The sequence below is a fragment of the Poecilia reticulata genome, linkage group LG15, assembly GCF_000633615.1.
Source record: "Poecilia reticulata strain Guanapo linkage group LG15, Guppy_female_1.0+MT, whole genome shotgun sequence".
Lineage (NCBI taxonomy): Eukaryota > Metazoa > Chordata > Actinopteri > Cyprinodontiformes > Poeciliidae > Poecilia > Poecilia reticulata.
The window spans coordinates 18,086,824-18,158,912 of record NC_024345.1 but is presented as its reverse complement, the minus strand read 5'-3'; the positions used below and the strand labels follow the sequence as shown (position 1 = coordinate 18,158,912).

The 72,089-nt window shown below is 37.1% G+C and overlaps 3 protein-coding genes across 4 annotated transcripts in view; all 3 read right to left on the bottom strand.

Moving 5' to 3' along the window:
- hcrtr2 (hypocretin (orexin) receptor 2) overlaps nucleotides 1-6,623 on the bottom strand; it is a 21,556-nt gene extending 14,933 nt beyond the window's left edge. For both annotated transcript variants that reach the window (XM_008429799.2, XM_017308853.1), the window contains exon 1: nucleotides 6,254-6,623. In XM_008429799.2, coding sequence (XP_008428021.1) covers nucleotides 6,254-6,470 — 217 coding nt within the window. In that variant the 5' untranslated portion in view covers nucleotides 6,471-6,623. The remainder of the gene's footprint in view (nucleotides 1-6,253) is intronic.
- Nucleotides 6,624-11,909: 5,286 nt separating this feature from the next.
- On the bottom strand, nucleotides 11,910-19,176 carry fam83b (family with sequence similarity 83 member B). The gene is made up of 5 exons (XM_008429798.2): nucleotides 19,022-19,176; nucleotides 17,103-17,576; nucleotides 15,641-15,805; nucleotides 14,965-15,089; nucleotides 11,910-14,675 (listed from the first exon to the last, which is right to left on the bottom strand). Exons 1-5 carry the CDS (start codon nucleotides 19,079-19,081, stop codon nucleotides 12,746-12,748), a joined length of 2,754 nt encoding a protein of 917 aa, XP_008428020.1. The 5' UTR covers nucleotides 19,082-19,176; the 3' UTR covers nucleotides 11,910-12,745.
- Nucleotides 19,177-41,232: 22,056 nt separating this feature from the next.
- On the bottom strand, nucleotides 41,233-71,129 carry mlip (muscular LMNA-interacting protein). Its single transcript, XM_008429969.1, has 12 exons — nucleotides 70,973-71,129; nucleotides 67,432-67,557; nucleotides 60,538-60,675; nucleotides 58,697-60,262; nucleotides 57,640-57,714; nucleotides 56,181-56,255; nucleotides 55,983-56,066; nucleotides 55,816-55,860; nucleotides 54,358-54,402; nucleotides 53,462-53,524; nucleotides 53,263-53,385; nucleotides 41,233-41,709 (listed from the first exon to the last, which is right to left on the bottom strand). Exons 2-12 carry the CDS (start codon nucleotides 67,543-67,545, stop codon nucleotides 41,491-41,493), a joined length of 2,547 nt encoding a protein of 848 aa, XP_008428191.1. The 5' UTR covers nucleotides 67,546-67,557; nucleotides 70,973-71,129; the 3' UTR covers nucleotides 41,233-41,490.
- Between the last annotated feature and the right edge of the window lie 960 nt (nucleotides 71,130-72,089).

The window sequence follows — 72,089 nt, the reverse complement described above, 5'->3', positions numbered from 1 at the left end:
AAATTAGTTATTCCTAGGGTTTTAAATTGTCATGTACTATCAGTACATGTTTCATAAAACACATTTTCAGGAAACACCATGTTTTTAGCTTGAAGCTGCAGCAAAAGATGCTGCAGCTTCAAGCTTCTCGGCTTGTCTTCATGTCGTGCCTAATTTCATGCAATAATGTTATTTGTGATATTTTTAAGGCTTCAGAAAATGATTACTTGGCATGAGGCTAAATGACAAAGGCTATTGTGTGGATTTCATTTTCAGAAAAAGCATTCTGTCACATTTTTTATAACCCGTGAAGCAAAAAAAAGAAAAAAAACATTTGAGAGATTAAACTGTTGACTCTGAATTTATTTAATCTCAAACAATCCTAACGCTCACAGTTACCTACTGAGTTTCTGTAGTTACAAAATAACTTACAGCTGCAGCATGCTTGATGATGCTCTCTTTACCTCATGCAGACCTCCCTCCTGAAGCTCTCACATACAGCTGGTGGGGCATTTGTAGAATATTTGCCAATTATATTTTGATCTCCTTGTTATGGCCATATTTAGCTCAGCTTGTAAGCCATTTTTGTCTTTCTTTCCATCCACTTTTTTTGCAAGCAGACATTTTCATTGTGTTAACTATTTTGTATAATTTAAGAATGAATGAATTAATTCATTTAATTACTTCAGACACACATTCTGCCACAATAAAGTTAATTGCATATGTGAATACCAGACTACATTACAAGTTTATAAATTAAACAAGTAGATAGTAACCATTATATAAAACTGCAACCCAAACTTACACAAATAAACCACCTCATGCGTCAGAAAAACAGCAGAACTCGTCAAATCATATCTCTTCTCCATTCTATGGTATTTGACATGATTTTTTTTTCACTTCATGTTTTTCTCCTAAATCAAAAAATGCTCTTTAGTCAAATGACATGATATAAAAATTCCAATTTCTTTTTCATTCACTTTTTTTTTTTATTGTGCTATGTCATAATCCTGATTTCTTTGATTTCTGTCTCTTCTCTCGCTGTTCTTCAGCTCGTGTAAGGACTTTCACACATAATACTGCACTTTGTTGTGAAATCCATCAATTTGCATTGTGTACTCTCTCCAACAGCAGCCGGTTTTGCACTGAGCAGAGCAAAAGGACATGTGGAGAGCAGCTCCCATCACACCACGGACTGCTGTGTTCAGGTCTAACTTGCAATTTGTTGAACTTTGTGGAAGGAGAGCTCATTCAAAAGCTCCACATGATTCTTTGAATCCTGGGGACTCATTCTGATTTTTCTCTTGTTTCTGCTCCTCTCATTTCTACTATTTCAGGTTTAGTTCTGAGATTTTATGTTTTCACTGCTCTCTCAGTTAGATAAACTGCAAACAGGAATTAGTGTTGTTTTGGAGCTCCAAAGATTTGCAGTCTTTACATCCAAACAGCTTATAGTTTTACTGATGTACTCAACCTGGTGTAAGAATTCACTTTTATTTTTCATGCTAGTCCAAGATGAGTGAATGCTGCAAGTCCATGACTCAATGCAATCTGCTGGGTTTCCTGAGATAAGCAACTTTTAAACTAATTTGGATGGTCAACTGACCTGTGTACTGTTTGACAACTAGGATTGATTGAAATGTATGTGGGATTGAACTGAAAGTGCCTCGAGATAATATTTGTTGTGAATTGGTGTCATATAAATAAACCAAATTGAATTTGTTTAGCCATTCTGCCATGTTACTTTTCGTCAAATTTAACTACCCTTTTCTTTTTCCAGATGCAGTAAAACTACGAACTGACACTCTTTTCTCAAGCACTTTCCTGTTTAAATATTGTAAATAAACTTCTTATTTGACTCCGTGTCCATAGATTAATTCTGCATGTGGGTCAGCAAATTATCTTAAAACATGACAGCATATTTCTACGTTTGGTTATTGACATGAATAAAGCTATCATAAAGCTTTTGAAGGCAGCTATGTTTTCAAATTATTCGCCAATAACAAGAGTGAAACATGAGCAGATCAAATTCAAAAACAATCAGGCCACAACCAGTTAATGTAGAATCAGGTTCCGTTCCGAACAGCCACTGCGCATTGCCATACATGAGACATCATCTTGATTACAAATTAACTTCTAGTTCTGCTTGTTCTCTTTTTTTTAAAATGCCGTTTGATTTGTAATCCAAGAACAAATTTGCAGATCAAGAACAAATCCCCTCTGAACAAGACAGACAAATTTCACCAGCAGAAACACAAGCGGACTGAACTAAGGTTAATCCTGAGTAATGGACTCATCCTAGTGTATAGGATCATTTTTATTGCTTTTCACTGCCAGCAGCTGTGGTTTAAGATATGTTCTAAAGGTTTCTCACTCACTCTCTCTCTCTCTCTCTCCATATTTTACTATGGAAATAGTAAAATATGAAAAAGTGTGAATTTGATTGAATTTTGCAGAAAATTTTCTTTTGGTTGTCAAAGTCTGAAACCTGCCTGGCTAAGAAAAATACACATCTTCTCAAGTCAGGCTTGATTTTCAAGCAAATGACCATTGGGAGGGTGGGGGGCCGGGGGTGGGGGGAAATATTGAAAAGATGGTAAATAGGGACATATTGCATGCTAATAAGCTTGAGAGAAAAAAGACCACAGGAACTCAATTATATATGTCCATATTTTTAGATCCTTTTAAAAACCCAGCATGGTCTCTACCCTAATAGTTTAAAGGATTCCTCTTCACTCTGCAGAAGCTGACAGTGAAAACCTATGTAGTTCAGTTTACTGAAATTTAGCTCATCAGTCAATACTAGACACATCTTGTTACTACTAGGTTTAACCCTGTCTCACATTTAGGGTTAAAATAATTCAGCATTGTTTTATACCAAGCAGAATGTTAATATGCTAATTCAGTCTTGGAAACTGTAACTACTGATTGAAAGGAGATATTGATCGAGGGGATTTTTGAGTGACTCAAATCGATGTACTCCGTAGGGGTTGTGTCATCTTTCTTCTTAGATGTGGCATTTCTTGAGCAGAAAAAAAAGAAAGACATTAATTGTAAAAGATGGTAGCACAAAATAACATTTTGATTATTATTTCTTGCATTTTTCTGAAAACTGTAAAAATCTCTGACTCCCTGGCTGTTGCAAATGATTACTGTCACTAATCATAATATAAAGGAGCTTCGTTAATCACTCTTAATTTTAAAGACAATTAAAAGCAACACACGTTGAGAAACGAATTAAAGTTAAAGGCACAAGCTCGGCAGATCAACAATTACTTTAATAGAATAATCATTCCTCTTAGTCCATAAAACAACAATCCAGGAGAGTGACTTCAAGAACACTTAAAGAAATCTGCTGTGGCATGTGCAAGAACATTTCTCCATTATTTCTATCTTTACGAGAAATGGAGCGCCTCTGTAACACAGCCTATTGAACATCCAGTTTGATCTGTTTGATCTATTTGTTCTCAGTGCTATACAGAGTGGTGGTTTTCACTCCTGGTTCTCAGAACCCAGTACACTGCATATTTTTTGGGGTTTTCCTTCCTTCACACACATGACTTAAGTGTGGGAGATTACCAGACCTCTGCAGATCTTAATGGCATGCTGAGGAGATAATTAATTTTCTGATTCAGGTGTGTGGTGGAAAAAATAAACATCTTAAACATCCTGCTGACTACCAGAAAAGACGTTGATTCAACATTGATTAGACATTAACATTTCAGCCATTAGAATTTGACCACAAAACATTGATTCAATGGCATATTTTCAACATTGGTTAATTGGCTAGAACTAGATGATGGTTTAATGGTTGATCCACCATCAATCGTTGACCTTAACCAAAAATCAACCCTTTTGACCACATGATGATATTGAATTAACATATTTTGCTATCTGGGAAGACACCCTGGCATGTCCAAATTTGTATCATAAATCATATGCACCACTGGTTTCTTTTTTCCACTCATCGTAAATAATATGGCTTTATTTTGACAGGCTAATAGTTGCAATTTGCATTTAAACTGCAACCAGGTAAATTCATAGAGTTCTTTTATCACTTAGCAACAAGCACAGTTGAAATTTACATGCAAAAATCTCCTACTCCAGCTGGGAGCCCAGGTCATTCCAAGAGACCTCATTGTGATTTTGCATTTAGTGGTGTGGTAAGCACTGATTGTTCCCTGCAGGTGCTATAGAAAATTCTTGTGGATTAAAAACAGACTACTGTTGAAGGATGACAGCAGACAAGTTGTGTTTGCATTATGCAAGATGAGAAAAGTTATTATCAGGTCATTACTTCACATTTTTATCAGTTTTGCATTTATTTTTTAGCTGTGTCGTAACTGTAGAGTGTGCAGCGTCTCAGAGATGTGACGCCCCTGCTGCAGAAATGATCAAGGTACGTATGGCACAGCGAAATATGTTTGTCACACTAAAACTAAATTATATAATACTGACAAAAATAAAAATACCATATTATCAATACTACTAAATCTTTTAAAGTGACTATAGCAATAGTTCATAATATTACTCAAGTAAAATTGAAATGTAAGACAACTCCAATGATTACCTTTATTTCCCAAAATGTTACTCAAGTAAATGTAACCACTATTGCCTACATCTTAGTTGGGGGTGTTTATCTTTCACATATTTTTATTTAACTTGGCTTTTTAGCAACCATATACAATCATAATGTCACCCTGTTAGCTCTAGCTCTACAGGCCACACTGATGAAATCTGCTGAAACATGGTGTTAGGTTTGACAAGTTCATTATAAAACACCGCTTTGTATTTAACGTCACTGTGACATTCATAATGGTATCTCCGCTGGATGTCTAAATAATTGAGTGAGTAGTCCGAAAAGTTGCAGTTCAATCATCCACTAAATATTCAAATTATTTTATTATGTTGAAATGAAAATCTGCTGTATTATTAGTGTACTTTAATCATCAGATCAAATTGTGAAGGTCCTGTTGATTGATTACACTTCACACAGATATGAACCTTTTACTTTCAGAAGGACAGTTATAAATGTGACTGGCCCTGCAAAATGAGAATATCAAACTACTCACAAATTAATCACTCCCACATATTGTGTTATAATATTCTAGACCTGCTGGACATCATGCATTTCTAGAAGGAACGAGGTGTGCTGCACAGTCTTATCCCTGAAATTGCATGGAAAATGTTCTGGTGCATAGAAGCTGGTGAAAGAATTATAGTACTCACTGTGAAATAACGTTTGTTTTCCTTTCCACCATACTAATGTTTAATTACAATTTGGTATTAACAGCCATTAAATGAATGACATTAAAAATTATATTTAATTTAAGTACTGTAAGTCGTGTGCCAATCATGTGCTGCTGGCTCTTTAACCCTGCAAATTTAAAAAAAACTGCAAAAAAAAAGAGATCATATAAAACTCATTGACAAGAAAAGGTATAGGAAGACAGGCACACAGGAGCTTGAATTGCAACAGTTTCCCTAAATAAAATAAAATGGCATGAAAAAGAGCCTTCACAGTCAAATCCGAGTGAGGGACGGGGGAAAGAAAAAAAACATATACATGTACAGAGACAACAACAACAAAATGAAAATATATTTCAAACATTATTAATTCATGGCTTTAAAAGCAAATATTTTCTTTTCTTCCAAGCTTTTTATGCATGAAGGCACATGCACCTGATAAGTCAGGTCCCCCAATCTGCTCATGTTTAGCCTCAATTATGTATATCAACCAAAACATTGAACAGCCAGCTGCATGATAAAAGTGCCTTTTCTACTGTCATTACTCCCCGTGGCACTTAACTTTTCCAAGATTCTCATGGAACTGGGCAATCAAAGGAGGAGATGTGAATAAAGCAAAAGAGGATGCAGGTTAAAAATGATGGCTAAATGTCAATTTCCAATTCATCCAATGATCAAACCAGAATGAGAGCCCATCTATATGCAAGAGTGGAAAAAGACTTATGTCAAGTGTACACGGCTGCCTTTAAAATTGAAATGCGCCTGAACATATCGCTTTGAGCTGCACTCTGCTGCTCTGCGCTCTGGGGCTCTGCATGCCGCTGCATCACCAGATGCGCGTCTGACATTCTAATCACAAACTAACACTCTTACGGATTTCATCAGCATGGATTAAAATCTTACTTGCCTTTCACTTATAAGTTCATTCAATTTGTTCGAAGTGCTATTTGGAAGTGTGTTTTAAGGCTTTCTGCAACATTCGTTACGCATGAATGGAGTGAGGAGCGCAGCATGACATTCCACTTACCAAGCGAGTTTCCGATCAGTGAGACAAAGAACACAACTATGTAAGCCACTATTAGAACCCACTCGTACTCCTTTGGGTGTAAGTAATCGGTCCAAATGTATCTCAGAAGTTCGTCGTCCTCATCCATGGTGGAATGCACGCGCGATCCCGTGTCATTTCCCCCGTGGGCGGGATAGTTACAGTCGTCACAGTCTGCATTCTCCGTGATTCTTGACATGCTTCGGGTTAATATATAAGCTCTGAAATGCGGCGAAGGGACCGTGCGTCTGCGCTGATCGGAGGTGGTTGTGCCGATTGGTAACCAGGACGCGGAACCGTGGAGCGATGATAGCGTACTCCAACCACCTCGTCAGAATGATGATGGTGTAAAGCCCCCTGTCTCCATCTACGAGACAGGGCCACACTCCAGTGTGGTAGCAGGTTATGGAGAACTTTAAGGGATAATGGAAAATAGGCGGAATATTTACTGAGGTCATTAGTCCGCTACGAATTAAAATGTAAGAAAAAAAGAAATGTTGAGACATAAGAATTAAGATACCTATTTTTTTTATCGTATCGTTTAAAACATAAAACGAAAGGAACTGAAAAAAGCATCTACATTTTGTCATTGAATGCACCACTGCAAATCAAGTCATCCAAGAAAGACAATGGCTGGAGTCATGTGACATGAGCTTAAAACAAAGCTTTTGCCTGAAAATTTAACTTTTTCTCTTTTTTTCCTAAATCTTTTCAGTTAAAAAGGAAAAGGGACTTACGTTTTTCTAACAAGTTAGGAAGCATTTATGAAGTTGCAAATACGAAGCTTCACTACGTTTCAAGACCACCCATGTTGCAGTGAGAAATCGGGGATTCCTGCCTCAGGCACACGATGCCGTGCTTATAGTTATGGCTCCTGGTTTGTTTTCAACAAAGTCTTGCTGCTCTATGGTTTGCATTTTGGAAACAGTTTCACCCTTAAAAGTTAAATTTGATGACTTTGTTGATTATCTGCACAAATGCAACCCTGCCTTATGCAGGGTTATCTGTAACCTGATGGATGCAACTACATCATTATCTGACTGACATGTCACAGTTTGTGACATTGAAGGCTTTTGTGTTTAATTAGATGATCAGCAGCATAAAAGGCCTCAAAAATTTTAACTCGCCTCATTCCTTTTCCCCAAGACTAAAGAAAAAGTCATTTTTAATTAAATCTGCAATTTTTTTGTAGAAAAAAATTAGACAAAAACTAGGAAACTGCCTCAGCAATGGGAAACCTTTGACTAATGACTTCAGCAAAACAAAATCCTTTTGGGCATGTTTACGGCTGATTTTAAATACATTTACAATTTTTTGTAATATCTGTTGAACATGATGTAAAGACTGCAAGTATTGAGGACAACACATATTCTGCCACAGGATTTATTGATACGTTTATACAAGAAACTGAAATTATTTCTGTACCATATTTGTTTGAACACACTGCTAGGTTTGCCCTTGTTTTTTTGCACTCTGTCATGGTCATCAGCTCAAAATGTCACTGTCTGAAACAATCAAAAGGGAGAAGGTTAAATATTTTTGGCTTAACAGTGTGCTTGTGTCTTGGTGTGAACCCCTGTGGGGAAGCAGTCTGGCTGTGCTGTGCATCACAAACAGTGGTTGATCCTTAAATGAAGCATCACATACACAGAGGAACAAACTAAAAATGAAGAAGAAGCTAGTGAGGCGTGAAAAAGCTTTGTAGAGAAAATAAATGTAGGTAAACTCTAGGATTTACAATTGTCCATGTTCTTGGAAAAAAATACTTCTACATTGGAATAAGAGGTGGAAGCCTGAGGTCCACTCTTGTGAAGCAAAGTGTTTTTTAAATTGGAAAAATTGGATTAGGTCAATGCATTTGCCATGTGTTTTCTTTGCTAGAGGCATGAGCATTAATGAAGGGAGCCAGCAAAGTTAATGTTTTCAATATGTATCTAATTAAAGCCGACAAGACTGTTGAGGACTTCCCTGGAAACCAGAGATTTTTGTTCATTCCAGTTTTTTTCCCCCCACAGATATGTACAGAGTCAGACTGTGTGTTGTATGAAAAAAAGAAGGGTCAGTTCAAGCTCTCTTTTTGCTCCACATCAAAGTCAAGTTGTCGCTTGTTGTTGTTGCAAACAAACAAGCTACTCCATTGCCATGCAGTTTAGCGACTTACGCTGTTACTCTTATTATATCACACTAAATATGTTTTGATCCCTGAACCTCTAATGTCACTTATTGAAATGTCAGACCATCAAGACCCACACCTAGTGATTTTCTGTGGAGACTTTGTTTCAGTGTTTCTATTGACGTTGTCATAACATCACCATAGTGGCTTTGGCATGCCTTTAAAACATTGACAATTCCTGATTTTTATTTACTTCTTTCGGGCAACAACCTTAATAAATTTTGTTGGGATTTATGTTAGAGCCCATCATAAAGAAGTACATAAAGTGAATAAAGTGGAATGATTGTGACAAATTATTTATCTTTTATTTTATTTTTTTTGCTTTAAGACAATACAAAACATGCGTGAAACATCAGTGAAAAGTTTGGACACATCCAGTAGTTTCTAAATGGCTTTGAAGACATTTTTGGACTACGGGAAGATGCTTATGATTACTGTTTATTGTAAGATTGAATCAAGCAATTGTATAGATTATAGCACTGCATTGTCCTGCTGTTCTCTCCTTCCCACTTAAACTTCAGAATAAGGATAAGGACTGTATATATAAACCAAAAAGCAATCAAACAAAATAAGCCTTGAGTGGATTTCATCATCATGTAATGTAGCATGTCAGTATGTCAGGAATAATCATTTGCACCATTCGGTTGAAAGTGATTTAGAAAATATATTTCTGACAAATTCATCCATTTTATACATGCTCATGTTATTTGTTCCTGCTTATATCTGCTGTGCAACAGAGCAGCTGGAATAAAACTTTTATGTTTTCTGCTTGCTTTCCTTTCAGTAGCTGAGCAATTAAATGTGCGGCTTTGAAAAAAACACGAGTAGCACCAGCTCAAACATTGGATGTGCCACTAACATGACACATCTGAATTTGTAAACTGGAAATTGGGAAAACTGAGAATGTTGTTTTGCTTATTTTCCAAATTCTGGAGTTATAGACAAGCAACTCTGAGATCCAACGTCCAGTCTGATTTTGTTTTCAGTTTCTCTTTTTTTTTTTTTCAGGAACTGGAACTAAGAAGTTAGACTCAGGGGGAAGAGAGCTGAATGACAGAAGCTTGTGTCCCAAGGGAGGGATTTTTCATCACAGTGCTGCACCAGAGCTGATCGAGGCTTATCTCTATAAATTTCTCACTGCCTCATGACATCACCACAAGCTGACTTTATTTATTTCTTAGGAGTCTGATTGCTAAGAAAACATTCCTTTGTTTCTGATGACAACGGGATCTCATGTAATTTTCCTATGATTCACTATCCTCAATTAATATATTTAAGGACGTGTTGTTAGGACAACACGTGTTGTTCAGCCATGTGAAACGATGTGTGCCAAAGCAAACTATTACTGTTAGGATCTCGGTTTGTTTAATTCAGTTTTGTTCATTTCTGTGTTCCTTCTTTTTTTTATCAGATCAGAAGTGTTTGTGATTTACTTTGTTTCAGTTCTTTCTTGGTAATTCTAGTATATTATGTTTATTTCTTGTCCCTAGTTATTCCTTGTTAATCTAATTTAATTGTGTTTCTTAGCTCTAGTTTTTCTGTAGTAGATTAATTTCCTTGTCTCTTGTGTACTCTAACCCTAACCCTTGTGCCATTTACTCTCCCTTCACACCTGCAGCCTGTTAGCTCATCAGCCCAGACCTTTTGTTCCAGCATTGTCACAGCACCGGGGGTGTCCAAAGTCGGTCCTCTAGCTCCTGCATCCTGCACGTCTCCCTGGTGGTAGTAACAACCTTTTCAGCTGGTCAAGGTTCCTCTAACGAGCCATCATTTGATCCAGGTGCATTAAATGAGGGAGAGAACTGAAACATGCAGGATGCCGGCCCTCCAGGACCCACTTTGAGCACCTTTTACCAGTCTTTACTCTGTTATTTTCTCTCTTTCTTCTCCTTGTCCCCTGCTGTTTTTTTTTTTCCATTTGATTTATGGTTTTCACTCTGCTGTGACTCCCTGTCTCCCCTGTGGTTTTATTTGTAAGTTTTGTCATTTTTTAAAATTAAATAATTAACATGATACATGCTCCCAGCCCCGGTCTGTATTTTGGTCCATTCTCAAACTCACACATTATGACACTTATTGTATGAATTGTGTTTTGTAGTGACCCCACTACATTGTTTTGTGATACAAAAAAAAAAAAAAAACGCCAAGAAAGAAGGTGTATCATCCAATTCCAGGTTGAGGATCTACTGGTTAACAATTTTAGGAAAAAAATATTGCCACAGTAGGACTGCTTCCAAGTGTGCGCAACAGATTGTTGTATTTTTAGAAATGTTTTATAAAAAATACTACTTCCCTATTCCTTTAAAAATATGTGAATTATTTGTTTAGGTCTGTCACTCAAAATCCCAATAGAACAGGTTATAAAATATTGCATTGTGACAAAATGTAAAACATTTAATTGGGTATAAATATGTTCCATTGCTTTGAAATCATGTTTTATTTAAAAAGCAAATGAGCTGTTTTTATTAAACCGAATAGAGTATTCCCATGAAGGCTGCAGATGAAGTAATTGCCTCTGTTGTGCTGAATGCAAGCAAATTACTAGCAATCATAATAAAACTTCAATTTTTAAGTTTTGTCAAAAATAGGATCAGGTTTAGAATGTTATTGAGTTATTCTGAAATCTGAACATAAATTGATGTAAACCACTTTAATGTGGTTCTGGCCACATGTTTAGAGTTAGTTTCTTCAAGTAATAGGAATCTTTAATGCCTCATCAAATCATCTGCATGCTGAAAACATGCAGATGATTGCATATTCTCATTTAAGGTATGTTTTGTGTAGGACAAAGTTTAATTTTAGAGACACATTTGCTGTGTCTCGTGTCTTACAAGAAATATATTTCTTAGTAGAAAGAAAATGGTTTCAAACCAAAAAGTGGTATGAATGATTTTGGGTTTAATATTCAGTAAATTGTTGATGCAATTCAAGAATGTTCTACAGGGATTTTAAAACTTATATATATATATATATATATCTTTTCTTTACTTTCTATTAAAAGAAAACCACTGCCTGACACAGTGGTTATTTAGTTTATGAAGGTTTTAGTTTTAAAGTTGGATCTAGGCATGATAACATTTCCATTGGTGTACAATTAAAGGCTCCAAGTTTAGCTTATTCTACTGTTCATTAACTCAGCAAGCAAATAGGGTATGAAAAACACATTCCATGTGCAAATGACATGGCATCACAAGAGAAAATGTTATCTAAAGGCAAATTCTTCCCTGGACAATGAGCCATTTCACCAATATAAAAAAGTTTCACAGCTAATATTGCATGAGCATATTAGCACATTTACAAAATATCTGTTAACTACAATGCAAATGCTCCTCTATTAATGTTTTAATGAGGCCACAAGTTACAAATCACTGGCCACCAAAGAAAAAACATTTAAACTGACAGTCAAAATTTATTAGAAAAACGTTTCCTGTGATAATAAATAAACACAATAGAAAATAAAAGAAATCTTTTCCAGGCTGCAGTGCGTTTACTATACAGTAACACTGACACGCAAACCCTCATCCACCCCTCTACAATACATTCATTTAAAAGTGCATTATCTCTGAGCACATTCATTTTATCCCCTAAGAAATAAAAACTGTCGACCAAGTTATCAACACCTCACAAGTGAAGCTAAGAGTCACTCTTTCTTGGCTTCTCGTGTCCGTGTATATAAAAAGTTTTCACATTAAGGTGCACCATTCTGTAAACAAAGCAATCCCATTACTGAAGTCCCTGTTGATTTTTTCATAAAATTAATGGAAGATTAAGAATTTAAGTAAGAAAAGTACACAATGTGCTTTCTTTTTCACAGTAGTGTGCCCAACTTCACTGCATTGTGAAGCATTTGTAAAACATAGATTAGTAAGAAATGCTTGTCCGGATGTCTGATGACTTTGCATGCCTATTATATTTTTATGTCTGTGCCTGGAGCAGCTGTCAACACTGAAAAATACAAAGTCTATACAGAAATCAGTGAGGTATGTTCACCCTTCACACCTGCAGTTCCAGCAAAAGAAAGGATATGTGACCTGACAAAACGACCATCTGCTAATGCAAATATTTTTGACAGCATTTTAATTCATGGCAGAACAAAGACTGAGGTGGTATTTCTAAAACACTGAAATCTGTAATGCACATCAGTGTACCCTGTTTTATTATCATTTTTCAGTGCAATACAAAAGGTAAAAAAATAAAATCAAAATACTTGAGCTACATAGGCAAACTTTGCCAGTCTAATGGGCATCAACAATAGGCAACCTACGTAGCGTAGCTTGAGTGTACCACAAAAGCAGCCCTCACTACTTATTCTTATTTAACAAACTTCCCACTCTGTGAAAGAATTTCTCCAGCTTGTTCTCCTGGTGTCCTCGTGTTGCCTGATTGTGGCTGCCTTCTAATGCTGCTTCACCTCTAGGAAGACTTTTGGACTGTGCACGTTTGGAGCCAGGCAACAGAGAGCTTTTCTTTTCAAGGGAGCAGAAAGGTTCAAACCTGCTGTACACACGACTCTCAGCCGATGGCTTAGTGTTTCTTCCAAGAAACGAGGGTTTCTTCTGTATGGTAGTCTTAGCGGGAGGGTTTACTTGGTGATCTTGATGTTCTTCTGTTTTGAATTGTGGCTTTTCTGACACTAGATGGCTTTTGGGTGATGACTTGACAGAACTGGTTGAACTTTGCTGACGTTTTTCTCCACTTTGAATCGACCTTGCGTCATCGTCGGCTGTTAAGGTGTCACTGCTTTCACAAGAATTGAGACTTGTTGTCTCCATGGTTCTGAAATCCTCTTTCCTCTCTGGTATGTTCAGCAAAGATTGCATTTTCTTAGAGCTATTCTTTGGCATGGGCTGAGAATTCATACTGTTAGATTTGTTCGGCAATTCTTTGTTATTGAGATGAAGGGCTGCTGCAGAGACAGTCCTGGTTGGGGGTTTGTGCCAAATACGAATATTTGGGCCCTTTTTGTCTGCAATTTTCTTAACATCATAGTGGGAGAGAGATCGCTGATCTTCATTCATGCTTGTTTTGTAACCACCATTCTGAACAGGCATATCCGCGGTGCTCCTGTTTACTTCTGTCCTGACAAAATGTCCATACATGTGACTCGAGGTCTCATATGGGTGCTCCGTGCTCGACCTCGGATCAGCCACACTGTGCCTCTTCTGCCAACTGTCTGTCAACATGTCCGGGTTTGTAATTATCTGCCCATGTTTACTTCTGCTTAAACTGGAATATGTAGAGTGGTGAGAGTTTTTACCTGAGCTGTAGCTGTCAAAGTTGTCTAAAATTTGCAAGCTCTTTCGCTTCAACAGGATTTCATTGGTGTTCATTCTGTTCTCAGCTGCTGCAGCATCCCAGTGCATTGAATTGTAGTGCAGCGGTGCATTGGGTGCTGCTGAGTAGCCAGTATGGCATGAAGGGGTGTTTATTAATCTGCTTGGCTCTAGGCGTTCTGGTATGGGGCACCTGAGAGCAATTGAGTTACGCATGTGTCCCTGCATGAAGGAGTTAGCTTTATCCACGGTTTCAAACTGGTCTAGATAGTCATATGTGTCTGGAGAGGGAGCATCAGGATTTTTAAGATAAGATTCAATCCTCCATGTGCGCATGAACGACTTTGAAGTTTTCTCCAATGTTGGCAAGTTTTGTTGCATGGAAAGGACTTGTTTATCAAGGCCATTATAAGACTGACGCATGTGTTGACCTCTGCGTATTTGTTGTACTTGCAAATAATTATCCATTGCGTAATTGTGTGGTAGAATGCTAGAGTCTCTATGGATGTTCCAGTTGCTTCCTCTAGGCCTCATGTTCTGTGGGATGCATCCATCTTGTGTTTCCCAGGAGTAACTGTGCCTTTTACACAAATTCATCTCATCTAGGGTTTCAAGTTCCAACTGTGGTGTCTTAATTAAGGGACTAAGGAATTTACCGTCCTCTTTAATGAGTCTGTCTCTTGTCCCGGAATTAATTTCGCAGGTTTTCCAATTTGCTACATCCACGGTATGCCTCATATGGTCATTTCGTCCAATCTTTGGAGCAGAATGATGTCTTGACAACATATGCTGCCCAAAAAAGCTGCTGTTGTTTGTCCCTTCCAGTGGGGTACCGAGCTCGGATCGTACCATCGACCGGGCGTAAAGTGTCCGAAACTCCTCATCGTAGGACTTTACAAGCCGGCCTGTGATGACCTGAACCATGCTTAGATGGATCTTCTCGAAAGACCAAGAGAAGCTGTATAAACAAAACCAAACAAATCTTAACTTAGAGACAAAAAAATAATAATAAACCAGCTGTTCATTAAATGCAATTAATCGCTGGCTTTTGGTGCTGGGTTGGTTTTTACAGCTTTTTAAAAGCTTTGCATAAAATAAACAATTACTAAAACTACAAAAAATAGTATTTTTCTTAGAAGTACAAGATATAAACTTTTCCTCACAAAATGTCAGTGACAAATAATTCTGCAATGTTTAAACTCTGACATTGAAAGCAGTACTATGCTGCTATAGCTGACATTATTTACCTGTACGAGCCATAAATTGCCGTGTGGCAATCGATTAAAAGAAACTTCTGCTCCATTGCTCCATGAAATTTGGCTCCTGATTGACAGAGGTAATCCGGACCTTTCACTGTGCGCACTCTCATGTTCTGTTGCCAGAGAAGTGAAAGGATCATGTCAGCTTTAAAATCACAACAGCTAACAACAAACAAAAGTTCATGTAAGGCATTCAGCAGAATGTGCTGCCTTCAGTTTGATGAGTCACTGAGTTTCTTTTTTATTGGCACGTAATGTGCTCTCAAAGGGAAATTTTAAGGGTGTGTTTGACACTTGTGAATACCTTGCTAATAATTATGACTCCACCCCAAAAAAAACATGTATCATCAAATCATTTTTCCTCTTCTTGCATCACAAAAGACAAGACCTGTTTCACACAACAGTTTTTCAGCTTTTGCAGGCGCAAAACGTAAGTGGTGAGGTTCTATACAATGTACAAAGTCAACTATCAGGCAGCAGGTGTCTCTCTCTTTCAGTTCAGTTTGGTCACATCTAAGTAACATGACAACTTAGATGTAATTTGTGAACACTGACACTGAACAAACTACATTTAATTTGAACAGATGTAATTATATGACATAGCAATAAATATGTTCTGCTTACTGGCCATTTTTTTTACATTTTACATATTTTATGAACTCACTCTCAGCTGCTGTAGTTTGATATCGTAATCATCTGCCATCTTGAGGAAGCTTTTAAAATTGTCATCGTCTAACAACACGTAGACTGGCACGCCTCGCATAGAAGCATCCACGATTTCTTTGAAAATATCAACATCTGTGAACTTGTCCATCACAATAGCAATGACCTTCAAAGAGAAAGCAGAATGAATATTGAGCATTTTGTCATTCAATTGCAATTACATGTGTGCATGTGCAAAGAAATTAAAACAGGACCTATTAAAACAAATGTACACATGTTCTAACATCAAAGATCAAATGAGGACATGCAATATGTATTGCAAACAAAGTTTTATAGTAAAAAAAAAAGTGAAAGAAGCATATCACAGAATATTTATCAATAAAAAAAACATTGATTATTTCAGTTAGGAGAGACTTCAGAAATTAATTTTGTACAAGTTCTTGTTATAAAACTTGTAAAAATTATATCTTACAAGTGAAAATAGTGGTAAAAATGGTATATACAATTTATTCCTGTGATTATGGTGAAATTATTGATTAAACTAACGTATTTTCTTTTTATTTGCATTCAATACACACAATTTGACAAAAGAACACATACAATTTGATTTGTTCCATTTAAAAAACTAAAAGCAATTGTCATTTTAACTACAACCCCTAAGAGATGTTAAGTATTAATAAAGAAATAACTAAATGTATTTAAATATTTTGATATGTCTGTCAAACATTTGATTTAGACTGCATGAGAAATAGTCACAAAAAGTTGAGTCTTGAAAGCTATTTGACTCATTGAGAACAAACCTTTTTTTGTTTTAGAATATCCAAATCTTACACAGTTGTCTGAAACATAATTTGTTTCTCATGTCTTCTGACTAAGTCTGATGACGGTAACTGAGAATTTGAGAAAGGTTTGGCCTTGTGACTTTGTGGCATTTCTGGAAAATGGTTCTTTGTGTTTCCTTAAGAAACTAAGCTGTAGAACCAGATATTTCCTAATCCAGCCCAGAAGACACTCCTTTACTCTGAATTGAAGAGCCGCAGTCGTCATCAGCAATCTGGCTGCATAGAGGGAGGGAGTGCTTGCAACATACGTTGGACAGTTAAAGAGACAGAAATATTAGGGTTTAAATAGAGAAAATATGAGATTGATGTTGATTGACATTATTTATGCTTTTGGGCTAACATTAAGTCGGTGGACAATATGTCAAACTACTGCAGTTTATTCTGATATAGCTACTTTGGGGCTTAAATGCAGAATTGTGTGTAAAAAAATCCTGGATAGGTGGTTTTCTATTGAAAAGCATTTTTTCTTACAAAATACTCTGTTTAATGTGGATGGTGGATGCAAACCGTAGAGAGTCCATACTGTAAAATAACTGCTTTAGAGTTGAAAGGGCCTATTGCCTGATTTTTGTTTAGCTTTGCTGCCTCTGTAAGTGTACAGTTGCAGGCTGTTTTAATTACCGTTCTTGCATCCTGAATGTGCTTCCGGATCACCTCCTTTATGGTCGGGTTGTTGAGTCTAGGTGGATGGTAGAGCAGATTGATATTAGTCGGATGTTTTTCATGCTGGACATGTGGCCAACCCAAATCCAGATTTGGCGTTTCCACGTCTGAGTGAGTGGGCCAGTACGTCCCAGATGACGACTGGTTGTCTGTTGGGTCGACGATTTCTTCTGTCTGGTTTTGGGATGGCAGCTGTTCGATATTAGAGGTGAGGAAGACAATCTCATCTTCTGAGAGGAAGCTCGCGATACGTTCTTCTTTTAGGAACTCAAAATAACTGTCTCTGCCGTCTTTAATAAGACGATCGATCGCCAGGCGATATGACTCCTTGTAATGAGGCTGGACAAAATCCTCATGTTTAACCTCGCCTCTCAGTGATGACAGCAGGGAAAACTCTGTTGAGTCCATCTCCCCGGACTGTTTGTTTACGACCTGTTGGAGGCAATAGAGACACAAGGTCCTGTCAGTGAGCAAACATCGAAACAAAACAAAAAATTCTGCTGCATTTACGGAAAAAGGGTTTTTGGTGTCAATATCTTAAATTTCCCTTGTTGTACCAGTGTTTTAATTGCAGTCTATTCAAGTTGATTATTTGATTTAGCAAAAAAAAACAAGAGTTTTAAATACAGATAACTTAAAGTATAACAATGGAACATTGATGTTTACTACTTATATCTTAAAAATAGAGAGAAAAGCAATAGATCTCTGAGCAAATTGTCAAAAAAAGAGCCTGTCATTCCTAAATACAGCCAAATCACATGGTACTTCTGTGGTATGTCAACTACGGTTGCAACTCTCAACACATAAATAATCCTGGCTTTAACTAGAAAAGCAAAGTGCGGTGAGGAATAATTGGAAGTACTCCAACTTTACACGGAAGTGGGATACTTATGGCTGAAGTGCGATCATCAATCAAGGAATATCTTTGACCCCAACTTAACCACATTTTTGTGGCAAGAAGAAGGATCAGTGGAATATAACTGCTATGCCCCATTACAAGCTAATTGCCATTAGATTCGCACATGGCTAATTATGTATTTGTGCATTTTATCTATGTTTACTCTAAAGCAGGGTGTCTAATTGCAGAGGATTCATACACAGCAGTCTGTGTATGAAATAACTACTGAGATACAAACAATGAAAAGTACAACTAAGTATATTATTATTGCATCAAACACTTTGTTTTGGACATATGACAGCCATCTTGATTTGAATGATTTAGCTTTCCCAGTTGAAGTTCACACCTCTGGGGATTTTTTATTATTATACAGAACTCATATATTTAATAGTGAAAAACTGTATAAAATAAACAGAAATAAATCCAAATTATTTTCTATCAGTTTTTCAAATAGTCTGTTTTTCATTCCCACAAATGTAATGATGAGTTTTTATGTTCAGCCTTATCTCTCTATACATGAATCTGTTTTTTGAAAATATTCAGGTTAGGCTGAATTAGTTGCCAAAATAGACCAAGCTGATCAGCAGATTTAACAGAGTCTGACAGGTAATAATCAGACGGATTAGAGGCCATTTACATTTTCTGACTTCTTAGCAGACATTTTTTAACTTTTCTTAATGAAGATTGTTGTTTGACTAATAAAATTTGCACTTTGAAAAACAAAGCTGTAGATGTGAAAGGAGCATGTAAGCAATTATTTTAAAATGTCAAAAAAAACTGTTGCAGCAGCATTAATAAATTTTATCCACACATTAAAGCACAACCCAGAGAAAGACTCTTTAGTCACGCATTTTATTCAAAACTCTCACATTCCAGTAAAATAAGTTGCTATACTTAAAAAAAAAAAACTTTTTGTTCTTAAAGAGCCCCAAAGCACAAAAAAGTAATCATATTAGTGCTACGTTCAACAATGACTTACATTTTGATAGTGACCTTTGTGGAAATCCCCAAGACTGCTCGTAAAATATCCTACTTCCATTTAGCTTGTGTTCAGTGTTGGGGCGGCTTGTGAGAGCCAGCTGGGAGAGACAAAGACAGGAGGCATCTGAACTTGATCAGCAGTCTGAAGTGGGAGGGTGTGGATTCTTGTTTCAACATGCAAATAGTCCGGTTTGAAACTGGCTCCTCTGCAGACAACAACCTGTTTGAGACATTAAGCCACTCCCCCTCTTGTCTACAAGAACAAAGTTCACTTTAAGGAAAATCAAGATAATGACGACATGAGGAGGTTTTAGTGAATTGCTTCAGCGTTAGTTCTTGTCACAGTGTTCTGGGACTCCTGGAGATTAAATCCATCATCCATGACCTAGTAACTAGTTAAGGTAGATTTTAGTTAATTGTATCAATTTTATCAACTATTTATCTCAGTTGCAACTGATTCCTGGATGAGTACACTATCCTTTTCCTTTTTGTTTATTAGTTCTTGTTCACTGGAGTGTGCAGATGAGAGATAAAAATGTCAATTTGTGAATTCTTGTTCAGCATTTTGTGCCCCAACTGTGTCAATACTTGGACAGAGAGTTTCTTTATATGGAGCATTTTTCATGGGAAGTTGAGGCCCTTTCATTTGATGTGACTTTATGGGGGGCACAGAGCAGAACGATACTGTATGTGAGCAATTTTCCACAGAAAAAATATGCATCATTGTAAAAACAATAAATGCTCCGTTTGTTTTTTTCTAAATATAACTAACATTTTAGTTATATTTCTTTTACAGATTTTTACCTGTTTTTACCTGTAAAATAAAAATACCATAAAGTCTGAAGGTTACACCATATCTAAACTTTAACATTTTCAAGAAGTAAATTTTCATTTACAAGGCACAGTATATCGTGTCAGAGTACTTTAGTTTAACACAAAGTACATTAAATAATGATTAAATAATGTCTGACAATAAATCTAATCAAATTTTATCATCCGTGGAACCCCTACTTCCTACAAAATTGCTCAAAAGTGCAGCTCATATTGATCAGACATAAGCATATTATTTGACATTAAGTCTATATTGTTTCCTTTAGATTCAATCAAAGATCATGAATAAAGGAAAGCAAATCCTTCTAGCAAACAAAGGATAAATGGAACATTAACTAAACTCAACAACAAAAGATCTGTCAGAACTTTATTAACGGAGTTTATTTATTCTGCTACTCAAAAGGCAAGGCATGGCAGATTATTTGTATTGGACTTTTCTGCAGCAAAGAAACTTAGTGTTTTATATGCTGAAGAAAAAAACAAAAAACAGATGTCACCTTGTAAAATAAATTTGCATTCTGCATGCTTCAAATGAATGTAACATGGTTGTCTTTCTCACAATAGTTAAATTGAGTCTGAATTTGTTTTGTGTATCTTCTGTAAAGGCCTCAACAGTTAAATATGTCCAGATTAGACATAACATAAGGACGAAGCACTTATGGGTCTCTTTATTTCAGCCTAAAATGCCCTGCTCTGCAGATCATTAATGCCACTGGATTACAAAAAAACCTGGTGTGAAATCTGGCATCAAAATGTTTGCAGCAGAGTCTTTCAGTGCTGTAAGATGGGACTTTCGTGGATCAAACTTGTTTTCCCCTAACATGTTGACACCTGTTGAATTGGATAAAGATCTTGGAAAGTTGGAGCTTAACTCAAGTTCTTGGGTTACTTTTAAAGTAACCCAAGAACTTTCTGTAGTTTGGTTAAATTTCAAGATAAGGTTTCATTTTCCTTAGCCTATGTCATAAAATAAAAGACACAAACAAACACAGATCAAAAATAAAAAATAAAAATAAACACATGACTCAACATGTTACATTATACCTGTAGAACAGGCTGCTTTGAAAGACAGCTGTTCACGGAAAATGTTTTAACAACCATCAGGTGAAAAAACCTTTTCCCCATCTATATGTTATCAGCCCTGAAGCTTTTTTTAATCTCGGGCAAGCATGCAGGTTTTGCATTTCAAAACTCTCCAGAGGCTTCATATAACATTTGGTTAAATAACACCGCACACATTCTCAACACCCAATAAAATGCCCTGGGAAGTTAAAGTGCAGGTGGTTTATGCAGAGACTCCTCCTATCTGCAGCTTAAGATTCAATTCAACGATTAGTGTGTGAATGTGTGCGTGAATGAATGTTGACTGGAAACCTTTTGGGTCTTCTGGACTTGGTGAAATGCTATACAAGAACAGGCCATTTACCATGATGCTTGTTCATAACAACACTTTGACATTTTTGAAAAAAGCAGAATCCTTTCTTTCTTCGAAAACAAAATGATTCAGAAAATTCCTTTTAAAAATGTTTATATTTATAAAGAGCCACTGCACTTTGGGAGCTGCACTTTGTGTGAACAGAAAAATTAAGCAATTCATAGGAATACTTTTATAAGCTCCTGCTAAAACATCAGAAATGTATATTAAGTAAAGCAGCTATTATTTTAAAAAGTTGAGAAATGGAGCAACAACAGTCTTTCAACAGTTTGTTCCCTCTTTGTGCTTCAAGCACAAAAGTTAGGAAAAATTAGATAACTGCAGTAAGGCTTGTTATGCCTGTAATCTTGGGTGTGTGGTAATAAATGCCGTTGCTATTGTTTCAGGACTGTGTTGAACTTTGACTTCCTCCTTCTTTGACCTTATGGTTTATGTTATATCTTGAGTTTATCATGCTTATAGACTGGGTGGGTATGAAAGAAATGTACTGAATCTGTAGGTAAGAACGTACAGGCTAAATGTTTTGTGTTGAAGTCTTTGCTCTCATCTTGTACAACATACTTTAATACATCTGACTGAAAGATTTTCACCTCAACAGTGTCCGGATATGCTCATTTTCCCACCACAAAGTTATCAAGAGTTTATTTGTCCTGAAGTTTCCTCCTTATGAGTCACCTCTGGTGACACCCAGTCTCTGCTAAGTCTTCAGGCTGTTCTCAGCTGCTGCTGGCAAGTCTTAGCAAGTCCGACAATCAGTTACCTGCTGCTATGACATTTGGGTAAACATGAATATAATCAAGCTGTAGGAACACAAAGAGTTTGTGTTATTTGTGTGTTTTTGCGCCACCTTTGCTCTGTTTTAGCACTATTTGTTTTCGACAGTAAAAAAACACAAGTACAAACTTCACAACAGATTCAGGAATGTCATTCTCAGAGGGTTGTTTACAACCCATAAAACGAGCACCATCAAAGGTGACAACAGATGTAAAGTATATGTTTGACAGTAACTCCTTCAATTACTGTGAAACATGCACAGTTTAATCTCTACTTGTCTGCAGAGGTGCAGCTTAAAGAACAGCAACGAAAGCTGCTTAGCTAGTTTTTCTTGTGTGGTTGTCACACTTTGCACAGTGGTTTATATGGGCATAGCATGAATTTAAATGTTGTGCAAATGTGTGGAGACCGCAGCATTATGTAGTGGGTAACCACAGCATCATTTGCAATTCTTAGTATGAACAAGCAAAGAGAATTAACTAAGATAAGAATTTTATGCATACATTTACTGTTTGCTTTAATGTCTCATTACATCTCATTTTCTCTCTCAGGGTTCAACAAGTAGAGCATCTAACTAGGATTTAATTACTGGCTGAAAGACACTCTGGCCAAGGTTGCTGCACATGGGTCTATTATAAAGCTGAATGGTACGCTGACCTTGCACTCTCAGTAATACCACGAGAATTACAAATCAACATAGCATTGAACAATAGCAGCAGACCGCTAATGCTAGATATTTATATTTTACTGAGGCTTACATCTGCAAAATAAAGAAACAGTTATTAGATTTGCATCTGAGTCATCTGAATTAAGTCTTTAATACTTAAAAGCATAAAAGACAGGCATCCTACATGTACAGCTTTATTCAGGGTCACAGTGAGAAGACATGGAAAAATGTATTTAAACATAAGACATTTTGAAGGCTGAAAAGCTAAATGAGCCACTGGTACCACACTGGTCCCTGGTCACACTATACTTGGTTCTCGTCAACTTTTACTTCTAAAGTCTTTTTCTGAAATAAGTTCTGGTTGATGCACATATAAAGAAAAAGTGATGGATTAACAAGTATGCCCCAGTAGTCAGTTGACAGAAATTTACCTAACATAAAAGCTACACTGGATTAGCTTCTATGTTAATCCATAGTCTGCAATTTAAAATATTCAAAATTGAAATAATTGACACACAGAATCACCATTTTTGGTCACTCCTTATTCACACCCACATTATTTTTGTGATTCATCATGCATGGCTTTTCACCATGTCAATCATTTTATTATGTCATCTATATTTTTTTTAAATGACATCACTGGCAGCTACTTGTGAGTGCAGGCATGATTTTTCACAGGTAATTTGGAATTGCTAATTGCCAAATTAGTAATTTGGGAATTAGTTTGAAATAAGTCACGTCCCATTAGCAATTTATAATGTGACATCTTTCCAACAAAAACAGTGATTTTGATGGCTCATTGCTTGTGAATTGCCTGTGTAGTACATACAGTACGCGTCTCGCAAAAAATGGAAAGCTGAGCTCATCTGACTCACTGAAACATCTAGCCCTCACAGTAGTTTAAACTGAAAAGTTATTTGAATGAATCACGGAATAATAAGGATAATAAGCAAAAATAACAACAAAAAAAAAGTTAAATTCCTTTTGCATTGTGCTGCAGGTTAGGACCACTATGCTCTCAAACAGAATTGCTAACTCATTCTGTCAGACAACATCGATCTCCAGCCGAGAACTCTTGTTAGAAAGAAGAACATGAAAGCGCAGTTTGACACTCAGCTGGTGGGGCGCACGCCCGTTTTTACAAAGCTGTTCTTAAACCACAGATCTTTTTACTTGTTTGCATTGTTTTTTGGCATGCTTGTATGGCTTGATCTGATAAAATGGAAAAAAAAAATTGGCATTTAAAATGTAGCCTTCCATAAAATAAGAAGATGCTCATCTTTTTCCAATAAAGCTAAACATTCAGATGAAACCAAGGATGAAAAATATGCTCTGTAGCCATAATCTGTTGAGAGCCCTCTTCTTCTGTAATCTCTCAGCCAGAAGTCTCTTACAAGGAATCATACAGCTGGGGCTTTGCTTGTGCTCATACCAAAATTAGAACTGCATTGAAAACAAGCTGCATGAACTGCAACAGGATTGTGTCATTAACACGTTAAGGACACAAGAAGGGGGTGTTGGAATAAATAAACAAATACATCCCTTACACTCTTGAAGCTCATAATGTTTAAATATATTTTATGACATCATCTCATAGTATTTTGGCATCCTATAAAAAAAGTCTTTAATCTGTAGCAGTGATAAATAACACAAAGACATTGGGACTTTTGTGATTTAAAGGTACGTTATTGTGTTGTTTTTTTTATTATTTTTCATCCATAAGATGACAGACTTTTTCCTATAAATGACAAGAGAAATGGGATTAGAAGGTAAATGCAAGATTCAGTAACTCAACTCACAGGTAAATGAAACATGTTTTAATGCAACTGTAAGGAAACTAATTTATATTTGTCTATGAACCTGCAGCTGGTGATATCACTTCATTGTTACCATCTATACTCTGAATACAAACAGTGTAAACAACTGAAATCTTTTACCCACCGGGAGTTCTTCTGACCCCCTAACAAGATCTCATTCAGAGTGCCAGACAGACATCCGTATCTCATTCAGGGACATCATTATCATTTCCTTGCTGGCTAAAAATGACCTTTACATTATCATGTAAAAACTCCATCCAACCAGTTTCAGCAAAACTGATCTGGCTGCTTGTTAATCTTTTTGCCACAAGCTGGACTGTGGCATGATTGCAAACATGCTCACAAGAAGTAACCCTGGTTTTAATATTAAAGGCAGGGGAGGGGAAGAGGGTGTAGTATTGTGAGAAATCAACTTTTTTGAGATTTATATCATGTTGAGGTGTTGATTTGATTTTTTAACACATTTGAGGAATCCTTAAATCTCCCATGGCTCCCATCCAGGAGTGTCCATATGTTTTTTGTTTTTTTTTTTTACACATAGCAAAGCCTATTTACCCAAAGCTCCTGTAGTTCCCAGAAAAGCATTCTCCCCCACACAGCTCCTCAAGACTAGCAGCAACAGCAATTAGCAAACACCTCATGTAACAGAGTGTTTACTGAGGTGCTTCTGTAAACTACTTTTGAGCACAAAGCTGCCAAGAATGGTTGTAAATGTGCTGAAGAAAGTTCTTAAAGACACAGAGGCCAATTTCAAGGTGTCAAATTGCAAAGTCAGAATTCTTCTAAGTCACGTTTGACATAAACAGCATTTTTACAACAACAGAAGGTGATATAGTGACTTAATTGTGCCATAAAATGGCTTTATGAGCCTGAAATATTCATAATAATGCAACTTTATGTTTAAATTATATATTTACACACACTTTTTTTCTTATTCTGTGACATTAAATCAGACTGAACTTGTCTTGTTTTAACTCTCCGTAGGCATTTCTTGCCTTAATGAGACATTTCTTCCACATCTCTTCATTTTCCTGAATGCTTAAATAGAGGGCAACTGGACTTTTTCCTTTGTATTTTGTAAATGTTTTGACTCGCATCCAAAGGCTTCTTCAGTGTTTGGTGTCCTCCCATAAGATTCTCACAATGGAAAAAGGCCCATCCCATCGGTAGTTCAGGATTACTGTGATAGCGTTTATGTTTCTGACGAGGTCATTCAGACGGAGATCTAAATGGTGAGACAATTGTATTATTATAAGAGAACTCAGGTTATATTCATACCCTAAAGTTAAACGTCTTTTTACACTGTTCCTGAAAATATCTGGTTTCAACTGTGTATTATGAATCTTTCACTTTACCTTTTCAGTAAGGACACCCAAGATGGATGAATAACCAAAGGAACTGAAGAACTGTTAAAAAATTTTTTATGAATTAGCTCATCGAGGCAATGATATAATCACCACACCCGACGGAAGTAGTGAACTTGCTTGAATGTGAGTCCAAAAAGTGAAAGTGCTTGTAAAATGTCTTGATCTTTGGCTCACACATTCGGGATATCAAATTACTACTGGAGCAAAATACCAAGGGCTAATAGAAAAGTTAGAAGAGAGTTGGTTAAATTTAACAAAGCAATAAGAAGACATCCACAGATGCCAGTACTATTACAAGTTCAGAGGAAGAAGAAATAATGACTGACAAGCTTCAAGATCTAATTTTATTTTTCATATTACCGTAGAAGGCGTTGGTGGGAGGTTTGCGTGCTGCAGTGGACCAGAACCGAGCAGGGGGAGTTCAGTGTTTTAACCCAGCAGTTGGTGCTTTCTTAGGGACCTTTTGTTTGCTTAACATGATGAAATGTACCATTTTAAGTCAACTACTACGCTACTAAATGTTTTTAAGCAAAATATATATATATATATATATATATATATATATATATATATATATATATATATATCCATAACCAAGCTACCTCAATTTTTATTGTAGGAACATTGTGAATGGCTTTACATTTTTATTGCATATTGGTTCAAGACAACCTGAACGTTCACATGTGGCCTTCAGCCACAGACAAATCTGAAGTTTATTAAATGAAGACGTGCCCTTTAGAGATCTGAAATTTAGCTCAGAACTATATGCCTGTCACAGGCTGCTGAGGGAGATAACAGTCCACTGAGCCTTAGTGTAAACTTACAGACAGGTGGTAAAACATCCGAACATTATTAGCTGCTGTGGTCAGGTGGGATTCTAGTTGTTTGGTTTTCTCTTGAGCATTGCTCCGTTTTATGGAGGTGAAGGAAAAGACCTGGTTTTGAAGTAGCTAAAACTTGAAGTTGTTAAAAGGAATTCTATTAATCCCATATATAGAATAAATTATTGTACTACAATTTAAGGTACTGCAGTATTTTATTGTCACCATTTATAGATACACATTTCTTCCTGCATCACACAGTCCAAGAGAAAGTTGGAATTTATTTTTTTCTCTTGAAGGACAACTTGGATGCTTTACTTTCCATAAGCACTCAGAGTTTACAAAGTTTAATGCAGTACGTCTTCAAGCATGTCTTCAACTTCGAGTGAAGAAAAACAGCCGTAGTGATGCATGTAATCGTAGTACCTGAGAGTGTATAAAAGGTGCGCCTTGACACCACTTACACTTTATTTGTGTCTAGAAAGTACCACAACCAAATATTATACACAGCTAAAGGGCCGGGGCCAGTCTCTTAATCTGATCCACTATCTGATGCTTATCAGATCAGATATCAGCCTCAGGGCACCAAGTCATCAAAGCAACACTGTCCTTGTTGCTAGAGGTCATACTTTGATTTAGTCGCAGACATTTTAATAGATAGCTGCGTATGTAAATAAAAATAAAATCTGTAGTTTCACATTCTTAGAGCTGCTTGTGATTTAAACAAAACAATGCAACGTTTCTGTGTTGTGTTTTGTGCAAACTTAGCTTTAATCTCCTTTTTAAGAGCTGTTTTATTTTTTAATACTCTTTGTTTTTATCCGATGAATCTTTAGTGTTTATTATTGTATGAGTAGGTTCAGCAGACAACTGTAAAATTTTGTTCAGGATCAACTTTATAAGTGTCGTCCAGCTGCTACATCTCACTGGATGCAATAGATTTCAGACCGTTTTAATGTACAATGAGAGTAAAGCATTGGCTCCAGTTGTCAGGATTCTGGTGTGTTAGTTTGTTTTTGTGTGAGTGTTCTTTCAGAGAGTAGGTTAGTGGAAAGACGTTACTGGCTTTGCTCGGCCTGCACATTTGGGGTTAATCAGATCATCAGGAGACTGGGGACTTCAGGACCAGGAGAACCTTCACTCTCGGCCCATTGATGAACTTAGATGGTAGTCTTGAGCTTGTATGTTGTGGATTGTTGTGTTAAAGTTACATGTCAGCACAAGTCATCTTTACTTTCTTGTGCTCTAGGGTTCATCTCAATCTCGTGAGCTTCTCCAGAGTCTCCTGTGCAACAGAATGTCTCCTCGGTTGCTCTCTGCAGCTCTGATGTCATCAGTTTCTCTCCTGTCTGCCTGCCCTCCATCAAAGCTCCCCACCATTAGATTAGATCAAGATTCTCAAACTCACTGTTAACCTCCATGCTTTCCTCTGAAGCATTTTCTTGCTCCTCACTTAACAGCAGACCTTTACCTCTAATCATAATACAGGAAGTCGCCTTTTCTCATCATAAACTACCCGAGTTTCACTCTCCCTTCCCAAACCCCAAATATCCCACCTCTCTCTGTCTGGATAGTTGGTACATATATGAATTACACAGAACAATGTTTTGAAGCTTTTATTTCTGTCGATTTCTTCCTAACAGCTAAAACATGACTATATTAGAATGTCACATCAGATCAATAACATAATTTTAATGCAGCTATATGGGTCTAATGAAAAATATGTTTAATACTTGCTTAAAAGTAGTTATTTTCAAAAGGTACTTTTAGTCTGACCAAAGAGTCTCATTGGAACCACATTTTAATTTACTGAATACAAGTGTAGATCATAGATATGGATCACACACAGGAACAGCCTTCGAAGTAGAGCTACTGATTCACCCACCAGCTCGGTGTCATCCAAGTGGTAAGTCCAACTGAAATAAGAAGTTGCCATGGCACCAGACAATAACAAAAACATTGTACTGTAACTGCGCCATGTGTACTTAGAGCTGTAAATAATCCATCCTACTATTCAGAGGAGGATAACGTCAGTGGGAAACGGCTAAGGTGTGGTAACTTTCTGCTCTCACCTGGGGAACTCTGTGCCCTTTCAACCAGTCATTAGGCTTCTACTCAACAAACAAAAATCATATTACTTATTATACATCGAAGGAGTTATCCTGGTCTTCTCTGAAAATTGTAGCACCTGGTGTCAAAAAGAAACACGTTTTTCCCATAGCATCATTCTATCAATTTACCTAGAAGATCTGTTTACTTAAAACCATGATGCTTCTTTATTGATGGCTTTTTTTTTTCTACTGATAGAGACCAGTAGAAAAGGATCATGACTGACATTAAACACATTTCCTTCCAGGAATGCAATCTGATAGTTGAAGAACTGAAGATTTTCATCTATCTTTCAGATTTTTATTCACGCTTTAAGGATTTCAGATGGAATCTTTCCATTGTTTATATTTCAGCTTCAAACTTCATGTTGCTGCTGCTTTATGTTTTAAAATGTTATTCGCTGCTGAACTCAGGGACATGAATTTATAAGTAACTTAGCAATTTTAATAATTGCAAACCTGCACATCTACTCTTCAATGATAAGGACAAAAGTGGTGGAAAAAATCCATGTTCAGAGCTGGGATCCAACAATAGTAAGTAATATAGTAAAGTAATGCGACTCGTACACACTTTCATTTCATGGTCACTGTCTCACTCAAAAATTTTACTCTCACTTAAGAATCAGATATACACACACACGCACACACACACACCACTTCTCTCTCTCACTTTCCAATCAATCACGTATTTCCACAGTCATCTTACAAACCTTCCCTCTATCTCTCTGTTATTCACACACACACTCTCTACCACCCTCCAACCCCTCACCTCGTCTCCCTTCCTTCACACATACTGGGTGATTTGTATGCATTAAGGTGAAATCATACCCTTGCTGTAAACCTTTCGTAAGAGTATTATGGTGCATTTGGAACAGTTCCATTCCAAAGCTTAGATGGAGCACAATGTAGCTTTAAATTGACTTCATCTATTAAACTGTTGGTGTTGAGAAGAAAGTTAAGTCATTATTGTGGGTCAGCAGTCATTTTTCAATTGTCTGAAAAATATTACTACAATGAAGTCCCCAAGTTTACAGCAGAAGAAAAAGTAGAATATTTCTTGGTATCACTTTTAATTGTTTCTTGTCTTTTCAACTTTCTACACGGTGATTCAAAGTAGAATACAAAAGAGAAGCAAAACACTTTATTCTGTTAATTCCTAGCAAAGGAAACATGAGAACAGATCTGATGCTGACAGCTTATTGTGCAGTGTGTGGTAACAAAGCAGCTGAGTGGAGGATGAAAGGAGTAGTGTAATTTTCAGAAGACAAAGAACAGCTGATGAGCAATAAGTGAACAAAGTGTAAAGAGGGAAAAAAACAATTTGCATAGACTTATACAAAACCCCAGGAGCTACAAAGACCATGTTGAAAAATACAAAGGACAGCCGGGCTGTTTGTGAACTAATTTGAAAGAAAGTAATTCAGGGATTGCTGTGTTCAACAAAAGGTGACCTTTTACTACTTGCATCTACAGAGGTAACCTCTTTAATGCCTATTTTCAAATGTTGGCAAATATTGACAGGATTTCAGATCGTCCCCCCCAAACTCACAGGGATTATCCCATGCTGCTAATATGTTAGGTCTGTTTTTGTTTGGCTTCTCTTTATCACTGAAGAGCAGCTGAAGGTGTGTGTAGAAAGCTTTGATGCTATTAATACTTGTGTTCTGCATTAAAATTGTGAAATATATAATTCTACAATGTCAAGTAATCATTTACCAAACCAAATTAAACTAAAAGTATAAATTCTAAAAAAAAAATTAAAAAAACTGGATTCGCTTTAAAAAGTCTCAAGTCTTTAAAAATATACATTTAAGAGTCATATTGATCTACTCAACATAACAAATAATTTAGTTGTAGAGGGTTAACTATTAATTGCTTATATTTTAAGAAAGTTCTGATCTCAGGCTTAAGTTAGGGATCATTTAAAAGCAAACCAGAGGGCTGCACAATTGAATATGAATAGCTTTAAATTTAAGAAAAAAATCACAACATAAAAAAATTGCAAATGTGCAAATATGAACTGTTGCTGAATTATTTAAATATAAAATCTTTAGACTTGATTTAAAAGCAGAGACAGAGAATGAAGGAGGTTCTTTATTTGTGAAACATCAAGTGTGAAATGATGCTGCCGGTATTTTTAAATGTAAGTATCAAATATGTGTCGTATTTAGGACTAATTTAAATTGACTAAATGTATGTATATCTTAACAATGACATAGATATTTGTTTTTGAAGGAGTACATTAAAAAAGCAACAATTAAGCTAACATTAGAAAACATATAACCATGAGAAGAACAATACATCTATATTTTTTTATTATTTAAACCTTACTTTACCAGGATAAAATACTATTGAGCTCCAGATTAAAAATCTCTTTTTTCTCTTATTCAAGGGAGTTCTGCCTAAGAGCCTGCGACAATACAATATATACACATTAATACTAATATTAAAAAAATAAAAATGCTTTATGCATGTTCTGACACTTGAATGTCCAAGCAGCGAAGCAGTAGTGAGCAACTGCTTGTATTCCTGTGTTGGGAGGTTCAGGTCCTGATGGGTCGCAATCTCGTCTCAGAGCAAAGTGACAAACAGTTAATGACCAGAGTGGGTGGCCACTCTTTTCCTGCCAATCTAAAAGTCCTGGAGACATGCATGTCCGTTCGCCTTGCCAAATTACATCCAATCACCTTCTCTGCAAGCCGAATGACACATCAGGTCCTACTTTGGTCCATGAGAATGGCAGCAATGTATCAGACAGCGGTGGATGAGGAGAAGATGGACTCGGTGCATTTTTACTGGCCTATCACTATCAGTTTATTTTGACAGGTTAAATTTCCCTTTGAATGATGAACAGTTCAGGCAGGGCAAAGTCTGCATTCATTTCGATTCCTTTTGACAGTATTGAGCTCCAGGTGGTCATTTCTCACACCAGGTCAACAGGTTTTCCATTCTACATTGCAGGAAGACTCATTTTGTCATAGGAGGAGCCCATTGTGGATGCTGTCAACAGGAAACGTCTGGAGTTTAACAGAAGAAGCTCTGGATCTGTCTGATACTTTGCATGTTAAGTGGAGATCTGAAAAAGAAAAAGAAAGGAAGAAAGGGTACCGGACCAAATTGCTCAAAATGCCAAAAAGAAAGGAGAAAGATCTGAAAGACTTTGGGGAAAAAACACAAAGACATTAGTGCAGGATGAAGCCAAATGTGCCAAATTAACTAATAATCATCCCTGGTAGAGGAGCCAATGTCATTGATGATGGGACCAAGCACTAGGACTGCTTTAGACTAGCAAGCACTGCCTACATGGTTCTTTTATACCAGACGTAACATACAGTATGTTAGTGTTTTTTGGATGTGTTCGGGGCACAGTGAAAATTAAAGGCTGCCTATCAGCAATGCCACACTAGGTGCATAAATGATTCATCTGGATAATGAGAAAGAGGCACATATTTCTTAATCCAGAAGAAAACAATTTATGAGAAAGTCTGTGTTCAGTGTCTGAGTATACAAACTATACGTCTAGTTCCCCAATTGCGTTTTTTGATTAATATTTTTTTTCTACCATCTCAGGACAAACACAAATAAACACAGTAATTCACTTCCTTTGTGTTTGACAATTTTCTTAAGTTGATTTTTATATTGCATTTGTGTTGTAGCACTATGAATTCTTTGCAAAAGTGTTAGAAAGTTTATCATTGTTGCTGTTAAGTGGCAGACAAGGTCAGATTGTGGAGTTGTAAAAGAGGGACAGAAAAATATGCCAGTTAGAGTAGCAGTGAGGAGGAGGAAGAGGAAGAGATGGCTGCAGAGCGACAAGAGACATCTAAAAACAATCTAACGAAGTAATTTGTCACTTGATGATGCAATTGGTCTGAAACAGTCATGAGAATTCATTTATACATGCATACATGCATGTATGCATGTACATACATGCATATTTAAAATGTGTGTATGTGTACTTATGTATATGGACAGAATATTGTGCCTAATCTATTCATGGGTCTATGAATAGATTAGGCAAGTATAAGCCTTTTTTGCCAAATTATCGGTTTTGTTTTCCTTTAGTGAACAGTTTACCTAAATAAACAGAATCTGACTCTGAATGCACTTGTGGATTATGATGCATGCACTGTGGCATTGCTTACATAATAATTGCTGGTCTTTATGTCCTCTGTCATTAGAAGACTTTTAGAGTGTTTGTCCTCCTATCGAATGGCCATCGGTTTTGTCCTCAGCATATGTCTCATTGAGAATCCTGCTTTTCCCAATATGCACATGTAAGAATATCAATAATAAATAAAATGGTGTATGATATTCATGGTAGACACAGAATGATAAGAGCCTTCTGTGCTTTCTGTGGGTGAAGAGAATGGCGATTAAGAAACACATTTCTAGGCACCTTGTGGAATACAGATGAGGATTTAAAGGAGCTGTAAAATGGTGCACAGACCATTTACCTTTTAGTGCTCTTCTAATGCCTATCCACTGCTGGATGCACGTCAAAAGAATGTCATCTGATCGGCCAAATCAAAAGAGCCACTTAAAGTCAAGCAAATCTGTGACGATATAATCCTTTAGTTATCCAAACGTGACCTTTGCTGACTTGTTTTAGTGCTATGAGTGACATTAAGCTCAGTCTTACTTTTATCTTTGAGTTTTATCTCTGGTATTTACTGCTGGCATGCAGGTGCAAACCTTTATGGGACAAAACAAAAATGATGTTCAATCCTTCCACATAAGATCTAAATGTGATGTTAATGACTGGTCCTGATTATGAACACACTCATCTAGAACATAACATATAAATTCCTTCACAGTGAAAGCATTTCACTATTACGTAATATCAAAAATATTTTTGAAATCACGTCTTTTTCTTTTTTTTTTATTATCTCTATCCCAATGCAGACTGTTGTTATATATAAGACGAAAGCTTGACATAAAGTAGACTCATTTTGAATTTGCAGGATTAGCATGATCTACATCAAATTATGCTTGATCAAAAACTACAAATATTAAAATACAGTATAATGCAATTAGGTTATAAAATATAGAGATTCTACAGTACCTACATCATGCTAACACAGTTGCGGGTTCTGGGGTCAAGGAATGAACAATAAAGGCTTCAACAGAGGTTGATTAATGCACACAAATTACTGATACCTTTGACCCTCCTTTAAATAAAATGCTCACTGCCATAAAGTTTCAGCTAAAAGAAAAATGTGAACAACATGTTGATTCCCATTCCTCACAATACTGCATTATATTATTCTCCTAAAACCCTGGTTGAATTTTCTTTCAGTTAAACAAGTACAGTACTTAAAGATAGAATGAATATTGTTTTTTTCACTAAATGCAAGGTCCCTTCAAGACCTTAGCATGTATTCTGGGATCCATTGAGATTGCAGAGTGCTCCTTAAACATGCACACATGTTTTTATTACTCATTATTAATCCTTGCTTTACACAGGGGAAAGTTCTGGAGATTCACGAGAGACCTGTCACATCAACAACAGTAACGTAAATACTATTTAGCAATTCTGAAAATAAATAACAGAACAGTTGTCACTGATAACAAATGCAGGTGCCTAAGATGTATTTTCAAATTTGAATTCCAGACGCGTGACCAGGCTGGGGAGCTTCAGGTCTTGCTGAATGATGTTGTAAGTGGAGGGGCCAAAGAAGGAGAATGCTTTTTTTTGCCAAGCTTAATACCCACTGATGGAAAACATGTAAAAAAAAAATGTACACATTTCTGAGAGCAAATGCTGTGGAATTGCTTTTTGCATAAAATGTAACATGACAAGTATAATGGAATTAGATGGAGGATGGATTTGTAAATGACAGTGTAAAGTGTCCACCATGGAGGGATGTGGTGGCCCATATTTAAAGTTTCAGCATGTCCAGTATCACTTGAAATTGATTTTGCAATTTATGTCACATTTCTATGTACAATTGTGCTGTCAATGCTCTGGTTGAACCAAAAATGATCTCAAGTAACTGAGATGATAAATCCTTTCAAAACAAAGATCCAACATTTTGCTATTCTTAGGATTATTTGTTAGTTGAGTCTATATATTTCTTGCCATGGGGTAGGGCTCCACGCTGGAGACAAGCACCCACACCTCCAAATTGCCCCTATAAGCTGGTTACTTTGAGAACAAGTGTTCAAGCTTCAGGTAAAACACAAATGTATTTTTTCTAAACTGGAAACCAAAGGCATATTTAGGCAGAAAGAGGATGAACAAGGGAAGGAATGCCAGCAGCATGATAAAGGGTTGCACTCTGAATCTTCGTGTGGGAGTTCCTTGGCCTTTGGACAATACTTTTGACCGTCAGCATAGAGAGCACCTACCATGTTGCATAACTGTAAAATATTGTTCTCTCTGATCTTGTTTAAATGTCTGACCCACATACACAAATGCTCTCAGGAGACAAGAAGAGAAACATATTTATTGCGCAATGAAATGTGTAGATGTTCTTGGTCCAGGAGAGGTTTTCTGATGGGTTGGGAGGACTTAGTGTCTGAGCAGGGAGAAGAGAGGTGAGCAGAGAAATGTTGCTTTGAATAACCTTGATATGGTCAAACTTCAGACATAAAATTGGGGGGAAATGAATAACCTTGAGAAGTTCCTTCAAAGGAGAGAAACACAGAGATGATATGGCTTGAAGGATAACATTAGGCCACTGTGATTCAGAGGCACAATTTACCACGAGGTTTAACACTCTAGCTTTGAGGGACTGACTCATATATGCCAGGAGATTGGCTTGATTGTCTGCAGGTGTGTGGGAGCACACCTCCTCAGCTGACATCCTACAGGATATTACAGGGTGTCAGCTGTGCTGTACTGCACCCTCTGGTGGAGACTTGAGATTCAAGAAGAAACCGCCACAACACAATATATCATGTTTGACCACATATATAAATATATGTGCCTACATGTTACCATTTTCTAGCCTGGGGATCCTGACCCTCTCCATTGTCCTACCAAATGTTCAATTCAATTATATTTTCATCCTCCCTTCAATTATATAAGGTCTGGCAGTATTTCCTATGTGAAAATTTTATAATTGGCATTTAAGGGATTCAACGAGCAGTTTGTCACATATCTTGTTTTGTCTGATGTCATCAATTAAGGATTGTCAGAAAGGTGGCTCACCTTATTGTGAAGGCACCTCCTTCCCAGAGGGGTAAAAAGGGATGCTCACATGTTAGCAATTCACTAGCTTTTGCACATCAGGCAGAACCTAAAATTATTCATATTTAAAATGGACAAAAGAGAACAATAATTACTGAGTCAATCTTACTCCTACTTAGCTTTTAAAAGAAACTTCTGTCGTTAAGTGAAGAAAGGAGTTTGAATTCATTCATTGTGAAACATTGCTGCATGACAAGTGACAAAATTTAGCTGCTATTGTTCAGCTGTTTGGAAGATCGAGAATCGAACATACTTTAGATGAGTCACATTGAAAGAATTATAATCAAACTGAATTGTGTGACCAGAACAACATATAAGACTTTAATATGTAGGATACTCTTTCATCACATTACGTGTGATGGTAGTGTATCAAATTAACTGGTCATGTAAGACCTGTTCATCTTAATTTGATCCTGTTTTTAATAAGGTATTGGTTTATTTTTGTCTTTACAAGCTGCTGGATTGGAATCAACATAGTAGCATGGAGTATGTTTTTCACATGCCTTAGAGCTGCACTTTAAGGCAGACCAAAAATATTTGTTAAAATTATCACTATGTTCTGACAGTATCTAACGAGACACACGATTTGCAGCAAAATCAAGCTTATTTTCCTTCTCGAAATGGTTCTACTGTCATTTGCAAACATATAACGCTCCTAGTCACAAACAACCAATCGTCACAAACAACCAATCATAGCCAGGAGAACAGTTTTAGCACTGTCTATCATGATCGTTTACATGATTATCACACCCTCCCCTCACACAGCATGTACCATTATTCTAGCTCAAGATTGCCGATGTGTTACAGCTGTCCTAGCCGCAGAGAAACAACCTTCCAAGAAAACTGTAAATGTCTCAAGTTCTCAGCAGACTCTGCTATGAGGGAGGAGGGCTGCAGCACAGCAAAGAGCAAGAAGGAGGGACCTCTAGGATGTGCTTGTTCAAAATTTCAGGCTATTCCATGGTTTTCTCATGTAATTTTCTCCAAACAAAATCTTTATTTCCTGTAAAATGTGAGAACATCTGAGAGGTCAAACGTGGTTTTGTATATTTAGATATTAACAAAATGTTGTTAGTATCTAAAAACAAATGTATTGCTGCTGCATGACTTTCTACTAAGACTGCCACTTTTAAGGGTTGTTTCTGCTTCCAATCAGAGGTGGGCTGCTTGGGCCATCAGGTTTTCATTTTGTGTCTCTTTCATAGATGATCTTGTGGCAATTTTTTTGACATCTAACCCTTTCCTCTGTTATGTTCTTATTTTCTATCCTTGCTGAGATTTTCTCCACAAGACTTAGACATTCAGTGAACAGCGCTTCTCTCAGCTGCAAAACCAATGAAGGGAGCCCTATTAACTCCTAATTGTAATAAAATAAGACATTTTCCTACTTCATTACTGTCTGAAACGTCATTGTAAAATACCATTACGGAGAATTTAACTAATCAAGGTCTAGATACAGAAATATAAAAAGTGAAAACATCAATCTGATCATTATTCAAATGATAACATCCTCACTGCAGATTTGGTTAAGCCAATCCATTTTTATCACCATTGCCTCAGAGGCTCTCTGGTGGTTCTTTATCTTCCTCTGCTGAATTTCTTCCTTGTTCCGGTTGAGTAAAGCTGAGAAATTAGACTAGAAATCAAACCTAAGAGGTTTACTAATTAAAATGTATCATTTAGCAATAAGCATTTAATGGAATTTTGGGTACACTAATGTGAGATAATACCAAAATCATTCATTTTACTTTGCTAGACATAAAGAGGCCTTGGCAGTTGCTCCTAACTGCACAGGATATGAGAATTTAGTGTCTGCTGCTGCTGCTGGAAACTGCTCCATTTTAGTCATAAATAATAAAGTGTTAGAAACAACAACAAAAATGGCAAAATTGAAAGCATGCTTTGAAAGGACACAGAAAAACTGCTGAAAGAAATCTGTAAAAATGTATTAGAATCATTCTCTTGCAGCACAAGTAAAACAAAATACCTGTAAATGAGGTGTTTACCTTTTGGATGACTTCAACTAACATGTAAATCTTTACTGACTTGAAACTGAAGAGGTTCAGTTCCTTTTCAGCAAATGCACAAGTTTTCTGGAATCTGATGTAGTGCAAAATTGCAATGGATTATATAAAAATTGAAAAGTTAAATTAATTTCACTTTATATTTTTATCCATCCATCCATTTTCTTCCGCTTATCCGGGATCGGGTCGCGGGGGCAGCAGCTTCAGAAGGGAGGCCCAGACTTCCCTCTCCCCAGCCACTTCTTCCAGCTCCTCCGGGGGAATCCCAAGGCGTTCCCAGGCCAGCTGAGAGACGTAATCCCTCCAGCGTGTCCTGGGTCTTCCCCGAGGCCTCCTCCCGGTGGGACGTGCCCGGAACACCTCACCAGGGAGGCGTCCAGGAGGCATCCTTACCAGATGCCCGAGCCACCTCAACTGGCTCCTCTCGACGTGGAGGAGCAGCGGCTCTACTCTGAGTCCCTCCYRGAKSMCHRAGCTTCTCACCCTATCTCTAAGGGAGAGCCCAGCCACCCTGCGGAGGAAATCCATTTCGGCTTTATATTTTTAGTGGAAAAAAATATAAAATGACTGCATTGGTGAGACAAATACCAAACTAATTGCAAAACCATTTGGAGTTGGATGTTTATCCACATCTTTTTCTGCATCTAGTAATATTGCAGGAATGGTGTTATCTATATAAGGCCAAGTCATCCAGTGCTTTGTGTTCATGAAGTTCTAATTACCAAAAATAGCATCATTCTTGTATGGTTGTATGCTGCAAAATTATTATTTAAGAGGTTATGGTAAGAAATGCAAAAAAGTGTGCCATAATTGTCACAGATTCACCAAATTTAAAATACTTTTTAGAGAAGACAATTGTTTGGACACCAGTTGCTCCAGGAAAGGAAGAGATCAAGTTCAATTTTAATCCTCTTAGCATGTTCAAGGTAATACAGTCATATACTTTTTGCATATTTTAAAATGTATGACATCTGTCCTTCACATGGGGGATTCTGCAACACCCTCCAGATGCCTACATACCACAGCCTTGCATCATTCTTCATTCTTGAGCTGTCTGCTGTGTTCTTTCCTCTTAAGGAGGCGATTTTTCACTGAAGTTCTCCAGCGAACCTTTGAGGGCTTTACAGAAGAATACAGAGTTTATACAGAGTTCAATATATATATACTGCTGGACCTTTGCACTGTAGCGGAAAATAAGCTTCCCCTTACATTTGAGCCAAAACATTGCAAGCTTTCTCAACTCCCTTGTAAGACCCTCAAAGACTGCTGAAGTCCACTGAGTGTTACATTAGATTGCAGAACTCTTGTATTTGAAGATTTATGAAAACCCAACGACACATCAAGAGGAAATCAATTAGATCCTCTTTTAGAGGACAAACATGTTCTGCCATCTTCAGTCCAGAAAGAGGTTGAAAACACAACAGTAACCGCTGCACCGACAACTTTCTATGGACTGTCTGGTTCTCACTGCATGTCTTTCAGAACAGCAGCCGAGGTGACAGAATGGTCAAGTACAAACTTACAGGGACTGCTGGCTCCCTCTGATCTACAACTTTCCAGAGGGCTAACTTTCTGTCAGTGTCACATCTATAACTCACTGACTTCAAGTGAAACAGTAAGATATTGGCAGTTGTAACAAAGGACACATTAGTGTGGCTCATAATTTGACACCAAATATTTTGGTGACTATAAGTTACAAAGTTTCAGTGTTTCTTGCTGTCACAGCACGACATATAAATAAAAGGGGCAAAGATAAACTGAAGCCTGTGCTTGCAGTGCTTGTGGACAGGGATAAACCACAGGACTTGCAGAGGTCACAAAATTGCCTAAATAATTTAGTACATCATCCTGTGATGTGAGAAAAACATCCACTGGCTTGTTGGCTCAGAATTACTGCTTTAGTGCCCTCCATATTAGAAAAAGTGTGAAAAGCCTTCAGACAAATATATTTATAATTGCTGTGGCATAATCTCACAACAAAAAAATTATTAATTTGAATATATTTATTTAGTGAGGGAATAAATCCCATGTTGCAACAATAAACATGTTTTAACCAAGTTATTGCCGTAGTCACTGGCATCTCAAACCATTCTGATAAAATCAGTTTACTGAGAGACTTCACACATTTGACCTTTAATGTTTATCAGTACATTTATAACATTTTATTTACTTATACATGACTTGCTATTTCTTCTCATTCCTCCTCCCTTTTCATATACACTTTATTTAAATTTCTGCAGTCAAACCAATAGCTAAAGGGGCTCATGGCAATGCTAACTTCTCACTGTAACTGCAGTCTGATTGGTGTTTTCACATGTTGTTACCAAAGCCTTCAATAAGGAGATAAGTGGCAGGATTTGTCGCCTGCTCATGTTTTCAGAAGCTCTTCAAAATCTTCCTCCAAATCAGCCCAGAAACTGATCACTGGACACAGAATCAACCTCATAGGTATGTCTAACTTCCGATACGCTTTAAGAAAACTCTTCCAGTCATTCACCACTGTTCTTAACTGGGTCAACCTAATGTGTATGCGTTGCTGTGTCAGAAGACACTTGGACTCTTTTTGGCCAGGCTTCTTTTTAATCCAGACCTGATGTTCAAAAGATACCAAAAGGCCAAAAACACGAGCCGAAGTGTAGCTTAGACTAGGTAAGAGATCATTTCCAACCTGCACTTCCTCATTGAAATGATGCAACATGCATAGATTAATCTGAAATTATATAAAATCAAGCAAAACCAGATTAACATCACAACTAAACTTTCTCTTAAACTTAATTGCAGATTTTTACAAGAGATATTTCATATTTTATAATGATGCCATACTCTGCGGGGGAGGCTGAAAGCCTCTAGATTAAAGTATGATTTTGTAAATTCTGATAATTTAATGCAAAGTTGGCATTTTTAATGGACTTTCATTGCAACTTTTAGAGCAACTTTGCATTAAAAGTGTCATTATTTACCGAATGACACTTCATGACAACAGTCATAAACATTCATAAAAACTCCTTCACGTTCATAACAAGTGTTATGTCATGTTTATGACAGTGTCATGTCAGTCTTATGCACACCCCTTCAAATAAAGTGTTACCGAAACAGCTATCACATTTCTGAAACCTTTTCGAGTTGACAATACTTCATCTTAATGTCAGAAGAAAGCATTAAAAATTAACCACAGTCGACAACATCTTTATTCTGCATTAAAAGAGTTGCTGTTTTAAAGGATTACATAGAATTTTGATTTATGGCAGATTCATTACCTCTTTTTCACATTTACTGCCAGCAACTGCTGGCAGCCATACAAAATTATTCAATTAAGATTTGCAACTTATTCTGATAAGTTGCAAATCTGTTCCTTAATCATTCAGAGTTTTGATAGACTGACCTTTAGCAGATAACTGTTTGCCTGGAGTAACAGCTAATGTAATGCTTTACATACACACTTCAAACACTTCCATGTTCCTGTCAGTTGTACCAAAAGATGTCCCTGCTTCTTTTCCAGTCAGACCAAGCTGCTCGTCAGGCTCTTTAATGTGCAGCTCACAAACCGAGAACAGGCCTCTCCTTTCTGCTGCCGTCTTATTTTCCACCAATTTCTCTTTTGAGTCCATAACGGTATCTGTCTGCGCTGCAAGTCTTCTATTTTCCACCTGGAATGAAAGGGGATATACATTTGTCTCTAAGTCAATGTTGTGACAGTGATGTGGGCCAGATGGACAGAATAGCGTTTTTGTGATCATCTTATTTTGACTTTAGTGTGCATGACTAAATCACTGGTTATAGATGAGTTTTAGGCTTATCAACAAAATGAAGTTGCTCTAAGCTGATGTGGCATTTGAGAGACTTGCAGATAAAATCTCTTATTCTGCGCAGCATCTTCACATGGTTATTGCAGTTTTAAATAAACTGCCGACAAAGCTTTTACAAACTTGGCACTGAACTTTTTGAAAAGCTCATATTGATTCCACAAGTTGGAAGAAATGATCAGTAAAGAGTCATTATTCTGGAGTCATTACAGAGTTTTATTCATGCTGCACACAGAGCTTTGAGCCAGAGGGGGAAAAAACTTCTTATTCTGAATAAGAATAATCTCAAACATTCCTCCTCTTTTTCAAACTTCTGCAAAACAACCTGTGTGTTTCTCATTCATCCATTCACACCATTTGCTTTTTTCCTGTTTCTTTGAAGTTTGTGTAGTCAGATCATTTAATTTTCAGATGTATAACAATGTGTGAATTCAGGGTGAGGTTAGAGTTCTGCCTCTGTACAAGGCACAGTCTGACAGGTGACAGGTCTTGTGACTGAGCAACAAATATTGGTTTCATTGTGGGAGAAAAGATAACTAGAATTGACTTTTGAACTGAACAGAGGAGACAGCTTTAGCGTTATTGGAAGATGCGTTTCTTCTTACCACCTGCAGCTTTCTCTTTCAAAGGCCAATTCTCTATTTAAAAGCACCAAACCAGGCTGAGAGCTGCTCAACTACAAAAAATATTACATGTCTTTATTCATTTATTTGTTTACTGATTAATGTTTATAGTGACCTTTTCAAATACCAAATTGTCATTGGACCAAACATGTCCAGCACTTACAATAAAAAAAATCTATTCTTTCTTTCCAAAACCTTTACTTTCTGCAGGTGTTTCTGACTGTGCCGTCACTCTTTTGTTGGTTTCAACACACGCTAAGACTCACTCTGTGCTGAAAAATTTAATCTCTTTATCTTCAACTAAAAGACACCTGGAGGTTTTTGTCTAAAACTGATATTTCATCCACCTTGACATAACTCTCCATTCCATCAAAAATATAAAAAACAAACAAGCAAAAAAATGTCAGCAAAGTTGTGCTGATCCACTTTGTGCTCTTGTGCAAAATAACCTTTGGCACTGAAGACAGTAAACTAAATCTCACAAAGCTGTGGCTGTTATTGCAAAGAAGAATAGGCAAAAATATCCATCTCAATGTAATGCCTGTATGCATCTCCTTCATTTGCATGGCCTAAATTTCACACATGTCGATGTTTTTGGAGTTCTTCCTACTCACATAATAATTATCACAAAAAGCATGAAAGCAGAAAACCTTAAACAGTGCAGAGACCAACAATTCTGTGAGACTGTGTATTCTCAATTACTGTCACCTCATACAGATTGAACTGTAACATTCCTGACAAAGGCGTCTATTTTAATTTAGAAATAGGTAAAAGTAGTCATTCACCAACATCTGCCTGTTGTGTTGATTGTACAACGGGGGAAACAAATTAAATAACCTAAAATGATTTAATAAAAATCTTTTGAAAGTCATGGGTCTAAATAGTTGTATTTAGTACAAAGATTATTTACATAATTGTGAAGTGAAGGAATACAACCTTGAATTTAGCAGAAAATAAATTCATTCCAGTCACCAAGGTTCACCTCACATTAAGGACTGCAGCGCAATAAAAAAAAACAAAAAATAAAACTCAGAGCTGATTGGACCAAGGTACATTTCTTTCTTTTCAATGTTCTATTACATTTTCTAATACTTCTGTCTTGTGCTTTTGTCACAAATAAAGCAGTTTGGAAAACACATTAGTACATTTTAAACCTTGGAAAAAGTGAAGGCAGTAAAGGTATTTACAAATTCCTCACACTGTAAGGAATTTGTTCCTCACACTGCAATGTAACTCAGCATTTTAAGTCTCTTAATGGATGTTTTCTCGTAAACACAGTGTTAATTATTTCTCCAAAACAGCATTGTGGGTAACATTTTGTTTGGCTTTCCCTGAAACAAAAGTTTGGATATTTTCTGACTGCTTGAAGCAATATATTTTGATAACAGGAAAGTTAGTGTTTCTTTCTTTTTCTTATACATATTGTGTTTACAGGCTGCTGTTAAATGAGCTGAATTTGTGTCTCAGAACTTGGTGTGTCTCCAAGGCACTAACCTGCTAATTATTTACAAGCCGTTTCTTAAAATAAAAATAAATCATAACTGAGTAAAATGTGAGAAACACATTTTTTTTACATATGTCTTGAATTTAATTAACTTTCCCTTCTCTATAGCAACAGTGTCTTTTTTGTTTCATTTGAAGGATTACATAACACTTACTAGGCTTAGGGTCACAGTAACTGGGGTTGTTTTATGGGTAAATATTACAACATATTTTGTTCTGTAGGTTAAAGTGTAACTGGGGGTGTGATCAGAGTAAGAAAAGTTAGATGGAGAAAAAGACAGAGGCAGACTACGCTGGACAGTTGCAGAGAGAAATGCAAAGCTCTGCCCAATCGCATCCAGACAAGTTAGATTCACTTGTTCACAATTTGATTGCATTTTCATATTCACCTGAAGACTCTTTAAACTTTCAGTGAAACAGTTTTTATTTCTGCTTTTAGTTAGGTTCAAAATTCAAAAGAGAGGGAGCCTGGGCATCCTTCTAGCCTCAGAGTAAATTCCCCTGACAGACAACAAACTGTGTGAGTCATGGCTGATGATCCTTTCCAGCTGAGAGAAACCAAACTCACAGAAGTGTGAGAAGCAGAAGCCAAAGCTGGTTCCAAGAAAGAAAACGGTGTCTGACCCAACTGGAGAAACTCCCTTGTGTCCGATGTTTCTGAAGCCCGATCAAGACGCCTTTCTGTTTTGTGTAATTTATTTGTAAATTATTTTAAAGTTTTTCCTCAGACTTCTTTTAGGTATTGAGAAAATCCAAGTTATGCGGACAAACTGTCAGTCTCCCACCCAGATAGAAAGAAAGAGACAGAGTGAAAGACCTTAAAAAAAAGAAAATACTGAACAGTAATCCTCCAACTCTTTCTACATTTCAATAGTGAGGTTTCTGATTTGTTTGTTTCTGTCTTCTGTGTGAATTAATCATTAATCATGGTTACAAATTGTTAAATAGTTGACTTTTTTGTGAGTAGGTACAACATAATCAAAATTCCTATTAAGGTGTTGGGTATTTATATATATTTTTCCTTTCATGACATGAGCAATTTAGGTTGCTTGATGGAGAAATTTTACCCTTTAGACAAATCTGAACCTGCTGAAGCATTATATTTTATCTAATGAGACATGAAATTGACCAGTTTTACTCGTGGATTTTGTGTTAGCGTTTGTGAAGCAACATTCATTATTTAAGGCAAAAAGGAAATTGGGGAAATAGGCAAGTAGATAAGACTGCTGTTTCTCATGGAAAAACAATCATTGTTGCCTAAATTTCACTGTTCTTCCCCCTTAAAACAATCTGAAACATGTAATTTTGCTGTCAGCTAAGTGATTGTACCTCATTGGTTTGTCGTCTCACAGTTATGCTGCTTCTGCCAAAGCCTCTGTTCTGATTCTATAATGATGAACTCCCTGGAGCCACCGGCTATTCTCACCTCCTGTGCATTCACCTCTACCTGCGTGATGGAGCCACCTCACCTCTTCCTGGGTCCATGCTTTGTCAGCTCTGCTGTGAAGCTGCATGTCCAGCTGTCCATAACTCCTTCAAACCTCTCATCCTTGACTTCAATGTAATCTGGCTTGATTCTGCATGTCTGTTAGTGTTTTCTTTTTTGAATCTGCTTCATCAGTCGTGCGCTATCTGAATTACAAAAAGAGCATATTGTGTTTTTCTGAAAATCTGTGAACATTCACAGATTAAAAAAATATATATATACTTTCACCTCAAAAGCTCTTTTAAAGTGTTTTAGAGTTAAATATAGGTCAGACTTGCAACATTTAAATCACAGTAAACTCCCATTAATTTAGCGGTTGTTGATTTACACCACCTGGTTTAATGTTTTATTTTCTATGTGACCCAAAACACAACCTTGTCAAAACTGTCTTCTCACTGCAGCCTAAATCTACATATTGTGCCATAAAGTCTGGGTGCTTTTGAGAAAGACCTAGCCTCTGGGTGCTCATGCTTAATGAATGTCACAGCTGTTGCGGTTTCAATTTATGTGCACTTGAACCTAGCTTGAAGTGGATAAAAAGGTCAGCCTAATACAATGATCAATCATTGACGTGTCACAGATATAATTGTTCTTTGGCATAAAATGAAAGTTGTTGTGGGAACAAAGGGAACTGGACGATGCTGATTTTGCTATTTGTTTTATATATATATATAACTTATTTACATTTCATTAAATAAGTAATGAGTTTGTAGTTTTTTAATAACCACAAACTCAAATTAGATGTTTTTTCATGATTTTTTAAAGCCTGTTAATTTTGCAGATGCTCAGATTTTCTTGGCTACAAGTTTTATATAAGCTATGTTCTGTGTGAGAAAGTTTGAAGGTCTTGAAAAGTTCACATCAGAGTCCTTTACAGGAAAAGGAAAATAATTCTCAGGAATATCTGTGAGAATGGGTGTTTCTAATTGTCAGCTTTTTTACTTTCAGCTCCTCTAACCTGTCTTCCCTCGGCAGAACGAAACACCGTTTCCTTTTATTATAGACTCATTCAAGTGAAGTGTGCTTAACATGAGAAGGGAAGGATGTAAATTTACAAAACTGCATGACGGCAACAAGAGGAGTCACAATTTTCCACTGCTCTCCAGTTGAATCTTTCTGACAAGAAGTTTGGGGAATAGGCCAGAAAATCACCAGCTTGTGAAGGAAAAATTGAATCACCCTCTGAGCATCTGATGTGAGAGGCAATGGGTTAGAAAACAGAAACAGGAAAATGAATAAATGGTTGAAAAAATACTGCTGAGGACTTTCCAGATTTCTAGTAAATGCTACTGTTCATCTAATTTAAGGTTAAATGATGTATGTCACACAATTGTATCTGTGGAGCAAAAGGAAAAGGATGCATGCTTTTTTTTTTTTTCCTTCCATGAAGGATTTAACAAAACGTACTAGGGAGTAAACAAAGTGTGAATCAGTAATTAACATTATCCACCAAGTTCCCTTCATCTCCAAGGCAAACTATGGTGGTGGCAGTGGAAATGTTTTTCTTGAAAAGGCAAGTTGGTCAGGGTTGACGGTTATTTTGATTAGACGAAATACAAAGCAATAAAAAAACATTGTCTTGGTTTGTGTCTTTGTTTGGTTTTTATTTGGATTATTTTCATTTGTTTCTTGTTGCCCAGAATATAAGAGCCTCACGGCTTCCTTGACTCTATGCCAGGTGTTGGTTTTGCCTAGTTTCTTAAGCTCTCTATTCAATTGATTATTATTATTAATAATAATAATAATAATAATAATAACATTTATTTATCTAGACCTGACCTACAATCTCATTTTTAAGATAGCAGTGATGTTGTCAATCACTCCACAACATATATTAGTTTAACTTAAAAGCATCAAAGCATAAAATAAAAAAGTTGATGAAAACTGATTGGTTGTCAAAAGCAATTGCACTCTTCTTCACAGCCTTATTACTTTTAATTCACTAAGTGTCTCTTGCTGAACATCATTCCAGGCTGATGTGAGCAACATTTTTACATACCCAGATTTGTCTCAACTCTGGGAACAAACATAATAGAGAAACACACAGAAATGAAGTACAAACTGCATGTGAGACCTAATTATAAAATTAGTCAGCTCGGAGAAACGTAGCCCCAGCTAGCTGCAAATGGTGAACACAAGTTCCACAGCTAATAAGATGAAGAGCACAATGACACACTGAGTTTAGTTTCTTGAGAAATCAGGTGAATTGATAGTGTTGAGGTAATTCTTTGACATGATCGGTTTTGTCCCCGCTTGAAGGTGCCTCACTGTGGTGGATGATTGTTTGATGAAATGCCGATATGAATTTCTCATCATTCCTCTTTTCTCATGCTAGATTTGCCAGCAGATGTGGAAGCAGATCACAGTCCTTGTGGATGCCTTCCCAGTGACATCGCCTGCACCAAGACCTTCAATCAGCTTCAGAGTTTTTCCTCTCACCTCCCGTCCCACCCTCCCCAAATGTCCCACCATGGACACACTGCCTTGGGCGATTTGGCTGACAGCTCTGCTCTTTCTCCCTCACCACAAACCTCATCACCACCCCTGCCTCTGCTCTCTTTAGCCTGAGGTGGAGCAGGGTGGTTCTTTCTATCCCATTTGCTTTGCTGTTTCCAGTTTATTACTCTTTAGCCCTCTCTAACCAGTCCCACAGTTTATAAGTCTCTCTCTTAATAAATAGTCATACATGGTCACCATTATGGGGCAACTGTTTGCTTATCTGCTCTTTTCCAAACTCCACTACAACTAACATGTCACACTGCCTACAAGAGAATCTGTGGGAGGCTGGAAAACTTTTGACACTGAAGTGGAGGTTCGGTCTTCAGCAGTAAAATAAACTTTAACCTACAGCTAGAGCAACAATAAAACACTTTAAATCATCAAAACATGTTTATATGTTTAGTCATCACAGTCAAAATCCAGACTGGAACAAATCTGACCGAGCCTGAGCTTTTCTGCGAGGAGGAAAGGAAAAAACAATCCAGCGCCACCTGTTTAAGTGCATAACATGTAACTATAATAATGAGGAACAATTACATTAAGCATTGTCTTGGTGGAAAGGCACCAAGAATTAAACTTTTAGCATATTCCTTGTACCATTTGCTTCCACTTTACTGCTATGCACTGTTGGTCTCATACAAAAAAAATTATGTTGCAGTTTGTGGGTGTAACATAAAAAAAAGGTGAAAAAGTTGAAAGGCATTCCAGGTCACTGAGTTTCCCTGACACTGAAAATAAAAGTCCATTCAGAAAGAAAATACATTCAGTTACACTTAGCCCAGTAAATGTATTGATAGAGACACTCATCCTTTTTTAATTTATTAATTATGAATTTGATTCATTCCAGCTAATTACTGGAAAAGGAATGTTTGGCTTTAAATTAGATTTAACATTTAGTATTAAGCGGAGGAAAATGGATGGATTTAGTATTTTGAATTTGTCTCTATAGTTAATCTATAGAGATCTATCATCTCTTCTCTCCCTTGTACCTCTTGTCTCCCAGCTCAAAATGTGTGAAAAAAAATGGAATGCTTGGTTTCACGTAACCCTGCCTGCACAAAGGTTTCTCCATCTCCTTCAAGCCTTTTCTTCTTTTGCTTATGATGTTTTCTCTTTCAGTTTTTCCCCATCGCAGAGTCTCAAAATTTGAGCCAATAGAAAACCACACAGAGCGGTCATGCGGCTGCCTTATTTTCTTTAAAGGTTTTGTTGGGTCTAGTGGCCTTTATTTGAAAGTAGTTCAACAGGAAAGAGGGTAATGAGAGAGGGGGAAGACATGAAGCAAATGTCGCCAGGCCAGGAATTGAACCTACGACCACCGCCATGAGGACCGAGGCCTCAATACATGGGTTGCGCTTTGCTCCTGCGCCACCACAGCACCCATGTGGCTGCCTTCTTTTGGCAGCAATCACTGAAACACATTGTAAGCGTAACTGAGAGCAGGGCCCAAAATAGGAAAGAGTAGGCAGTGGATAAGCTGACGAACATCTGCAAAATGTGCAACATTGCCAACATTGTGTTTTACTGCTGTGGTACTATGGTTGATGAGTTTACTTGCAGTGCAGGCAATGTTGCCTCATACTGTGGAGTGTCAGTGACTCGATATACTGGAGAGGAAATGTTCACCTCACAGTCTGCAGTGTAACATCAAAAATAACAAAAACATGTTTCTGATACTTATTATTTTGTATTTTTGTGTGTGTGCGTGTGTGTGTGTGTATTAGAATTAAAGAAGCATTTTAATCATTATATTACAAAATATGTGGGAACTGTTGATAATGATCTCCGGTAAGAAATTCCCCAACCTTTCATAGACAGCTGTCTGAGATGTGTAATTAAACACTTTGTATGGTTAACCTTCCTCCTCTTCCAGGGCCCTGGACATGCTTAAGTTGAAGAGACTTGAGTTCTTATTAATAAACTGTGGCTATAATCCCTTCTGGTGTGTTGTTCTGCGAATCCTGTCAGCCAATATGCCAGAAAACTGTTGAGCAGATAGCTACTTAACTGCAGAGGTACATTGCTTCAGCTCTGGCATTAGAATGCATATGCACAATCTCCAGAGAGTGTCTGTAATTAGATGCATCTTCCTGGCTTTGTGTGCAAATAAAGCGTAAGCCTAATCAACCCAGAGCTCAGTTGTGCAGTCCCTCATGTTGTCGACACCCTAAACAATAAAAATACAAATTCAGAAAATCAACTCTGACCAGATCTGCATCAGCTTTGATGTCTGTTGTCATGGCAAAAAGAAAAGTACAGCTTTTGTCGGTTATACGGCACAACATATAAATGTTGAGGTTTTTCCTCAAGGTTTTGAAATAATTCATATAAAATTAAATATGACGATTCAAAACTACGAACGACAGATTCCAACTTCTAGTTGTTAAGAAGTGATGCGTGCACCTCTACCCCGTAAAAATGTTTCTGAATGTCAGAAAGTGTGAAGAGGGTCTCTTGAGTTTGGACAGTTTGGTTAGGCAGGATGGAGGGATTTAAAAGAACGCAGCAGAACCAGCAATCAGCAGTGCATGAAAGGCAGAGGCAGCAGGATGATATAGACCAGCCAAGGGTTATACTAAATATATTCAGCAGTGTGTAAAAGATCGTGTATGAAGCAGCACAGCTTGAGCTGCCTGAAAAACACTCACTGTGATGCTAGCATTTTCCACGCTAATGAGTTAATCCAAAACGCTTAGGACTACGTTTTCCCAGATGTTTCAAAGATGAAAACCAAACCTACATTGAATTTGCTTGGGAAAAATGTTAACTATAACAGCAGATTGTTCTGATAAAGCTTTCAAACTGTGTCAAAACGTTTGAGTGAGCAGATAGAAAACCTTTTGAAACAAACCACTTAGTTAGTTGATGAGTACGTTCAGACTCAAAGAGTAGTTACCTTTAGCCACACACTTGTCACTGACATTAAGCTGAGCTTCTTCAAGGCATCCTATTGTTTTATCTGTCACCCCTGGTTGTGGAAAGGAAGATGTTTCTACAGCAAAAAGTCTGGTGATATAGTAGCTGATAGCTCTACTTTATCAAATTAAAATGCATTAGATTAAATAATCCGCATGTATCTTGTAAACGGGCTTTGTGTTTTGTGAGTGCCCAGAATTTACCTGCGCCAGGTTCTAATAGCAGTGGATACGTTACTGCACTCCATAATTATGCTACAGACTAAGCAACACATGCTGTTGATCTTTGTGTTTTACAAGAAGAGAGAGCAGGAGGGAAAAACCATCCTTCCAAGCTTTGATCATAACAGATCAATTTTAGATCTGTTTTGATTCCCCGACAAAACATCTTTCAGCTGAAGGTGGACATGGAGAACGTTCTGCACACTGTGTATATAAAGTGGTTTGGTGACAGTGGACAAAGTCCTCACATTCTAGATAAGGGGATTCCTCTTTCTCGGGCAGATTTCATCACTCCTGGTCCTCAGACACAACTACTGTGCTTTGGCACACCTGATTCAAATGATAGAATTAGCTCCTGCCTGCCAACATGCTGCAAAACCTGTTTATCACAAACTTACTCAGGTCAGGTAAAAAAAAAAAACACCTTAAACATGCAGGGTAGGAGCCCATGAGGATTAAGATCGAGAAACACTGTTCTTGGACAATGATGATAAATAAACCAAAAATGTATTCCTCACAACTACTGTGACTCATAATCCTTCTAAAACAAATCCCCAGCCTGTCCTCAACCTTGACGATGTCGTGTTCTCAGCTTGTTTGGTGATACCTGCTCATTGTCAAAATGCTAATTCTAACGCGTTTGACATATTTAAGGTGAATTTCTGAAAAAGTTCTGGAGCAACAATAAAAAAACTCAATTTCACTGAGAGTTAATCCTCCTTTAGCAGCTCCCTAACTAAATTGGGCTTTTGTATTGTAATGTCTTTTTATAAAGTTCTTTCCTCAACCATCTTCTTTGCTCTTGATTACCAAATTGCTGCAATTTCTGCACATCATTCAAAGACATTGGGCTTTCTTATCCTCAATCGCACTGAAAGTTGTAGTTTTCACATTTTCAGCTAAAATAAAAAAAAAAAAAATGTAATTTGTGGAATTGCAGCACTTTTGACTTTCCATACCCTTCAAACTTGGTGGTCTGAATATATTGCAGTATCTTAAACAGCGACACAGAGTATCCATATGCAGAAACCAGGCAGGCACATAAAAAAAAAAAACAATTTGTCACTTTAAAATTTTGGAAAATCAAAACCAGGAGAAAATGTAAAAAGCAAAAAAGAAAACATAGATAAACAAAACAGGCTGATGGCAACCAAATGAGAGACATTTAAGAAGTGATTGGGGACTTGATTACTTAACAAGGAGCAGGCGGTTGGTTGCTAACAAGCTTCAGCTGTCAGGACATCTGAAGCTTAAACTGAGAAAACGTGTCTATTCCTGGGATCTTCAGCTCCAGTCATTGAGGACCAGAGTCCTGCAACTGTTAGAACTGGCTCTGCTTTGACACACCTGAGCCAAATAATGATGTCATTAGCAGAACTCTGGAGAATTAACCATTTGATTCAGTTGTGTCTCACCTAAACCAGTTCAGATCAGTATTTTGAAGTTTTTCCGCGTATTTATAACTGGCGACATTTTTAAAAAATAAAAAAATGACAACAAAAGGGTAGAATAGCCATATATAATTGGTAAAATGTCGGATGGTGGTGATGGGGGGAGGCAGGCACCAAATAAAATCTCACCTAGGGTGCCAACATGTCTAGGGCCAGGCCTGCTGCATGTAGAGCAGTGTCATTGTTTTATGGACAGTTTGCACAATCCCCACTCATAGGCAGATATCGTAAAATATGCAGTCTGAATCTTTCCTCCTGCTCTGGGTCAGACACCTCATTATTTTGATATAAAGGAACAGAATCTCCTCTCAGTTACTGATGTCTAAATCTATAGTTTGCTCTGCTGGTCCAGAGTCACAAACTGGATGTATATATATTTGCCCTCTACTATGATAGAGCTACTAAATTCAGCACTTTATGTCTGATATGTGACATAGCTAATTGACGCTCAGAGAAGAGAAGGTTCATTAGTTAAAGTAAGGAAGGCGTCTGGTGAACCTTAATGATTGTGCTTTTTCTTACTACTGTATATTTGTATCCCAGCATGCAGATATTTGGCACTAAGTTTCTCAAACACGACACCAAATAGGGCAGTTATAAAAAAAAAAAGGTATAGAAAAAAGTATTTTCTGTTACTCAAAATTAGTCCCAGATTCTTTTTTTTTTTCTTTTTTTTATCAACTCAACATAAATCTCACCTTTTTCTTATCAGGCATGACTTGTTGAAAATACTTCTTCAAGGAAATTGATTTAAACCGATCTTCGATCTCCTCTGTAAGTCTTGGAATAGCCGACATCGGACGAACCATCCCAGGTTTTCTCTAGACCAAAACAACAACAATCTGTTACTGGCAGAGTTATAATATAGAGACATTTACAAGGTAAAAGATTTTGTACCTTTTCAACATCTGTTAGATGTCTCTGCTTATTGGTAGATGGATGCAGGCTGCATAACGATGCCTGAATAAAAAGAAAGCATTGAATGCTTGCTGGAAATAAGGAATGGAAATAGCCCCGTATTATAAAACACAAAAGCTATTTTCTATCATTTTTCCTGTATGCCAGTTCTGATGAAATACATATGAAATATAAAAATGTCAATTAGATTTTCAATGAAACTTTCTGCAGACACTCCAGTTATCTATTTTATTAAAATATGTTTAATGAAATACGCATGAATTCCCAAACAGTGTTTTTGTGGGAGCAAATGTATATTTATTGACCAAATATACTTGACTCTTAGGAAATAAAATGTAAAATGCAGTGGAACCAGCTCAAATGAATTTATTTGAAATGTCAAAAAATAACAACCACAGTTTATTTATTTAAAAAAAATTAATTTCTGGGACTTTTTGAGGGCCAAAATCAGATTGATGAATATTTTCTTACTTTTTTTCTGTGTTCATACTCAGCCAAAATAAATAATCCCTCATTGGTATTCTCACCTCTCTCAATTGGAAACCTTTTTGCATTTGAACAGTTCTTTAAATTTATTGTGTCAAGGTAAAGATTTTGGTTTTAACTACCAGCTCTTACTTTTAGAAGAGAGCTTCTTTTTCGTGTAGGTAGTACACATATTTTTCAGGTTGTTATAAATAAGCTTTCTACTGCAAAAGACATTCTATGGATGACAAAAGTCCGACTTAATAGTCCTAAATTCAGGGACAAAACTAATTGGAGAGCAATATTGCATAAAATAAATAATAAAATACGAGCAGCAGCAAGATGTTGCAGGGGTTCTGTTGGGAGTAACAGCTTGAAATAAATGAAAAGAAAATCAGTCAACTACTCACATATTTGGTTTCACGGCCCAAGGATTTTGAAAATGAAGGCTTGTGCTGAAAATGAAAAGTAAGGTGTGAAAAAAAATCTAGTGTGAAAATGAGACATGTTCCACCTTACAATAAGTAAACTCATTTTCAAAAGTGTAATCAATTAAATAAAAAAGGGAACTTTTGGATTTTAAGTGGGTTTCTTTATGTATATTTTAAAACTCCTTAATGATTTATTTTTTGTTTATCAGCCATGATTTATGTCTGAATATTTCTGACCCAGTTAAGTCTGGACAACGGTCTGCCTTCAATCCACAGCACACTGACAAATATTGTTTGCCACTTTGAGCTGATCTTGTTTCTTCTGAAAACTACACGAGCCTGTCTCCTTTGATTAAAAATCTATGTGTTTTTTCCTCATACATACCAACTTTATAGAGTCAAAATTCCCTTTAATCCCTCTTACAGTTAATATCTCACCATGAATGAGAATATCTTTTTTTACAAAAGTCCAGATCAGTTTTGCAGGAAGTGTTTGCATCCGTGGTAATTCCTCATTTTAATTCAAACTCTGAATGAACGTGAAAGTTGATGATCTCTACTCTGTATTCTATTTAGTAAACATGATGCATCAAAGCATATTAAATAAAATAAAAAATAAGTGGAAAGAAAAACTATTTGCCTATAACCATTTAAAGGATTTGGAAGCAAAGCTCTTTCAAACATTTGGGAAGATTGTCAAGACATGGACTCTGGCTGGGGTCGGTGCTTCATGAGCCAATAGGGCCCCATTTCAGAAAGCCAAAGGTGATTCAAAGTTATGTTTTCACAGTTCGTGATTATTTAGGAATCAGGTAATTGTTGCTGTTTATCTCCGTTTTATTAAGTCCAAAATCATGCTCAGCTGTACAGAAACACAAAGAAAATTCTGATTGAATGTCCAAGTATTGAACCCCAAAACACACCATTGAAATATTGTTCAGAGAAAGACGACAGATGGCAACAACAACGCAGCCACAAACTAGTTGCCTCCATTTTAATGCACTAATTTGTGCCAAAGGAGACCTTATCAAGTACTGTAAAAAAATAAAAAAATAAAAATAATATTTATACAAAACCAGGTATAGGCAATGGGTGCCTAATATTTTCATGCATTAGCATCTTTGCTTTAGGCTTCACATTATGCGAATTACCTGGCATCGTTTTAAAAAGAACAATCTGTGTTTTTGAAAGACCGCATGCTAAACTATCCATTTTCTAGAGATGAATGTCATTAGTTCATTTTTTGTGAAGGAGGCATAAATTTAATACAAACACCCACAACATGTTCCGATTTGTGCTTTGTTTGTAAATTATTTCTGGTTTCAAGTAAATCAAAAGTAAAAGTTGTGGTAATTTTCTCACATGGCCTCCAGCAAATTGACTCGCAGTCAAACGTGTATCATGACCCAAAATCCACAGCACAATGTTACAAATTACCTGAAAATGCTCTTTGGTAGTCGAAGACTTGGAGGTTTTCTGGCACTGGGATGTTTAGCAATTACAAGGTGAATAAATTATCCTATTAATTCACTTTCAAAATTTTGATTTACAATTTGCTGTTGAATAATTTGGTTTCAATTTCAGCAATCAATGACAGAACTCACCGGTGGACTGGAATTTGCTAGTATCTGATCAATAACTGTGTACAGGTCCTCTGACTTTTGACGGAGCTCAGCAGGAGAGCACATCTGCAGACAGGACAGACAAGACTTTTGTATGAAGTATGACGCATGAATATGATGCGTGAATATGATGCGTCATACTTCACAAAAAGGACACAAAGAAGCTTTGTGTCCTTTTACCTCTGCATGAGTGTCTGTACTTCTGTCCATGGAGTTACAGTCGTTCATTTTTCTTTCCACTTCTTCATCTATTGCCTATGAAAACAAAGAAAGAGAAAAGGGCCACGTTTCAACCAAAGAGTACAAAATACATAATCAATTATTGTCTGTACATAATTTTGAAATTCTTAATTTGCATTTAGCACTTATTAACAGTTCTTCATGCCCACGCCAAACACCTTGTTGCATAATATTATAAAAATGATTGAACTGTCTTATTGTCAAAATGGAGTCGTACAAAGTTTGAAAAGCAGAACTAACAACAAATGTGGCGCAGCTGTATGTTTTTTATGTTGTAAGCACTGGAATTAAAAACGTGTTTTTTATTTTTATTTTTATTATGCTACCGAGCTAAACCTCATGTATTTTTAGAGATGCTTTACAGCGTTGTTTACATTTGTTGCTGTACTCTGAATTTTAGGTTCATACCTTTGAAGATGAAGAATAAAGCATCTATTAGATTTTCTATATAGTCCAAGAACCACCAAACCTTTCCAAGTTCAGTGGACTGAAATTGAAATTCAAAAGCAAGCATTTATTACACATGACTGGAAAACAGACAAGAGTTTATTGACCATTATTAAATAAGAACTTGAAAGATCAGTGTCTGTGAAGAATAGTGCAGATTGTAGAAAAACAAAACCTGAGCAAGCAAACAAAAATACAGATTTTTCTTTTTTTTCTTTTTTTTTTTACACAAACTACATAGTCTCACTGAACCAGCACAGAGAGACTATGGATTTCTAAAGTGGGAACATTTTGTTTTTTGTAGATTCTTGTGATTCCTTTCTTACAAAAACGATGCTCGAGGAAAGTTTGAAAGGTGAAATAAGTCAAGAAAAACAAGTGCATACAATTCAAAGTTTCTATAATGCTGGAGAGTCGTACTGTTCCTTTGTGTTGCTTTTCATAGATAATCACATAGAAAACATATGATTTACCAAGAAAGTATTGGTGAAGTAAAAAAGGCAGGACAATTTTAAACCAGGAAGCAGCAGAAGAAAAGTAATATCTGTGCTTTCTACAAGAGATCTTGCAAAGTGCCTAAAATCGATGTATTAGGAAAATCTTCCTGCAGCTAAGAAGCACTTAGCTGCAGGAAGATTTTCAGTGACTAAAATACATTTATTTTCCCAAGGAGTGTTTATTTTCATACAAGGAGTGTTTAAAAAAAAGAAAAAAAAAACATGCTACAGAATTTCTACAAGAAACATTTCATTGTTTTTTGTTTTGATTTTTTATGTCAGCTCAAAAACTTGATAGATTTTTTAAAACTTTTGTTTGCCCTTTTACAGACATTGACATGTGAATTATTCTTACCAACACTTTGCAAATTTGTTGGGGATTACAAACATCTTATGCATGTTAAACGGGATAACGGGATGAATTAGAGGGATTAGAGCTAAATATGTGAACTCACTTGCTGATCCAAGAGAATCGTGTTTGTTGGTATTGCAGCCAGTGATTTGTAGCTTGACTTAATCTTGTGTGCATGCTATTTAGGGAGAGGGAGAGAAAAAAAGCAGATAATGAATACAAATTAATTATGAGTCAGATTTCTGTCATTTTATGAAAAAATATCCTTGTAAAATGTGTAGAGATGCACCTCATAGAGCATTTCAGCTTTGTATCTCACCCCTAATGCGAAACTACATAAAAAATGTTCCAAATTAGTAAAAATTAGAATCTGTTAAGAAAATAAATATTCATACCCCTCAAAGCCTTATAAATCTACTTATGATAACAGGAAACCTGTGGAAGATGTTGCTCTAGTCAGATGAGACCAAAATTAAAATGCTTGGCCCAAGTGTGGAAGAAAACTAACAACACATTAATCCGGACAAACCAGAGACAGTATTATGATATGGGGATGCTTTTCCTTGTCATGAACAGTGTAGCGGTTAAAAGCTAAAGGGAAGAAGGAGATACACTAAAATACAGCCAGAGGTACAACGGTGTTCTACAATGACTCTGTCACAGTCCAGACCCAAATCAGTTTGACTAGTAGGGACTAGTTCTGTTAATTGCTGCAAAAAGCAGATTCTACAAATTATTGGTTCAGGGGAGATGAATTATGCATACAGGCTTTTTCAGATTTTAATTTTTTAACAAAAAGAAGAAAATTAGAGCAAATGATGTTGATTTTCTTCTGCTGTAATGTGAGAAATAAAAAAAAAAATTAAAAATTGAGGACTTTAAATCCTTTGCTTGGCCCTATGTAACGGGCATCTCGTCCATCTCCCAAAAGCAGACATTACTAGACATGCTGCATTATTGTAGTTCACAAATCCAAGAGAACCAAACGGCTTTGTCTGCCGCTTTGACAGACATCTAAACACAGAGAACAAAACCTGACATCCTAACAGCAGACCATAGCTCATTTTAATCACACAGCATGAGACAACAGTGTGTGCCAGGAAAAGAAAACAACACCATTAGTGCATCAAAGTCATGCTCGTGATAGACAAGGACACTACCTTTCTTTTTTTACCCTCCCTGTCACTGCAGTCTGATATTCCACTCCCTGGCCTGGGGGACGGCGTGGAGCAGAGGGACAAGGAAGGAGAAGAGGTGAGGTCTCTGATTGGTGGAGCAGGAGAGGGTGTAGGTGTGGGCGTACTTGTGGGCGACGACCATCCGGGAAAAGCTATGGTTGTGTAGCAAAACGGAGACAGACTGCGGGGCTTTGGAAAAGCCTGAGGTGTGGGTCCTCTGGAAACATGGCCGCTCCCCTCAGACTCACGTCCTCCAGCCTTTGTTGTTTGTTGTAAATGAGGGAGAGAGGAACGTGTGTTCAAAGGTGTGATGTGTGGCAGAGAAGAGTGGAGATGCGGAGGGGAGACGGGCGGCGATCTGAGCTGCTGAGAGAGCATTCGGAGCCTCCAGAGAGAGGAGTTTGTTTGGCAAGTTGATTTCTGCGGCGCGGAGGTCTCTGGCTCCCTAATGGATGAAGAGGTTGGCGATAAGAGTTTTCTGGAGTTATTATTAATATGGTCCTTGAGGAGCACGGTGGGCTCATGCCGCTTTGAAATAAAACTCTTTGTTGCAGCCGCTGTGGCTGGTTGTTCATGTTGTGTCACAGAAATTAATTTCAAATTTGGAAACGGGGGTGGGGTGGTTTTGGGGAGATTGTTGGCCTTTGCCAGTGGAGGTGACTTTACCTGAGCTTTTCTAAGTTCGCTGCTCGTCACCTGAGTTTGAAGACATTTCACATGATGCTTACTCGACTCTGCCGTCAAAGGAGCACTGACAACGCCGCTGGACTCTCGGCAAACAGGGTTTTGACTGTCTATAGAGGTGGACGAGGAAATCCGAGATGAAAACTCCAGAGGAATAGAGGCCACGCTGCAGGCGGCTGAGCATGCATTGCACACAGACAGAGTCACGGGGTTAACAGGCCAGCAGGGGGTGTAAGGCCTCTGCAGCGTGGCAGACAGCACAGGAAGACGACCTTTTCTGAGGATGGCAGTGAGGAGGGACAACCGGGTGAGAGGGGGGCGATGCCGGGAAGTGGGTGTCTGCAGACACGTGGAGGAGGACAGGCTGTCACAGGACGAGAAACAGGTCTGAGGAGTGTGAATCAGGCTAGAGCCGGGCGCGAGAGAGTGTTTCCTGATCTGAACCACAGCAGGGGAGAAGACCCCAGAGCGGATAGATGAGCACTGAGAAACAGTTCTGCTAAAAGAAGCGGAAGAAGCCACAGAGGAAGGCTGCATGGCGTACCAACCCCGCTCTTTATCCAAGCCCTCTGACAGGATGGACTCTCTGGAGGAAGACGGGGTGGGGAAGAAGTCTGGAGAGTTTGCGGGGCTCGCTCTGTCTTCTGGCACAGACGCTCTGTTTGCGAAGTAGCCCAAGCTATGTTCAGAATGTCCAGAGATACCGTGGCGCTGCAGCCAGGGACTGCCTCTGCATTTGTCAACAACTGTTTCCATAGAGACAGTCGCTACGGCCTCATGGTCGGGTGTATTTTCAGATGGGGCTCCGACTGAAGGATACGCCTTGGTTCGAGAGAGGCTCTTATGATCTGGAAAAGGATTAAACTGGGAAAAAAAATATATTACATTTGTGTTAATTTTTACATTTTTATTTCAAATTTTGTTTAAAATGAATACAAGACAAGTTAGCAAAGCTATTGGACATGCGGAGTAACATTTTCTACATCTGTCAGTTACAGAGCATGTGCATCTGAAAAGTCATTTTAATCCGTTAATCATCTTCCTTCTACGTTGGTTTTAAATGGATTAAAAACTACATATTCAAGCCAGGCAATATCAGTATTTCTTCTGTATGTGTAAATTTAATAAAACTGTCTTACTCGTGGTTTTGCCTCCAGCTGGACTGTGTTTCGTTCTCCTCCCTCCAAGACGTCCTTGATAAAGACAATCTCCGCTTTGTAAATGTCTCCCTCTGACATGGTCTCTCTGGCTGTCCTCTCCCGAGACACGGCTATGCTCTGACCGGGGAGAAAGCGAAAACATTTATGTGGAGGAGAGCATGTGAAACCCGAGAGGAGCTGAGGTGAACTTCACAGAGCCTGGCTGAGCTTCAAGGCTGAGCATGGGTTCACCACAACACATGCTCCAGATAATTCACATGCTCTGCTGGCATTAATGTAGCAACTCGTTCCATCTGGAGAAGATGCTGATTTGTTTGAGGCGTGATTTGTTTTCCTGTAATCATTACTTGTTTGAGTTCCAGTTTATTTTATGCAGAGTAAAATGTATTTAAAATGATACGCACTGACATTCAGTTTAGTGTAGCAGATTTATAGGATTTACACTTTGGCGTTTTAATAGCAAGTAAACAAGATTCAAGCCTTCGTGAAAGCCTATGCGTAGAGTACATAAGCATGCACATGTGACTGTTGACATTTTAATAACTTTCCTTCAAACTGTTTTAATGACGTCAAAGAGACGTCTTGATTTAATAAAAACAGCCTTCGATCTAAATCTACTAGTGTTATTGACAGTTTTGGGCTTCATTTTTAAAATGTCTGAAATTTCACCCATTTCTTTAATATCTTTGAAGGGTCAAATGCTGATATTTGTATTAAACTGAACCTTTAATGACACATCTGATGATTAAAGAAAAAAACTCAGTCATGACATAATCATTGTCCAGCCTACATAAGATTTTGTCAAATTGTAATGTTTTCCTTCTACTGTATGTCTACTTTTTAGTTTAAAATAAAATATATTCTCACAATTGTATGAATACATTCATAAATCAAGCAAAGGCAAATAAAAAATCTGCAGAAAACGTAATTCTAAAATTAAGAAAATGTTGATATCTCTTTTGTTGGGAAGGTTGTTTGCCCACATCTAGGGATCTCAAAAGAGCAATAACTTCCAGTGTGCAAAATTATTGCCAAGAACTTCATGGTGATGATCGTCCTAAAAATACACATCAGTCGATTGGCAGCTGTCAGTCATCTGAACTCATTTAAAATGTTGTTTGGTGCTCCCTTGCTTTTCTTTAAATAACCAACAGCCAGAGAAATGAAAGGCTTTCAGATGAGAGCTTCCTGGAAGACTGACAATTTATTTTATTTTTTGTTTTTTCATGTGAATCAAGATGGAGCTTAAATGGAGAAAAGTTAATTAAGTTTTAGTTTAATTATTTCTCCTGTAATTTGATGCCTGATGGTTTTATGCTTTTAATATATGTAATGAGTTGAAAACATGAAAAGTTTTGAACATGTTACATAGTAACATAAATATTCTGATATCTACAATTATGTCTCTCGACAATGAAAACTGCAGAGCCTTGAGAAGGCAAGATTGAGATTGTTTTAGGCAACCAACTGAAGAACAAAACAAATGTATGTGAAAATGTCAAAGTTTGCACAGAAATATGAATATATCACCCTTAAGACTATTTATCAGCAAAAGAAAAAATGATTTGGGGCATTTCTTCAACAGGGAGGTGGAGGAGATTGATCTGTTCACAGATAATCTGTCTCATGTTATACTGTCACAACATGGTGACAGTTCAACAAATATGTAAAGACTTTATAAATTTATATAGCGCTGCTTTCAGGTTCTGGTTTTTCATTAGTTATTGCTGGAATCTTCCATTTTTGTGTCTGTTACTCTGGGACTGCTCCATATCATGCCTACTTTGTCTCAGCTCTAGTAATTTTATTAAAGCTTACTTAAATAATTACATTTTATTAAAGTAATTTTATTAAATTCACATATATACTGTGAGTTCAAAGATATCTTCCTTCGTGCTTTCACCTCAAGTAGTTTCAAGCGCTTAAGGCAATCTGGGATTTACAAAGAACCAAAAACAGAGCGAAAGAACACAGTCTAATTTAAAGTGGCACTGTAATTGGACACAGAATTTATATACTTGTGTTATAGAGCTCTTGTCAGAGACATGAATGCAAATTGATGATCCAAACTTGAGTTGTTTTTTTTTTTTTTTATGGCAGCAGCCGTAACGTTTTTTTTTTATGGCAGCAGCCGTAACGTTCGGCAGTGAGAAAATATCACAGAGATAAAGTGATTTGCAACCAAATGTCCAAATGTAACCTTTCTTGTATATCTTTAAGATTTTTGATGACATTTTTCTCATCTCCTTGGTTTTCAGGACTTCAGCTATTTCTAGAGCAGCCTGTCACTTATTGTGCCTGTGTGTGAACTCTGTGTCGTGCATCGTGTTTGATCCTTTGAGATGGAGGCATCACTCTCTTGAGGGCCATGCACAGAAGCTTCTAATGCTCTGGTCAGGCAAATAAAAACATCAAGGCAGAACCACAAACTTTCCTCTTCTAGGTTATGCCTCTGTGAATCTGTGGTCAGTTTAAAGTTACTTTGAAGAAATGCGCCTTTCTTCACTCTCAACTTTTCCATAGGTGTTGGAGTCCACACTTCCACAACTGTGCAGCGTTTCTTTCACATGAAAACTTTGAGCTAATTATTTATGGATGTTCTTTCCCCTACATTTATCTTACACTTTTACTGACATTGTAACTCTTGTTGACGTTTCTGTATCTTCGGCTCTAAATATAGTCGTCTTTGGGTTGATAGTTATACTCTGTATCAGTTTGTATAACACCTCTTTCTACAAGGTTCTGATATTCTTTTTGATCTTCTTTGATATGATATTCTTCATAAATGTCAGTCAGATTACAAAGCTGAAGTGTAAGTAAACAGATCTAAACAAAGTATGCCCTGATCCAATCTGACCCAGATAGAAGAACAAAAATCATCCCTGTCAAAACAGATCCCAAATCTCTGCGTGATGCAGTGATGTGTGCTCATAATAAATATAAACCACATCTTTTGTACTTTAGACTTTACAGCAAGTCAATTCATTGTAGAGATTATCTTGTTTGTTTTTCTGACTAACTGGTTAAAAATTGGACAGCAAAAGGTTTAAATTGCCTGTTTTAGAATCTACTATTTTTAGAGAATGATTTTTGATTACTGAATTAGTTGACAATTATTTAAATCAGCAATTAATCTGATTAATTGTTTCAGTCCTACATTCAGTAAGATAATATAACTCTGTTGCATATTTTTTTTTACTTTGAGAATAAGTTTTATTGAAACACTGATGGCCTAAAACTGCCAATAAAGTGTTACTTTGCATACAATGCAGAATTTTTAACATGATGAACAGATTTTTGTTCTCTGAATTTGTGTATTTCTGATTGAAATACATTATTTTATGCCTCCTTTTTATAGTTTGTTACATGTTGGATTCATGTTAATATATATTTAATACAAGACTTAAATGTAATTAACCAGAAATTGCAGTAAACTCTTAAACTTTGCCTGCTAAAGACAATGATCTGAATATTTCACACTGTGGTTTCAATGTACTTATTTTATCTGTTCATTCCTGCCAAATTAAAATTATCCTGTCATGAAATAACAGGATAATGCAGAGAAATAGTCCACGTGTTTGTCAATTAAAGGCTGGACTATTGTGAGTCCTTTCTGTGTATAAGGCAACCCCAATTACTGGATAAATCTGCAAAACGCCTTCAGCTGATCCAAAAGGCTGCAGGAAGAGCCTTTTGGATCCTACTCCTCTCCTGTAGAACCAGCTCCAGCTGAGACAGACAGGCACATGTCTACTTTTAGGACTCAGCTGAAAACCATTTTGATAAAACTTATAATTAGAGGGGCTCAGGTTATCCCGAGCTTTCTCTGTAGTTACCACTGTGGGTTCAGATTGCTTGTGGACGTCCCGACCACTTTCCTACTTTCTCCTATTATTAAATTTTTGTATTATTTGCAGATATCGATGCTCTAAGCTTCGCAGTTTAGCTTGGTGTAGTTTAAATTACTTTTCTTTGACAGCAAACCACTTTTGAAGTGAAAACCAGGATCCAAACAAGTGAGAGTTATGCCAACTGCTCATTTAGATGCACAAATCATTAAGACAAAAGTTTTTCTTAAAAAAAAACATCTGTTTTTACATGTCGGAGCTCTTTCTCACTGTGACTTCCCAAAGGCCTGCCAATCCTTGGGATAATAACCTTGGAGGAAATTCAGAAATTAATGGTGTCACCTTTGAAGTCTAGATGCTGGCAGCCAGCAAGCTGACGTCAAGCTTCCAGCACCGTGGTGCTGTTACGACAGCAATGCTGGATAAACATCTTTTAGCACTTTAAGCCCTCCAGCAAGCTGCACAGCAGGGGGTCAACACCAGTTCCCTGGAAAGGTTACTTTTAATATCGCAGTGCACTTTCATGTACCTGTACATTTTGTTATGCTGTGATTCAGAAAAAATAGCTTTGAAAAGAAGATATTTCTTTTAATATTTGGTTAAATTGTGTAAAAATGCTGTATTTAGACTTTGATGTTCATTTTTATGGTAGAAGAGCGTCTTACTGGATTTCTATGGTCACTTTAGAAAAGTATTTGATGTTAACCTCACATAGATAAGGATGCAATTTCTGCAATGTTTGAACCAGAATCTCACATTATATTGGAAATGATGCAACAGAGATGTAACTTAAATGCGGTTAGCTTGTTCCCTCATTTTAATTTCACACAAATGTTCTTAAGAGGAATCCCCAATACGACGTCAACTCTCTCACTGCAGCTGGAACAGATCCCACATTTTTAGGAAAGTTCTCCTTAATGTTTTGGAGTGTGCTTATGGAACATTTTGACTTGTCTTCCAAATGTGCATTTTGAAGTCAGAAAGGCTTAAATCCAGCCACTCACACATGAAAACCTGTTCCATCAAAATGGACCTCATCCAAAGACCAAATGCCCCCCTGCATCCAATCACTCCTTTCTGGGAATTTTTTGAGCCTATGACTTTATGGCTCAGTTGTTTTTTTCCCCCCAGAAGCTGCTAATGTCTTATTATCTAGTGGAGTATTTAGATTTTTTTTTTTTTTATAACTGGACTTATTGCACAGGTTGCATCCTGTCTCATCACTACCTTGAAATTCACTGGATTCCTGACAGTCACCCATTCTTTCACAAATGTCTGTGCATACCTAGATGCTGTTTAAAAAAATAAATAAAAACTGACTGGAACTCCCAAATTTGGAGGGTGAGTGAATACCTTTGGGAATTGTATGCGTTTATATTTTTACAATCACTTTTCTATCGAAGGGATGTTGTAGAAATGTAACAAAACCTCACCTGCTGCTGTTACAACTGAATTTATTTTTGCATGCTTGTTCCCAAAGATGAGGTACAAAAGCACCGTAGGTACATTAAAAGTGAGATTGATTATACGCCTGTGGTGAACAAATGTAATCTTTAGTTCTCTGACATGATAAATCACTTCAGATGAAAATCTTTTCACACAATTGACAGTTGATGAAAGAGATTTTCTCCTTCATTAACCTGTTTGAGTTTGAGGATTTGTTTTGGGGTTTTTTTTTTTCAATTTGAAGAAGTTCGATTTTAGAGAAACAATCTATTTTTTATAAACAATATTTTTGAAAAGCAAAATTCCAATAAATATTTCACCTTGGAAGCAAGTCCTTGTACCACCGTTATGTCGGCGTGTTCAAACGCCAACCTCGCAAAGCCAGATCATCAACCTTTGTTTTAACCATCAGATTAGAAATGTCTTTTATGAGTTTCCTGGAAGATGATAGCACTGTTTGTGATGTGAACCTTCCAGATTACTTTAACTAGCATTTAGTTGAAATTAATAATGAAGCCGTTAAAAATCTTACTGAATTGTATCTGGCCATCAAACTTCCTGTTTGATGAAGAATTGGTGAGGACAGTAATCCAGAATGAACAACTTTCCTTAAGGTTTGGATTATGTTAAAGTATCTTTTAATCTGTCATCAGATAATCTGAAGATGGACATTTGATTTCTTTCACAATGGGTTCAAAAGTGATGTTAGCTAACGGACATAGATAAGTTACACACTTTTAGGCCAACTTAAATCCTATAGGCTTTGGCTTTTTAACAAATCTTCTTAGATCATATTTTTGTAAATTATTTTATAAACCTCAGTCAAAGTCAGAAATTATGATTACTTAAAAAACATGTATAAGGGAAGTAGTATATATGTTCTTTCAAATGTTTTCACATATGAAACCTTAAAAATATGAAAATCTAAGGTTTTGTTCACAAAGCAGCCAAATGCCAACCATGTCCAACTTTGAAAAGCTCAATTCTGATCTTCTTGCCCTCTTAAAACTATGACTATATCCATTTGTGGCACTAATTCAGATACATATCAAGTTGTTTTAAGACTGTCTGACGTCTGAACAGTCATGTTGCATTTCATCTGATTTTTACGTCATTGATTTGAGACATGCATTATTATGAAATTACACAAAAACATTTGCCAGTGAAGTTCCACAAAAGGCTATTGTTATTAGTTTCTTTTAGTCTTATGATCTTGTGACATTACTGTGAGCCCCATTGCTGAGTAACTTTGACATTTATCCATAGTTGGTGGCATCCATTATTATATCTGTAAAATGTGCACTGGAGTGTGAGGTCTACGTTCTTCTTCTGTGCATGCAGTTCACTTTAAAGTCCTAAGCCATTCATACAGAGTTGCATTTGCATAATTTAGCACAACCAAGCAAAAAAATTTAAATTAAATAAATCAGATTTCAGTAAAAACAGGAATTAAACGTCAACACCTGCTGGGTGAACATAGCCTTAGTCTGTTAATTAAAAGTGTATGTCTTTAAACCCTGAACTGTAGGTTGTAAAATCAGTTGTACAAAGTACCAACATGTCACTGCTGCAGCTTTACCTCATCTGATTTTCCTTTCTGAGTAGAAAACGTCTCGTCACTGGCAAGAATGTTTTTAATTGGTAGCTTCTGCACCACAGGCACAAAGGTAAAAGCTGCAGGCTTAGCGGGCATCCTTACTGTGACCTGCAAATGTTATTGGAGAGAAGAAAATAAATATATTTTAATGTAACGCACACTTGGAAAGGCCCTCTTTCTAATGTCGCTGAAATACATACGAGCAATGCCATTCATGCTGAGTGAAATACAATGAAAACTGCTGTTACAAAAAGTGTCAGAACCCGTTGAGTTTGAAAGTTGTTCTCTCGGTTACGTCTCTCCTTTATAGGGTGATATTCCTCACCATATGATGTATCATTACTCAGACACACACACATGCACTCCGAGGGAGGCGAGTTAATTAAACAGTGTAGTTCAAAAGCTTTGACATGCCCAGATTCTTGGGAACCATTTAGCTGCTGTAACATCAGTTCATGCTCTCATCCATCCCAAGTTTAAAAATAACAAATAGGCATTCAATTGAAACCCCCCCACAGCCTTTATTTGAAACAAAGCAGTGTTAGAGCTTAATTACTTTAATATAAGAGCACCTGTGACAAAATGCAATGAGCTGTAACAACTTTATGCCTGAATTAAAAGTAAAATGTTAGAGAGATTAATAGCTTTTATCAAATTTTACAAGTCTGTTTTATAAAATACAGTTGTAAATTGGGAGTTTTGTTACTGGGGCAGAGCTGTGGGAAAGTCTGTTTCATGAAGCCCAGAAAGAAACAGCTTTGAATCTTATGACAATATGAGAGATGCGCAGTCATTTTCACCAAGCACCTTTCTATCCGTTAAAGGAGTTTCTGTTTTATTTTCCTCATTTTCCCAAAACAACAAGATTCCTTATTTCTATATTGGTGTTTTGCTTTGAAGCCTTTTTTGTTGTTCCCCAAATTTCTAAATGATAGCGTTATGTTGAAAGTCCACCCACACTTGCTATGAGCTGTGTGGGTGAGCTTTCAGTGTGATGGCTCCTTCAGCCTGGAATCAGCTCCAGTCTGAACTCAAGATGTCAGAATTGGTTTCACTGGACTTATTTCAAGCGATTCTTAAAAACAGGCAACAAGATTCTTTTAAACAGTGTCACTGTTTTTAAATTGCTTTATACTGTTTTATACTTATGTATATGTGTTGATCGATTTTATTTTGTAACCAGGTTGCTGTGTACTGCAGACTTCTGCCCAGGCCCAGGTTTTAAACTGACAGTAAAAGAACCCCTACTCCATTTTTTTTCTTGCACTCTTTTTTCTTGATTGTGTCAAAAGAGAATCAAGAACCAATGTGAGGAAAGAAAATGTTGAAGAAAATGACTCCAGACGATCAAACGGATTTCTTAAGGTGGGAAAAAAGCTGCCTCTCTGGGTTTGCCCGTTGCTTTTGTACTCAAAGGTTTAGGTAGAAAAAAAGATATATGTTTCATTTACACACATCTTGGAAACTTTTCAGATTTTAAAATATTTTAACTAATGAATTAAAATACATTTTTTGTTAATCTACTCATATTCAACAGTAACAGTAAAGTCTTTTTCATGTCCATCCATGTTTTATGAAATTCTTACTCTGAAGACCAATCAGACCAATCACAGTTTTTTCCAATCTGTTACTTTGTAAATTTAGCCTCAACATCCCTTTTTTCCCACGGGAGCATGCCGGCATCCCGACTGCTTCAACTTTTGCCATGCTTTTAGAGTAATGAGATGTTATTGGCTTTCTAGCATTTTTAAACACTTTAGCCATTTGCCCTTTGACACCATCAAAGTATTTTCAGATGCTCACTGGACACATCTGCTTCTTAGACCGTTCCCTGTAATTCTAAAATATGCTTCCTCATTAAAATCCCTGCAGGTCAGCAGTTTCAGACCGGCACGTCTGGCACCAACAACCATGCTAGATCCACATTTACCCCCCACCATCCTCCATTCTGATGCTCAGCATAAACTTCAACCTCTAACTTGTTTTCATCACATCTACATGGCTAAATGTGAGTCTATACATTATAAAGTGTCCTGTGAATGAATACATTTTAAACAATTAATGTATTTATATATGAGTTTAGTAAAGGCACTGAGAGCAGTGAGACCTTCAGTGACATACAGTTTATCTTTTTTGGTTAAAAATGTAAAGCAACTTTTAGTTAAAATGGTTGCATGCTGTTTTACAATCCCCTTTTATACGGTTATGTCATTGCAAACCCTTTGTTTGCTCATCATCTCAGTGGAGTAAGTTTACCCCGTGACAGACTGAGCATGTGTTTCCTGCTTGGCCGGTGGAGCCCTCCTGTAAACTAATCGCTGTCAGGGCTGCCGAGATCATACCGTCCTCATAGGTCACATTCTAGAGCTGGTCCTGGTTCAATCTGTTGCGTGTCGTCACCGTGTGTGTTTGTGTGCCCAGTTATTGCTGCTGGCATGTTAGCCCAGCGTAAGAGCCACTAAATCACTTCCTGGAGAGCCCGCACCCCTGCGTGTGGGTTTTTACTGCCACTCACAGTAACTGTGACCTTCCAGAAAGTGACAAATGTACTTTAATGAAACTAAAGGAAGATTAAAAAAATGTAAAAGTTTCCCTGCTGTTTTTCTTTTGTCTAATGATGTTTTTTGTAATGGTTTTGAGACGTTTAGCGTTGTCCTCCTGCTAACGTCCACATTTATTCGTGAATGCTTATATCATTACCGTAATTAAAGCTCAGGTCTGTGACTCCGGCGCTCCAATGACCTTAACATGTGTATATCAAGATAGTTGATGTATGTATGAACTGTTGGGCGTGTTGCAAAGTAATGAGTTTAATTACATACAGCCCCTCCTGTCAGACGGGAAAGTGGGTGTAAATTTAGACACCCAACAGCTGCTACTGAGCCCACAGGGCGCTAAATATGGACTACAAACATATGAGATTATAATATGCACTTTACGCAAGACATTAGCTAAGTAAAAAATTATATGTACTGTACATATTTCAGTCAGTGGGATTTTCAGTTGCAGTTTTCAAATAATAAGTGGCGCAAGAATAAACAAATATAATATAGAAATGTATAAATGTTAGGTCCGTGCTAATATTTTTACTTTGTTTATTATGTAATTCTGACATTAAATTGGTTTATAAGAGTAACTCTGACTTTCTAAATGTATCTGAAGTGATTTTCCGCTTCAGTCCAGGCGGAAAGCCAAGTTAAGTATCAAGTGACAGTGTCTGTCACTATGTTGTCCATTTGTTTATGTGTGTAAGCCTGCAGGGTGGTAATGGTTAGTAGGGGGTAACGTGAGAATGCAGCATCGAACGGTGTTGTAACGTAAAATAACCCAATTAACTTGTTTCATATTGCAGCTCTATTTGACTTTGGGCTAAAATACTTTTATAGACCTAACGTTTCCAAAGATCAACAAAGAACCAAAGCAGTTAGCTGAGATCATTCAACAGAAAACACCCGAGAGGATGATTACGTTACATGTTTTCAAATGAACATCTATGAAATCATATAGTTTAAAACCTTCTTACCTTTCCCACATTCTTATTCAACTGTTCTGCTCTGGTTCTTCTCCATTTAAAGGGTTTTCCAACAGCCTTGGGTTCAGAAACAAAGCTTTGCGTCCCATCAAAGTAAGGTACCCACTGCTCAGCTCCTATCACGAATCTGAAAGAGCAATAGTGTCGACCTGTGTTGTCTAACAGATTTCCTTTTATAGATGCCTTATTTCCACAAATAGCCTGCAGACACGAGTCTGTGTGCTGGGAAGCAGAAACAATGTGCTACATGCCAGGACAAACTGACAGCTCCACTGTAGCTCATTTATTTTACTTTATGAATGACATGAGGTTTTTTTTACCACCCATTTAAAAACACATATTTGCAAACACTTTATAAAAAGACATCAGAATAATAAACTTTTTGTTTGTTTGTCTTTCACTGTCTTAAAATTGTTAAGTTTGCATATATTTCAAACATTGGGGCTGTCCTTCCGGCTTGTCCCAAAAAACTTTTAGCTTTGTCCATGAATTTTCTATGGGACTGAGATCTTTACTATGACCACTCCAAAAACACTAACTGTAGTACATGAAGTTTCTCTGTAACTAATTTGGAAAACACATGTGTTCAAACTCTTTCATATTCCCTCCCCCACACAGACGACGAGACATGCTGAAGTTGCATCAGAGGGGTGAGAAACCGTTCAACTGTGAACAATGAAATCTCCACAAGCATTAAATTGATAGATGGATGTTTGCCCTGGCAGGTTTTTCTATTTCAATGCACGATGTCTCGGTCTCATCTGGAAGGATCTTTTGAAGCCGTGATTGGGTGATATCTGAAAATACCTGAGCCAACTTAATTATGAACTCACAATGAATCCAAGTGCACCAGGCTCGCCTGCAGCAAAACACCCCACTTGCCTCTTCCAAATGTGACGCAGGTCATTTTTTGACAAACACTTCAATCTCAGTTGCATCCAACCAAATGACATGTTTCCAAAAACAAACATGTTCTTTTCTCAGAGTGCATTTGTACCCTGCAATGTGTGTTTTGAAGCTGTGGTGTCTTTAAAAAAAAAACAAAAAAATATGACATCATTTAGGCTTTTAAAAATTGCTTGAAGGCAGTATAATTGAACATTGTAAT

What these genes read in the sequence shown, in the direction of transcription:
- fam83b (XM_008429798.2), bottom strand. Translation starts at nt 19,081, where the DNA reads ATGGAAGTAGGATATTTTACGAGCAGTCTTGGGGATTTCCACAAAGGT. An exon ending in ACAAAGGTCACTATCAAAAT is followed by an intron (nt 17,577 to 19,021) that starts GTAAGTCATTGT and finishes TGCCTCCAACAG; the next exon opens with GTCGTAAACAAACAGTCCGG. An exon ending in TCAAACTACAGCAGCTGAGA is followed by an intron (nt 15,090 to 15,640) that starts GTGAGTTCATAA and finishes CTCTGGCAACAG; the next exon opens with AACATGAGAGTGCGCACAGT.
- mlip (XM_008429969.1), bottom strand. Translation starts at nt 67,545, where the DNA reads ATGCCCGCTAAGCCTGCAGCTTTTACCTTTGTGCCTGTGGTGCAGAAG. An exon ending in AGAAAGGAAAATCAGATGAG is followed by an intron (nt 60,676 to 67,431) that starts GTAAAGCTGCAG and finishes CTCCCCGGTCAG; the next exon opens with AGCATAGCCGTGTCTCGGGA. An exon ending in AGCTGGAGGCAAAACCACGA is followed by an intron (nt 60,263 to 60,537) that starts GTAAGACAGTTT and finishes TTTTTTTCCCAG; the next exon opens with TTTAATCCTTTTCCAGATCA.